The sequence below is a fragment of the Triturus cristatus genome, chromosome 3_2 (genome assembly GCF_964204655.1).
Source record: "Triturus cristatus chromosome 3_2, aTriCri1.1, whole genome shotgun sequence".
NCBI classification, from domain to species: domain Eukaryota; kingdom Metazoa; phylum Chordata; class Amphibia; order Caudata; family Salamandridae; genus Triturus; species Triturus cristatus.
This window is the reverse complement of record NC_140584.1, coordinates 167488456-167560544: the sequence shown is the minus strand read 5'-3', so window position 1 is coordinate 167560544 and position 72089 is coordinate 167488456. Positions and strand designations below refer to the sequence as shown.

General features: G+C 43.8%; 1 protein-coding gene across 2 annotated transcripts; it reads left to right on the top strand.

Annotated features, from left to right (window-relative positions):
* Positions 1-26010: 26010 nt before the first annotated feature.
* Positions 26011-71578, top strand: PAFAH1B2 (platelet activating factor acetylhydrolase 1b catalytic subunit 2). Of its 2 annotated transcripts, none has more exons than XM_085647457.1 (6): positions 26011-26149; positions 29109-29199; positions 63016-63105; positions 67794-67910; positions 69245-69367; positions 69636-71578. In XM_085647457.1, exons 2-6 carry the CDS (start codon positions 29119-29121, stop codon positions 69912-69914), a joined length of 690 nt encoding a protein of 229 aa, XP_085503583.1. In that variant the 5' UTR covers positions 26011-26149; positions 29109-29118; the 3' UTR covers positions 69915-71578. The 2 variants fall into 2 exon arrangements, with proteins under 2 accessions (XP_085503583.1, XP_085503582.1); XM_085647456.1 differs by lacking the exon at positions 26011-26149 and adding an exon at positions 26898-26921.
* The last annotated feature ends 511 nt before the right edge of the window (positions 71579-72089 follow it).

Sequence of the window (72089 nt, the reverse complement as noted above, 5' to 3'; positions counted from 1 at the left end):
GACCTCCGGGTCGACGTGACCAGATGGAGGCGTCTTCCCCTGACATTACTTGGGAGGGCGGCTATGTTTAAAATGATTACACTACCTAAGTTATTATACATTTTTCAGAATACGAACTGCAACATACCGGAAGCTATTTTTAAAGTGATAAACACCGAGCTGCGAACCTCAATTTGGGACCGAGGCCACCCTAGAGTGGCGCTCCAAACGTCGCAACTTAGCCAGTATAATGGGGGAATCTCACTGCCAGATGTCCAAGCATATTATAGAGCGGCGCACCTCATAATCATCAACGAGTAGGTACATGCTCCCCAAGATCACCCCACTTACGCCCTAGAGAGGATCCAATTTTCTTCACTACATATATGGGGGCCATGGGGTCCGAAGTCTGTTGCCAGCAACACAGAGGGCGATTGAGGCCTGGAGGGAAGCCAAACGTGTAATGAAATGGGGACAAAGTTTGTCCATGGCCACACCTCTATGGGAAGGCACACAGCTACCTGAACTTGCAATGCTAAAGGGTTTTAAAGGATGGGATTCCATTGGGATTACCACTTTAGGGGACATATCGAAACAGGGCGCCCTGATACCGTTTGCCGGTTTGCAAAGGGAGTATAGCCTGATGGACACGCAGCACTATAAATATATCAAACTCAGACATGCTTGGCAGGCATGCAGATATGACATCACTGATCTCCCGAAATATGCCCCGTTGGAAGGTCGGCTGCTCCAAGAGGAAATACCAGAGAAAACATTCTCATGGACGTATAAAACCCTAATAAACAATGCGCCCGATAAGCTACTTACGCTTCGGGATAAGTGGGAGGACCTTGTGGACACATTCGAAGACATTGATTGAGAGACGGCACTAATGCACCGGAGGGAGGTGGCAATTAAGCTTAGGCTACGACTGGTCCAGAATAAAATTCTTCATAGCATACACTATGACAGGACAAAATTGCATGCGATGGGCAGGGAAGAGACGCTGGAGTGTCTGCGCTGCAAAACGGAGCGTGGTTCTTTCATCCACACTTTATGGAACTCCCAGCAAATTCGTTGCTACTGGACATGTATCCTGCACAAACTAAATATTATACTCCACTCACACATCCAGATAGACCCTAAATATATTCTGTTAGGCATACATACGGATGTTGATATTCCAAGGTATCAACACCTGCTCTGTAACCTAGGCCTCGCAGTAGCAAAACCCGACATAGTTAAATATTGGGGGAGACCAGAAACTCCCACCCTAAAAGAGTGGCGCACTGGCATGGATATGTATATGGGAGCCAAAAAGACAGTGTACAAAGCATGGGGATGCCCACGAACGTTTAGAAGAATCTGGCTGCCATGGCTGAGCTACTTCCATCTAGAGATGGAAGAGGAAGATACTGCTGTATTGCAAGCCATATGAATTGGTATGGGGCGCGGGGTACGTCACTCTAGGAGCTATGTACTATGGGGGTGGACGATGCCAAGTGGGGTAAGAAGGATAATCATACTACCGTTTGTTTTCTACTATTGCTTCTGTGTAATTCGTGTTGGTTGTAATCGATGAAATCTGACTGAAATGCACCTGCTGAGTTGTTTAGTTGTCTTGTTTAAAAATAATAAAAATATATTTAAAAAAAACAAAACTTTTCCAGAGGCCAACCATCTACAATATACTTCTTGATCATCTCTAACGTTTCATCCTCTAAACTTGCCTTTAACCATTCTTCTTTAGACACTACATAGGCTACCGCCAAAACAGCATCTTCCACTGTGGCAACAACACACTCTTCCTGCTGCAAAGTACGCTGTGATGAGTGTGATTGATTGCTAAGTTTCGATAAACAGGCAGCTCTTACATTCTGTATTCCAGGTATATAAGTCACTACAAAATTGTACTCTTATAACTTTGCTAATAACCTCACAAATCTTGATGAGACTTTACCTACACCATTTTTTGACAACAACGATATAAGTGGTTTGTGACATGTCTGCAATTTGAAAGACTTCCCCCACAGATACATCTTGAAGTGCTCAACAGATAAGGCACATCCTAAAGCTTCCCATTCTATGGTGGAATACTTAGTTTCTGCTAGAGATAAAGGTCTGGAAGCAAAAGCAATAGTGTTTTATACACTACCTTTAACTTGACTCAAAACTGCGCCAAGACCAGTGGAACTTGCATCCACCGTGATCACATTGTTCGCAACTGCGTAAATGGAGAAAGAGTCTTGCATTCCAAAATAGTATTTATAATGGCACTGGCAGCTTGAGCATGTTCCAAAGTCCACTCAAACTTGACCCCTTTTTTTAGCAAAGCTTTTAAAGGAAGAACTACATCTGAAAATGTCCATACATATCTAGAATAAAATCACATAGTCAAAAGAATGATTTAAGCTGTTCTTTGTTCTGTGGTTCTTCTAAACCACAAATTGCCTGTAACAAATCTTTCTTAGGTGAAATACCTTTAGAATTTATCTGATGACCCAAGTATTCCACCGATGATGCAAAGAACTTTAATTCATTCAGCCGTATTGTCATTTCTTTCTCTTCTAAGATTGACAGTACATTATTAACCATTTCATGATGTTTGTTCAAGGAGTCTGAATAGATTAACATATCATCTGGGAATGCCAATACACCGTCAGTGTTTCCAAATAAACAATGCATACGTTTCTGAAACTCTGACGCTGCAGATGACAGACCACAAGGCAGCCTAAGATATCTGAACGTGCCTGCAGGTGTTATAAAAGTGGTAATATGTCCAAAATCTTCAGTCAACTCAATTTGGTGATATGCTGATTTTAGAACTATGGTTGTAAAATACTTAGCAACATCCAATTTCGCTAACAGTTCCTGAATCTTAGGTAACCAATGGCATTCAGCTACTATCTGCTTATTAACAGGCCTCAAATCAATGTACATTCTACGTTCACCATTTTTTTTATAACCAAAACTATTGGAGTGACCCACTTATGTGTAAATCCTTGGAATTTCCCAATTCTTCTCTAAGGGCCCGATTCACAGAACTAACTTAAGACAAAATCCTAAACTTACTACCATTTGTTTTTCACAAAAGGCACTTACTCATTTTGGTATTCACAGAAGGCACTTACTCATTTCGGTATTCACAGAAGTTAGGAGTCCTAACTTTAGGACTCCTAAATGCCTTCTGTGAATACCGAAAGTCTTAAAATTTGGATTTTTCTCAGTTTAGGAGTAGTAAAGTTAGGACTCCTAACTTTACTACTCCTAAACTGAGAAAAATCCTAACTTTACGACTTTAGGTATTCACAGAAGGTATTTAGGAGTCCTAAAGTGAGGAGTCCTAACTTTACTACTACTAAATTGAAAAAAATCCTAATTTTAAGACTTTCGGTATTCACAGAAGGCATTTAGGAGTCCTAAAGTTAGGAGTCCTAACTTTAATACTACTAAACTGAGAAAAATCCTTATTTTAAGACTTTCGGTATTCACAGAAGGCATTTAGGAGTCCTAAAGTTTGAAGTCCTAACTTTTCAACTCCTAAACTGAGAAAAATCCTAATTTTAAGACTTTCGGTATTCACAGAAGGCATTTAGGAGTCCTAAAGTTAGTACTCCCAACTTTTATGAATACCGAAATGAGTAAGTGCCTTCTGTGAATACCAAAATGAATAAGTGCCTTCTGTGAATACCAAAATGGTAGTAAGTTTAGGATTTTGTCTTAAGTTAGTTCTGTGAATCGGGCCATAAATACATTTTTCTATTGACTCAAAATAGACTCCATATAACCACCATACATCAACTCACTATTCTGAACAGTCAATAAATCTTCTGATATGCGCACTTGTATCTTAGAATTTGGATGCAGCGTAATGTTAAACTTTCCTTGATGTCTCCAACCTAATACTTGCAATCCATCTACTGCAACATACACTTTTCCAATAATAGTCTTATGTTTAAACAAAATTTCAGAAATAAAAAAATCCTAACATTTAAATTTCTTTACCGCCAAAACCATAAACCTTTATATCATTAGGTTCCAAAGTCTTTTTCTTCCACCAGCTGATTAATGAGTACAAAACCAACCGAATGTTTGTAGACCCATACGCGACCCATACTCGATCTCTAGTTCTCTCAGATGCTCCGACGGTAACCTCAAATACAATATTGTAGTAGAAATTCACACAACACAAGACGTCCTGTCCAGTCGTTTTATCGGAGCATCCTGACTCATGTACAATCAGGAACAAACTGTCCAGAAATCACGCAGATTCCCCAAACATATTCAAATATAAACATTCTAAACCAACACTCCTAGAATATTGGTAATGGGTTGGAACTCTGGAATGTAAAAAAACAGAACATTCCAATATTCTATGGCATAGACCCAAGACGTAACCACTACACGGTGTTATATGCCGCCCTCCTTACACAATACCAAAAGGTACTGACAGAGACCAGGGAACGCTGGGCAGCAGATTTAGGAATGGAATTTAATGACAAACAATGGACGTGTACAAAGCAAGCGGTAAAGGACGTCTCACGAAACCCTAGATTTGGTACACGCCATTCAATTATTTTCATCAGGCATACCTCACACCTGTGAGAAATAAACATATTCCCAGAGCATCATTGGACTTCCCTAGGTGCAGGACGACTGATGGAGGATTCTGTCCCATGGTGTGGGACTGTCCGGTGATACACCGGGCTTGGGAGGAAGCAACCGGGACTATTTCAGCCCTTTTCGAACACATAGCACCACCTATGTCACCACCGTATTGTCTACCAGGCATCAGATCTAAATCCAAGGAAGACAAATACCTACACAAGGAAATTAGTTTAGCGTTTGTATTATATAGAAGGCAAATAGCTATGGCATGGAAATCCTGTATACCGCTGTTCATGAGGGGCTGGCTTCAAACGCTACTGAAATGGGTGACTGTGGAAATCGATGTCATTGCCTCAATTAGGGCTCAGAGCGGTACTGACCAGATTGGGATGTCATTGGATTTGTAGATGAGAAACTTGGAGGCTAAGAATGATGTGCGACCTCCGTGACCCCTACTGGTGGTAATCCTACAGAGTTACCACCAAGGCCGGACTGAGAACAGAAACAAGCCCTGGTAATTCTGCTCAACCATGGGAGTGTGCTCCTGAGAAGTGTGAAGCACTGCTGCAGGTTTTGTTACAGGGGGCCGATATTGCAGCAGTGCTGCAAAACCGGCCCCCAGTAACAACACTGGCCACCAGAAGCAAAACCAGCCCAGTTCAAAAACCAACCCCCACCCTTTGGCCCAATTGGGAAAATGCCTGGTGCCCACTACAGCCAATCCGGCCGTGGTTACCACAAAGGAAAGGAGTTAAAAAATACATTATATCTCAGACACTTCTCCCACACAGATGGACAGGTAGCCTTGCTGCCCTGTGTCCCCGCAGTCAGACTCCTCACCATTCCATACTTACACCTGAGATTCCGTGGACCTTAGGCATGTGGCATCAATGTATGAACCTTTGCAGCATCCTTATGAAGGGTTATGCTCATATGGAATCCCAAAGGGGAGTTGATTGTGTTTTCCTGTCTCTCTTTTGTTGCATATTATATGATGTATAATTGTGTTGAGTGCAACTGTGCCACCGTATTATATGTAAGTTGCACCTGGCAGTACACTGGGCGGACATGGAAAGGCTGTGGGAAAGTGACATCATAATCCCGACAGAGGAGCCGAGGCTCCGCTGTCATTATGGCATTATGTGTCATTCCAACGATCCAATGGGCTCCTTGAGCCCATCGGAAGTGCAGCAAAATTCCCCAGAAGGTTTCCCTCCAACCACCATCATTTCAATACGCCGTTGTGAGGGAAACCATCAATAACGGACAGAAATTCTCCAACCAGCTGTCAGATGGCTTTCCAACAGACATCGTAATCGGACCCTAAATGTTCCAATGCTCAGAGAATGTAGTGACAAATTATTCCTTTATTATTACTAGCAAATATCTCTTTCATTCCACTTCATCTAAAAAAAGCCTGTTTTAAGTATTTTATTCCTCAAATTTTTTTTTAAAGCTTCTGTTTCTCTCTATTTTCCCTCCATCCTGCTACATATATGCTATAGCTTTCCAGGGACGATTCCTTCTCTAAGGCGGAGGAGCGCCGCCCCACAGCTTTAAAGTTAAAGCAGTGCAAAGGAAAAATATAATGATAATAACGGAACGTTATTATCATTTTATTTTTAGTACTGCAGTTGCACTGCAGCCAGGTTGTTAGGGCAGGGCCGTGCTCCCCTGACGCTGAGGGAGGAGGAGTGATGGCTGCACCTTAAGTGCACATGGTGGTTTGATTGGCTGTCTTGGGCCGGCCAAACCATCATGTGCACTTTGCATGTTCTCCAGAGGCTATATTGTACAGCCTGGGTGGAGAACATGCACAGCCTCCCCGGCACCATACTGATTTGTCATTTTGGGTTGAATTTCATAGTAATGGTATGATTCGGCATGGTAAATAGTACTTTTGGCCTAATGCACACAGTTTTAAACTCTCACTCAGATTAAGGGTTCATGTCCTTGTGTCTCAATGGTCATGTGTCTCCGCTAAGATCGTGTGAAATACATAGTTCCATATGTTAAACAAATGTTTTGAATGATGATTTTTTTTTTTTATTAGCAAATAGTTTCTGATTCACATTGTCTGAAAATGCCCCTCTTTTTTTAAGTATACCTTGGCACAAAGCTTTTAAAAACTCTTTCTCTTTTTTCCCTCCATCCTATTCAGTAAATGACAAAGCTATCAGTGTAGACTCACTGATGTGTAGCACCACATTGACTTGCATTTTTGAGTTAAATGTCATAATCATCTTTTGCTCTAACACAGGAAATAGTCCCATTTGGCCTAATGGTAAAGATCTTAATCTCTCTCTTTGAAGATTAAGGATTTGAGTCCTGGTGTCTCCACTAAGATCTGTTTAAAGACAAAAGGTTCCAATGTTCAGGTAATGTAGTGAAACATTATTCCTTTCTTATTATTGGCAAATACTTTTTATTTCACATTGTTTAAAAATGCCTCTTTTTATGTATGTCATGTCCCAAAACTTTAAAAAAAACTCCTCTTACTCGCGCTCTCTTTCCTTCGTTTTATTCTCTAAATTATATATGTGAGAAAGCTGGTTATTAATTGGGGTGAATGGTAGTTCACCACAAGTAATACGGTCACTGTCTTGTTCGATTCACTTTAAGGATTCAGTCATTTAAATCTGAGTCTAACACTTGGTGACAAAGCAGACAGGCTTAACTTAAACAAATATGTAAAGCATGTATTTAAATCAAAACAGTTAAAAAGAAAACACAACGCAATAAAATTCCTACTGCACTTTATAATAATAGATAATAATTTAATGGGCAAAAAGACTCCAACATTGACAACATTTCAAGAAGGAGAACAGAAGATATGAAATTTGAATATTATAAATGAAAATAACAACAAAAAGCACTAAGCACCAATGCAGATCAACTGGTTGCCGTAGAGATGGATCTACTCGGGATTTCAGGATGACTGCTATGGAGCGCAGGTTTGACCCAGCGAGAGGTTTTACCTTGAGACTAGGGGTCATATGTATGACCATTTCATTTTGTGACTCGCAAATTGCTAATTTTAGCAACTCACAATTAGCGGGTCGCAAAATGAAATGTACTGATTGGCTCTGTCGGGTGATTGTTAACAGACAGAGCCAATCTCAAGCCGATCTGTAACTATCCCCTGACGGAGGGCTCATTGCCCGAAATGCCTCAGGAGGGATGGAGAAAAATGAAAGAGGATTGTATCTAACAATGTAATAGATGTACATATTATTGCTGAAACTAAGCAATGAATGAAAATTGAATCTATAAAGAAAGAAAACGATTAAACATTGTCTACTCATTGAAAAACATCTTGTGTTTCATTCATGTCCAACATTGAAAAACCAATAAACCCCAGAAGATGGGGATCTGGTAGAGCTAAGGGGGACGGACCCTACCAGGGCACGCTATTTCTACATTGGACAGCACACTCTTGGATCAGAGAGTGATACCCCGTGAGCACACTACAAACTGAGCACATTGAATATCACGGAAAAAAGTTGTACGTGTTCTCCAACTCATTCTTATCTTATAAAAATAGTTTTGCACTCAGAAAGGAGTGACACAGATGTGGAGTAAAAGACTATTTGCTAAGGTTTGCCATGCTAATAGCAATCTTAACAGGGTCATTGCAATAAATAATGATGGCAACGATGAAACAGACGCAGAATAATGTTTGAAAGACATTGTTCTGCTGGTGGCCATCCTTGATAAATGAGGAGCAAGTGATCAACCTAAAAGCACCAAACAAATGAATCACCACAACATCACATTAGATGATACTGGTTTGCGGATTACCATTATATTCAAGGGAGAATGCAAAGATTTACCAGTGATGAATACACTGGGACCTAGGTGTATCACACCAGGACCCTAATGCGGACACAAAATTAACCTCAAGGGCACTTACATAAAACTAACCTTGAAGACGTGTTTAGAGCTACTCTAGCATTTGAAGAAATATCTGCTTCTGTCAAAAAAAAATGTGGTTGACCAGGAGTTAACAACTTGGGATGGTCCGAACAACAGAATCTTCGCATGCTGATTAATCTGGTCAAAGGAACTTGTTTTCAGTCTTTCTGATGTTGACTTCAGCGATGCTGTGCAAGAACTTGGATCTGTTTTCCCCGAAGGTCAAATGAAAAATATTCCAGCATTTCATTAAATTAAAGGACCATGCCTTGCTAGTTAAGCAGAAGTTACTCGATGTTCCACTTTCTGTGTGCAAGTATGTCGCAAAAAGTATTAGATAATTGGCTAAAATAAGGTGTAATCAAACCAATCTCAGCATCCTCATGGCTGTCTCCTGTCATAGTAGCCAGAAAGAAAAATGGTAAATCATACTGTATATATACAATTAGACCAAGTGTTGGTTGAAAGTCATCCCTTACCTCACATACTTTAAATGGTTGTTACCTTAGCTAATTTGAAGGTGTTTTGACACTGGAAGTCACTGTGACATACCATCAGGTTGTACTGCATAAGGATCCCAGTTATCTCACAGCATTTATCACATCGAGCGGGGCATTCAGAATCTGTTGTATGACCTTTATTCTCTGTTACTCTTCCTTTGTCTTTCAAAAGATAATGAACAAATTCTTACATGGAATTCCAGGAGAATGTGTTTGTATATTCTAATGACCAGGAAAGTATTCTGGAAATTTTACGAGAGGTTTTCAAATGAGTCCAAGCAAGCGGCTTGACTCTGAAGAGGGAGAAGTGTACATTTTTCCAAGACAAGGTAAAGTACTTGGGTCATATCATCAGTGCAGATGGTGATGTAGCTAAACCAAGCCTAATTTCATCCATTGTCCAATCCTCACAACCAAAAAACAAGGCCGAACTTTTATCCTTTTTAGGATTATTCAGGTTCTCCTAATAATTCATCAAGAATTTCACAGAGAAGTTGAAACCCATGCGCAAACTGGCTATTTGACTTTACATAGAACAAGAAATGCACCAACAGTGTGCATGATTGAAAAAACAGTCACAAAGGGCACCATCAGTAAAATCCTTTGATGTGTGCCTGCTCTCCATGGTGACTCTCAACTCCAGTCAAGTGGGAATGAAAGCTGTACATAGCCAGGCTGCATAGGATTGAATTGTCTCATTGTCTATGCTTCTTGCAAACTGAATGGTTATGAAACAATGTACTCTGCTATAGAATGTCAACTATTGGAATGTTCCTGGGCCATGGCAAGATTTAAAAGTTCCTTATTAGATAGACCATTTTTCATCAGAACTGATCACAAACCATTATTGAGTATATTGAGTAAGTGTATTTAGGACAAGGTATCCCCTCTCAATACAAAACTGACATGCAAAGTGCACAAGTATGTATTCGATATTGAGCATATTCCAGGTAAATCCAACATGACTGCTGCTTACCATGCGAATTTCGGTTTTCTAACTATGAAAAGCATGAAAGTGAAGATGATGTGGCTGTTGTTTACATGTTGGATGAGCCATTTTGCGAGCATTCTTTGAGCAAAACTGAAATGATGGCTATGATTGCTGAAGACCAAGTATTCAAAGGTGTCTGCGCTCATTGTGAATGGCTGGCCCAAGGAAAAGGTGTAGGATATAAACCTTAGACCACACTGGAAAGTAAAGGATGAATTGACAATTCTGGGTAAAGTTAGAAGCAATGTCAGGAATTATATCTGTAAGATCCAACATCCTTGCTGTGGTTTCTCCAGATTGTTTGCATTCAGACTTCCTGTCTTCACTGATTTTGATGACTTTGTTTTTGCTGGCTTTAGGCCTCCGTAAACTTTACCACTGCCAACCAGTGCTAAAGTGCATATGCTCTCTACTTTGAAGATGGAAACATTAGTTTTCCGCAATTGGCATAATTAATTTACTTGCAAGTCCCTAGCAAAATGCACTATATGTGCTCAGAGCCTGTAAATTAAATACAACTAATGGGCCTGCAGCACTGATTGTGCCACCCACTTAAGTAGCCTTGTACACAGGTCTCAGGCTTGCCACTGCAGAGCCTGTGTGTGCAGTTATTAATTACCATGTTGACCTGCCAAGTTAACCCTCTTGCCAGGCCCAAACCTTCCTTTTTAATACATATACGTCACCCTTAAGGTAGGCCCTGGACAGTCCAACAGCAGGGTGCAGTGTATTTAAAAAGTATGACATGTACTTTTAGCTTCACATGTCCTGGTATATAAGTTTAATTTCTAATTGGGAAGAGATGGGACCCCAAATTTAGGGTCTCCTGAACCACAATTTCAAAACACAACTTATGGTGAAGTTGGATTTTAAATTGTAATTTGGAAAATGGCACTTTTAGAAAGTTAATGTACTATAGGGTTGGGCCCTTTTAGAAAGTTGCCATTTTCTTACTTTAAACATACGGTCCCTTCTGCCTGTCTTTGAATACATGCAAGGGTGTGTAACAGCTGGCTTTGTCCATTTCCTCTAGACAACCACGCACAGAGGGAGCTTAGGAGTGACTGACAGGCCATCAACATCCAGATGGGCTATCCTGGGCAGGATAGGAGGGAGGGGCTGGCACTTACACCTGAAAGGGCTGTGTCCTGTCCCCACACAAAGGGTTACATATCCCCCAGTAGTGTGTCTGGAGCCTGGGCAGGAAGAAAGCAACATGTGCACTTTAAAGGCATCACTTCGAAGGGTCCCCACTTCAAAGACGCAACTGGGTATATTTACTGAGCTACTGACACCACTAAGTCAGAACACTTCAGAGCCCATTCTATCAGGAAGGACTGCTGTGCTGCTAGAGAGATTGCCAATTTGCTAAACTGCTTTGTTGTGTTGGTTTGCTGCCCTTTTGACTGGAAGTGATAGGGACTGGACCAGGAACCTAAGTGTCTCCAAGGGCTTGTTTGCATACCTCCTGTTTTCTGAAGTCTCATGGATGTCAAAATCTTCTCTCTTCAACTTCCAAACAGCACTTGGACTCAGTCTGCTGTGAGTCCTGCTCTGCCTAGTTGTGGCAATCCAGTCCTGGTTCCTTGGAAGCGAGTTCAAAATGCTGCATCATTAAAAAATAAACATGCATCGACGACGTTGCACCAACTGGAACCAGCACATTTCCCTCATGTTCCCTCATGCACGAGCACAAACTCCGCATCGCCGACTACACAACACATCGTCTCCACTTTCTGACACATCTCCAACTTTGCATGACTCACCGCCAACACATCACTTTGTGCTGCTCGCATCGCCTTTGGTCCAGCGGTCCGATGACAACACATTGCCCCGGTGTTCTTTGCATTTGGACTCTTGTTGCATCCTCGACGGTGCGCAGCTTGGAACCATTGCATCACCTACATCAGCGAGATGGATGATGAAGCATCGCCTCCCTTCCTCCCTGCAGCTCCTTCGACGCATCCCAGGTACTGTTCAGCGGGCCAAGGCTCATCCCTGTATCCGACTTGCGCTCCATCGCAGTCGGCCTCGACTTTTGGATTCAACCCAGGCAAGCGCAACCAGATAGCCCCAGTTGATGCTATTTATTTCTAAGCACCACAAAACAGCTTATTCCTTAGAAATCCATATCTCGACTTCTACCTATTGAATTGTTGTCATTTTGGTCTTGTTTTACTCATACAAATATAAGCTATTTTTCCAAACTGCTGTGAAGCCTTTTAGTGGTGTTTTCACTGTTACTGTTTGATGTGCTGTACAAATACTTCACACATTGCCTCTTAAGTTAAGCCTGACTGCTCTGTGCCAAGCTACCAGAGGATGAGCAGAGGTTAATTTAGAGTGTGTTTGTGACTTACCCTGACTAGGATTGTGGCTCCTGCTTGGACAGAGTGCATACCTCTGCCAACCAGAAACCCAGTTTTTAACAGCATCCTAGTATTTGCTATCTAAATGAAACCATGTCATATTGTTTTAGCTCATGAAGGGCATCTATGCATGTCTGGTAGAGAAAGCTGACAATGGTCAGCAATGGACCATGGTGTAGATGTGTATGGTCAAGGGTGCCAGCTACATAAAGAGCCTGAGAAGACATTGAAAGAAAACATCCAAATTTCTGGGTCCGCAATAATTCTCAATAAGGGATGTTGGTGGAATATGCCACATGTGACTTGACAGATGCGGCGGACTGGCACTATCAAGAATCCTCTAGCATTTGCACGGAGTAAACCGTACCTGTCACTCTGCATACCAGTCCACAGCGGTCAGTTGAAGCCATGAGTTATATTAGCTCCCTGCTCCATCTTAGAGGAACTGGTGGTGCTATCTAGTATCCGTCTGACCTACTGATTTCCTTTATTGAAATGTTGGAGCACACTACAAACACCTTTAAAGGGCTCAGTTGATTATCCTACAAATTGAGTAAGTAATTCTTCTCTTCCTCACTTTGTGATGATTTTTTGATTGTCATATGGGCTCATACACACGCTCACCTTCAGATACTTGGTATATTCACCCTGCCAACTGGCTACTCTGAGACTATTCTGAACTCTGTTGGTTGTCCTTCCACACAAGTGAGTAAATATTCATTTTGTGGTGATTTTCTGAAGCTCTACTTCAGATAACTGACATATATTTTACCATGGCATTAGATTATCCTTTGACTATTCTGGACCATGTGCCCTCAAGGTCCCATCCATTTAAGTGTCCTGAAAAGAATTCCACATTCCAAAAGAGTTTGAAAGAGTTACAATATAGCACACTAATTGTTAAGAGCTGCAGTGAATTGCTACTATACGGAGTATTCATATGTGTGCTTTTGGAGATACAAATTTGAAAGATGGTCATTTCATTAGCATGATTTCTTCACTTTTATGTATTTTCTCCTCACTAACTAACTCAGCACCTTTCTCCAGGTCTTTTAATTAGGTCTTGCCCCTACTCTACCCCTCCTTGCACCATCTGACACCTCTTTTTACTATACTGATCCCCCCAAAAAGCTTTTCTAAACTCTTCCCTCTGACTCTTCCCTTCCACATCCCTTTTAACTGATCCCAAGCCTCCCTCCCACTACTGCTATGACGCCCCTAAAAAAATCTAAATCCTTCACTCTTCTATCCCTCAAAATAATAAACTAACATGTCCACTTATCACATTTCATATGTCACTATACTAATTCACCACTAATCCTTTATAGGTTCCGAGGAGGGTGCTACTCACCGAAAAAAGCGCTCAACACTTCAGTAGGGGTAGCAAGCGCTATATAAATGCAAACCATTTTCCCTCTTCTATCCCTCCCCTATCCTTCTCAAGCCAAATAACTGACTAATATCCACCACTCACAATTATTTTCATATTTCACTATACTAATTCACCACTAAATCCTTTATGGGTTTCGGAGTAGCGTGTAGGCACAACAGCCATGCACTTCCCCGACTTGCCCTCTCAGCTTCCTTCTCTTCCTCCCTCCTGTTTCTTATGATTCATTTCCTGCGGCCGCCCGCCTTTCTTTTTCAATTATTTACTTATGTAGCATTCGCAGCACGCCACGCTTTAGCTTCACACGTTTAAAGCTCAAGCGCGGAATGCTACAAATGCTACAAAAGTAAATAAATAGAAAAGAAAGGCGGGAGGTCGCTGCCTTTCTTTTTTTTTTATTTACTTGTGTAGCATTTGCGGCATGCCACATTTTAGCTTCATGTTTAAAGCTAAAGCGCACAGTGAATGCAAAAGGCCGGCAGCCACCTTTACATCATTTCCGGATTTGCAACTTTTACTTTGGCTTTACCTTTAAGCATGGCAGCTTCCCCAACCACACTTCACCGGCACATCCCCTCTTCAGGCTGCAGCTCCTGGGCACTCTTTTCTTAATGACTTATTCGTCGTAGCTGGAGTTGTAGGCACAACAGCCACGCACTTCCCCGACTTGCCCTCTCAGCTGCCGTCTCCTCCTCCCTCCTGCTTCTTATTTATTTCCTGCGGCTGCCCGCCTTTCTTTCCTATTTTCTTCATTTTTTAGCATTCATGGCACACTGAACTTAAGCTTCACCCATTTAAAGCAAAAGTGCAGTGTGCAATTAATGCTACAAAAGTAAATAAATAGATTTAAAAAAATGGGGTGGCCACCACCTTTCTTTTCTATTTATTTACTTTTGTAGCATTCGCAGTACACTATGCTTTAGCTTCACGTTTAAAGCTAAAGTGCGCCGTGAATGCTACAAAAGTAAATAAATAGAAAAAAAGGCAGGCCGCCGCCTTTACATCATTGCCGGCTTTGCAGCTTTTACGTCGGCTTTACCTTTAAACATAGCGCCCGCCTGCCTTTCTTTTCTATTTATTTACTTTTCTAGCATCCTCTGCATGGCGCACTTTAGCTTTACACACATAACATTAAAGCGTGGCCTGCTACAAAAGCAGATAAATAGAAAAGGGAGGTGGGCGGCCACCAAGTTGCATGGCTAAATATTTATACGGCCCCAAAGGCGAGACCGATTGCATTGAGCTGTGTTGTTTTTGGTGGGCTCGCACATGTTTTGTTTACCACGTCTCTCTGTGGACCATTATTGTCAGAGGCGCTTGATTTACAGCAACTCTCCCTGGAGTAGCTTTGCTGTTCAAACAGCTGATTGTTTCAAACTGCTTCCTGTAGGAAGCTGGCTCTGTACACTATTCCAAATTATGGTACTAACAGCTCTCTTTGTGGTAGTGTGGGCGAACAGTTAGGCTTATCCAGAGGGTGTGTTAGGCATTTATTGTGTTCACTCAATCCAGGACTGATTACACACACACTCAGAGACAGAATCCAGACCAATTAGCTAAGTATAAAAAAGGGGTACTTATGTTTTATTTTAGAACTAAGCAGGGCTTGGCATAGGTTAGTGAAATATATTCTCAAATGCAAGACTTCACAAGGAAATGCAGTTGTGGTTGAGTTAGCAATCGTTACAGGTTTGTATTGAGTTCAAAAACAGTTTAAATTACACAGTAATTAGGTTTTGATTACTTTTAGATTATATCAACAACTCACAATATAAGTAAGACTTTTCTTGATTTGTAGTTTAGTTACTTTTCTCTCATACAAAGTACAGCTCAACTCCTAGAACATTTTTGGAACAAAAAATCGCAACAGTTCCTATGGGAGAAAAATGGTTAGTGGTTTTACAGGTAAGTACTGGACTTACAAGTGGGAGTTTTGGGGGTTAGGACGAAGGTTCCCCATGGTCTAGGTAGGCACTCAAATCGCACTACCAGCGGCACTGGGGCGGCGGGGTGCAGAGCGCAGGGGCCCAATGTTAGCCAAGGGGGCTAAGGGGGCCTTCGGTCAGGGGCTGCTTGTGAGCAGGTCACTCAGGTGTGGGAGGAAAGCTCCTAGGGTTAAGGTCAGCACTGCAGGGGCTAACAATCAGCACAGGAGCTGTGCCACCAGCGGCACAGGGGTGACCGGGTGCAGGGTGCCAAGGAGACATCTGGGACCCTGTAGATTCCAATGGAGACCTTTGGTTCAGCAAAGAGGCTGCAGGCTTGAGCAGGGAGACTTCCTGGAGGCGACCACCGGCTGGAGAGGTATGTTGGGTTTTGGGGGGATGCCTGAACACCATTGGATGGTCTACCCAAAGCCGTGGAGCATCGAGTGCAGGGGTGTCTTTTGGCGTTGGATCTTCTTACTAGCTCCAGTCGCGGGGACCCTTCAGGTTGAGCCTACAGGCGTCATCTTGGAGCTTGAGGGAGGTTAGGGATCACCAGATTCTTGGTCAGGATCACTGGGGAGACCTCCTTGTGGGGTTTGCCACTCGGACTCAGGCTGTGGGAGTTGTGTGCAGAGTGGTGCAGAACGGTAGAGCCGCCTGGGTCCAGGTTTCTGGTTTTGGAGTCTTGGTTGAGCAAATCTGGTGCTCTCAGGAGACAGAGTCTGTAAGGTGAGGGCAGGGCAGGTCCTCCAGGCTCTGGGAAGCTGCTGGCTGCTGGACACACCGGGATCTTTACTGTAGGCAGGTCAGAGTTAGGACAGGCTGGGCCGAAACAGTATGTGTCCTCTTCTTCCTGGGACAGCATGGCTCTTCGGTCCTTCTTCTTTCTTCCTCTAATCTGAGGAGGCAAGGTTCAGGTTTGACCCTAAATACTAAATGTACAGGTGCTATAGGGGTGTGCAGGTTGGGACAAATGATTCCCTACCTTGAGTACACCCCCTATTATGCCACCCTCCAGGGGAGGGGGGCAATTGCCTCTTCCTAATTGGTTGGGTCCCGTCAATTCCAAGATGGAGGGGGCTGAGATATGTGCTTCATCTTGTCTCCCCCACAACTCGGTTTTCCCACTGATTCTCCCGCCCAAAGTGAGGGTGAGAACCAGTGGGAGGGGGCTGTGTGCCAGGTCGACTCTTTACTTTTTTCTGCACCAATATACGCAGCCTGCAATGGTAGAGTGTGGGTGTTAAGGTACAGGACCTCTAAGGGTGGCACAATAGGTGCTGCAGCCCTTAGTGGCCTTCTCCAGTCACAGTGTCCTTGGTACCCATGATACCTTTAACAAGGGTCTTACCTGTGGCCAGAGATGCCAATTGGGGGTACAAAGGTACAGCTTTGGGTAAGAACACAGGCCCTGTGAACCTGATTGGCAGGAACCCAGGGCACACCAAGTCAAACTGCCTCATGTGTCAGGTAAAAGGTGTTGGGTAACCGTGCAAAAAGGGACACATTCCTACACATCACGCCCCACCTCCCCCCCAAACGAAAGAGAATGATACTAACCTTTCCCTAGGTAGTCTCATTGTCTAAGTGGAAAAATCTGGAAAGGCCATGTGCATTGGCATGGGCAGTCCCAGACTTCTGTTCCACTATGAAGTCCATTCCCTGTAAGGAGATGGAACACCTCAAAAGTTTGGGATTTTTCCTTTTCATCTGCATTAGCCATCTGAGAGGACTGTGGTCAGTTTGAACCAGGAAGTGAGCACCAAACAGGTATGGTCTCAGCTTCTTCCGGGACCAAACCACAGCAAAGGCCTCCCTCTCACTGGCAGTCCAACGCTGCTCCCTGGGGAGTAGCCTTCTGCTTATGAAAGCAACTGGTTGGTCTTCTCCATCATCATTGGTCTGGGATAGGACCGCTCCTATCCCTAGTTCAGACGCATCAGTCTGCACAATGAACTGCTTGGAGTAATCTGGAGCCTTGAGAATAGGTGCTGAGCACATTGCCTCTTTTAGGGTGTCAAACGCCTTTTGGAAGCCAACTGTCCAGTTAACATTCTTGGGCATCTTGTTGGAGGTATGTTCTGTGAGGGGGTCACAATGGATCCATATCCCTTCACAAACCTCCTGAAGTACACAGTAAAGCCAAGGAATGCCCTGACTTGGGTCTGGGTGGTTGGGGCTTCCCAATCTAGAATGGTATGGATTTTGGGATAGAGTGGTTGCACTTGGGCTCCACCTACTAAGTGGCCCAAGTATACAACAGTTCCCAGCCCAATATGGCACTTGGATGCCTAGATAGTTAGGCCTGCAGTTTGCAGGGCCTGTCAAACATTCCCTAGGTGGACCAGGTGATCCTGCCAGAAAGAGCTCATCAGCAATATCATCAAGATAATCTGCACTAAAGCCTTCCAACTCAGTAAGGACTTGATTCACCAACCTTTGGAAGGTGGCAGGGGCATTTTTTAGGCCAAAGGGCATCACAGAAAAAAGGAAATGCCCATAAGGTGTGGAAAATGCTGTCTTTTCATTTGCTCCAGAGGCCATGCCAATCTGCCAGTAACCTGCAGTTAGGTCAAAGGCACTTAAGGAGTTGGCAGCCCCTAACTTATCTATCAGTTCATCAGCCATGAGGATGGGGTGTGTATATGTCTTGGTGACAGCACTGAAGCCTCTGTAGCCCACACAAAACCTAATTTCTCTCTTCCCACCATGTGGATGTGGTATGGGGATTAGGACAACTGGGCTGGCCCAGGAACTCTCAGAAGGTTCAATGACCCCCAATTCTAGCATCTTGTTGACCTTAGCTTTGATGCTTTCCTTAACTTGGCGATAGATTTTGGTTTTGACAGGCAAGCTGCCTCCAGTGTCCACATCTTCGGTATACTGGGGCGTCTGACCAGGGGTAAAAAAAAGAGCTGTGTATACTGCTACAGAACTCGTCTGCAGTCAGCCTGCAGTTGGGCAGAGAGGGTGTCTGAATAGACAACTCCATCACCTGACCCATATTGGGGGCTGTGAGAGAGAAGGTCAGGGAGAGGTCCACTCTCTATCTCCTGATCCTCATCAGTAACCATCAACATGGTCACAATAGAGTTTCAAACGGTTCACATGTATCACCCTTTTGGGGAACCTGCCAGTGCCCAGGTCTGCCAAGTAGGTGACCTCACTCTTTTCTCCAGGATAGGGTAAGGGCCACTTCATTTGTCTTGGAGAGTCCTTGGTACCACTGGCTACAAAACTCACACTTGTTGCCCTGGTTGGAATTCTACCAGTGCAGCTTTTTGGTCATACCAGAGCTTCTGGAGCTCCTGGCTGGCCTCAAGAATCTTGGTTGCTTTCTGCATGTACTCTGCCATCCGGGAACGTAGGCCTAGCATATAGTCCACCACATCTTGTTTTGGTACACAATCAGGTTTCTCCCATCCTTCCCTCACAAGTGAGAGTGGTCCACTTCCGGGTGGCCAAACAGAAGCTCAAAGGGTGAGAACCCTACTTCCATCTGAGGCACCTCTCTGTAGGCATAAAGCAGGCAGGGCAAGAGAACATCCCATCTTCTTTTGAGCTTTTCACGGAATCCCATTATGATGCCTTTCAATGCCTTGTTAAATCTCTCAACAAGGCCATTTGTTTGTGGGTGGTAAGGTGTTGTGAACTTATAGATCACACCACACTCATCCCACGTGTTTTAAGTGTGCAGGCACAATGTTGGAACCTCTGTCTGATATTACCTACTTAGGAAACCCAAACCTGGCGAAGACACCAATTAGAGCCTTGGCTACCACTGGGGTTGTAGCAGTCCTTAGAGAAATGGCTTCAGGATAACTAGTAGCATGATACACTACAACTAGTATGAACTTGTTTCCTGAGGCTGTGAGAGGTTCAAGTGGACCCACTATATCCACTCCTACCCGCTTAAAGGGAACCCCAACCACTGGTAGTGGAATTAAGGGGGGCCTTTGGGTGTCCCCGTCTTGCCAGGTGACACAGGAGCTTACAAACTCCTTCACTGTTTGGGACGTCTAGGGCCAATAGAAGTGGGTGACAAATCTTTCCCAAGTTTTGGTCTGGGCCAGATGTCTAGCTAGGGGGATGTCATGGGATAGCATGAGTAAAAACTCCCAATACAACCGAGGCACTACTACTCTCCTGGTGGCACCAGGTTTGGGGTCTCTGGCCTCAGTGTACATACATCCCTTCTCCCAATAGACCTTGTGGGATCCACTGACATCTCCCTGCTCTAGTTTGCTGCCTCAGGCCTTCAAGAGAGGGGCAGGCCTGCTGCCCAAGGCACAACTGTTCCCTAGAGGGTCCCTCTGGGCACAAGAGCAGGGCTCGACAAATCCACTCGCCCGCTCGCATTTGCGAGGGAGAATTGATGAGGACGAGCTATTTTTAGGTCCTACTCGCCCTTTCTGGCGAGTAGGAAGAGAAACTAACTTTTGTCCTCTGTCTGTGAAAACGAAGCAAAAGTGACAAGATAATAAGATTTAAAGGCATTTTTATTGCTCACAAAGGGAATGAGCAATAAAGATGCCTTTAAATGTTGTTATCTTGTCACTTTTGCTCCGTTTTTGGAAACGGAGGTCAAGTAGGTTGAAGTGAGGTCGAGGGGATTTTCCAAGGCACTAGACCTGCAGGACTAGTACAAGTTTTCAGATTTTTCGAGCCCTGAAGAGCTCCACCGCGTAAGGCTCAAGCTCCATGGGCTCAGTTCTCTCTGGGGCTGACAAATCATCTCCCTGGGTAAAGGGGTCCTGATCTTTGTGCTGCGTAGAAGCTGTATCACCAGTCTTCATAACTTTCCTCTTGGGAGGTTGGGCCTTCATTTCAGGCACCAACTCTTTTTTAAACCCTGGGCTGTGCACTGTGCTTTTGTCTAAACACACACTATCTCAGAGATTTACAGCATGGCTGCATGCGTCTTTCTACCTGATCCCATGCTGAGTTTTCCAGATCATTTCCAAGCAGAGAGGCGCTGTGAGTTCTGGGGAGACCGCTACCTGTTTCAGGCCAGCAACCCCCTCCCCCATTCAGTGTAATGTCACCATAGCCATGGGATGGTAAGTAGTGACACCATAAGCATTGGTACCTGGTTAGGTTTATCCAGTTATATATTGCTCTGGTGAAAACAGTTTACCTTTCACCATGGTGACACTGGCACCTGTATCCCTCAGGGCTTCTATCTTAGTCCCATTCACTAAAGGGTACTGCAGGTATTTTTTTAATTAGGGGACCAGACAGCCAAAGTGGCTAACCCTCCCTTCCCTTCAGAGACTATAACAGCCTCAGTGTGAACCCTGATTTGCTCTGGACAAACTTTTGATCCCATCTGGAGATTTGCCACATCTGTAGCAGCTGGAGGAGGACTAGGTTCATTCTTATTGGGGCAAGCAGGATCTCTAGTTTGGTGCCCATCTTGTTACAGTGGAAAGACCAGGCCTTTTCAGGATCAAAATGTTTCCCCTAGTACCCACCAGGGTGTGGGAAGAGTTCTTGATTTTTGTCTTTGGGTTTCTCACCCTCTTTCCCCTGGGGAGGCTTTGTAACTCCTTTGTTTAGGTCACGCTCAGTGGTTGTCTTGGTCACCCTTGTCTTGACCCAGTGGTCCACCTTCTTTCCCAATTCTTGGGGGAAATTGGACCTAGGTCTACCAGATAATTATGTAACTTTTCATTGATGCAGTTACTTAAAATGTGTTCCTTCATAAATAAACTATAAAGTCCCTCATAATTCTGCATTTTACTTCCAGTCAACCAGCCACCTAGTGGTTTTACTGAGTAGTCTACAAACTCCACCCACGGCTGACTCTGGGATTTTTTAGCCCCCCTGAATCCTGTACCCCTCAGTAGTGAGTCCAAATCCCTGAATCAGGGTGTCCTTCATGAGTTCAAAGGACTGTTTCTGCCCCGGTAAGTGTCAGAAGTCTCTGTCTCTGCATTTACCAGAGAAAAGTTCCCTGAGGGGTGATAACCCTACCCCCCCCACCCCCACCCCTCGGTAAGACTTTATCACTTTGCTGGCTTCGCAAGCCCTTTCAAAGGCTGTGAACCACTTGATATCATCACCATCCTCAAATTTAGGGACAACCCCTTTGGGGATTTTAGGATCATAAGATCCTTCTCTCTCCTTGTTTTTTTTTAATATTGCTGCCACCAATGATGGGTCCTAGGCCCATATCTTCTCTCTCTTTCTAGAGCTAGGAGCCTAGTCTCTAGCTGTAGTCTCTTGGTCAAACTTGCTAAAAGGTTGTCCTGTTCAGTCAAGTTGTCTTCACTGTCTTGTACAAAGTCTAGCCTACCTCTGTAAGTTATAGACCCTCTACTCCATGGCTTGGAGGTGGGGAGCTCAAAGTTCCCTTCCTCCTTAAGTAGTTGAGGTGGAGGGCAAAAGACCTCACCCCCTCACTACCTTCCCCCTCTCGCTGTGAGTCTTCCTTCTCAGGAGAGGGGTTGTCCTTTTCATACCTTGCTAGAAACTCCCAGAGTTCTATTCTGGTAGGGCTAAACCCTGTTCTTATTTTTCTAGCTTTACAGAGAAGCCTTAGCTCCCTAACACTTAGGTTGGAGTAAGGGGCAAGGTTGAGCTCCTCAGCCATATTCTCTGTGCTGCTAATTATTTTTCTAAAGTGGGGTTCTTTTTAGAAGATCTACATAAAAAAATATTCTAAGTAGTAGTGGTAGTGGTGATGGTTTTCTTGGGGGTTTCTCTCGTATGTTACTTCCAATTGTTTTGTCTTCTAACTTTATAAATTTGTGTAATTCAATTAATGTGGAAATATTTCTGTGGAAATGTATGAACTGTATATAAAGTACACGTTAAAAGAAAGTAAATGATTGTCTTGTTATATAAAAAAGAAAATAATAAAAAGATGAAATAGTAAACTGTTTTTGAAATAATATTGTACTCTGGGGAATTTGAAAAGTATAAGTGACTATTGCTGCAAAAATTAAGACAGGTCAGATAAGAGGTTTTTCCTTCATTTGTTTTGGGAGATAGGACCAAGGTGTCCCAAGGTCTAGGTAGGCACTCAAATTGCACAACCAGCGGCACTGGGGCAGCCAGGTGCAGGGTGCCAAGGAGATGTCGGGGACCCTGTAGCATCCAATGGAGAACTTTGGTTTAGCAAAGAGGCTGCAGGCTCGGGTAGGGAGACTTCCTGGAGGCGATCACTGGCTGGAGAGGTAAGTTGGGTTTTGGGGGATGCCTGGACACCGTGGGTAGGGCCACCCAAAGCCATGGGGCATCAAGTGCAGGGGTGTCTTTAGGCATTGGGTCTTCTTATTAGCTCCGGTTGCAAGGAACCTTCAGATGAGGCTCCAGGAGTCGTCTTGAAGATTGCGGGAGGTCAGGGGTCACCAGATTCCTGGTCAGAATCGCTGGGGAGAACTCCTCGTGGGGTTGGGCCACTCGAATTCAGGCCGTAGGTGTTGTGTGCAGAACCGCAGAGCCGCCTATATCCGGGTTACGGTCTTGGAGTATTGGATGAGCAAATCCGTTGCTCACGGGAGAGTCTGTAAGGTGAATGTAGGACAGATTCTCCAGGCTCTGGGGGGCTGCTGGACATGCCGGGTTCTTCGCTGTAGGCAGGATGGAGTCAGGACAGGCCAGTAGGGTTGGGACCAAAGCAGTAGGTGTCCTCTTCTTCCTGGGTTAGTGCAGTTCTTCAGTCCCCCTTTTTTCTTCCTCAAATTTCAGGAGGCAAGGTTCAGGGTTTCCCTAAATACTAAATTTAGTGGTGTTACAGGGGTGTGCAGGTTGGGACAAAAGGGTCACTGCCTTGGGGAGAGTACACCCCCTATTATGCCACCCTCCAGGGGAGGGAGGCATCAGCCTCTTCCTAATTGGCTGGTTACCCTCATCTCCAAGATGGAGGGGACTGAGATGTGTGCTTCACCTGGTCCCCCCCACCTGAGGGGTGGGGTTGGCAAAGGCAGGAACACCTCACATCCTAACTCGGTTTTCCAGTCGAATCTCCCCCTTAAAGGGGAAGTGAGAACCAGTGGGAGCCAGTTGCTGGGGGCAGCAAAAGGCAGAGATAGCAAAGGCAGCAAGCCTTTGAAGCTTACCCTTTCATGGACCCAAGCCATCCTGGGGGAGGAGATGTGACACCTCTGCCCAGGATTGGCTTTGTTTCTGGACCCAGAGAGCGGAGGCAATCTAACCAAGGGTCCAGAAACCTGTCTGGTGGTGGCAAATGGCGGTCAGCCATTCAGGAACCACACCAGGGCTGGTCGTTTTTCAGGGGGCATCTCTATGATGCCCTCTGTGTGCATTTTACATTAAATCCCACACTGGCATCAGTGTGGGTTTAATGTGCTGAGACGTTTGCTACCAAACTTCCCAGGCTTCAGTGAAGACATTATGGAACTGTGCAGTTCGTAATGACCAACTCCCAGACAATATACTCTTTATGGCTTCACTGCACTTCCAATGTCCAAGAATAGAAGGAGACACTGTAAGGGTGCATGCCACTGTACCCTCACTAGTGGTCTAGTGAACCCTGCAAGAGGGTTGACTTACCTAGGCCACATGCAGTGGATTGTAGGCCTAGCACACAGGTCAACTCTTCACTTTTCTTTGCACCAAAACATGCAGCCTGCAATGGCAGTGTGTGAGTGTTAAGGTGCAACTGCCCCAGTCTTTTTCTCTTTGTAATTGCCACTGTTTTCTGGAGATAGCACAAGCTGTTTTAACCACGTCACTGATGTGGTAAAACTTTATCAATAGAGTCGTTTTAGCATTAAACTTTCAATATATGCTGGCATGAAAATATGCAGCAATCAAGCTAGCACACATTTTTTCCTTTTGAGCATAGCTCAAAATAATCATGAAGATGCTGCAGTACAGGCCTAACAGAAGAAAAATAGACTGGATTTTTTTTTTAAGTAATTTAGGAGGAAGGGAGATGTAATGTCCTCTACAACATTGTTCATATAGAAGACCTAGGTGAATGACATCATTATCAAGTTGGTCATAGAGCAGGACCTCAGAAACACTTGGTCATACACAAATTACCGATCAGTCTCAATCTTACTTTCTATCTATTTTATACAGGTCTCACCCCTATCTATTCACCATAACTCACATTTCCAATACACAAATACACTACACGCAATTACACAACTAGCAATTCAAATTAAAACCACATAATTCCACTGCAAACAACATACATGCACTCGACTACAAACAAAAAAGTTTAAAAATATATGATTTACAACGCCAATAGCTCAGTCTCAAATGCGGGACTGTTTTTATTGCAAATGCTTGTTTATGGGTACACACTGGTCGTTTGTATATAAAATCATTTTTATAGTTCTCTTAGAGCTGTACATACTTTTGATAAATTAAAAAATCCTAATATTTTCACAGCGAGATGTTGTTTTAGACTATTTACTTATATTATCTTATTTGTACATTCATGGAGTGCTCTGAACACAACTTTGCACATTCAGAAATGTTTTTGATTGAAATTTGTTTTTTTAAAACAGGTTAACCGTTGCTCTTGTTCTGTTTACTACCGGTCAGTTGTTAGGCACAAAGAGATTAAATGGTTAGTCCAGAATCACAGGATGTTGAGCTGATCCCGGGACTTGAACCACATTCCCCAGTTCCAAAGTTGACAGGTCTAGCCCTAACGCCACATCCTCTCCACTTGGGCATTCTGTGTAGGGTCGCCACTCGTGGTGGATTAAATTGCCTTGTGCTCTTTATCATTGGCCTGGTTATTACACAGACCCTTCCTAGGTCGAATCTGGCTAATAATTTGTTGGCTCGCCCACCCCTAGAAAACTGCACTTCTTTACCATAATGCGAGTTCGGAGGGTGCTTAAAAGTAAGCCTATGCACAAACATGTATGGACAGTTGTTTGTCTTCCCCTTCGTTTCGGGGACGCGTGAAACGAAGGGTGAAACTCAAACACTGGGTGTCAGTCGTGGCGTGGGTCAACCCAAACTCCATCCAACAGGCCGCTGGGCCCCGCGTCATACACCGCAAGGGGGCGGCACTCCTGGGAACACCGCCACGTCATTGCTCCTCTTCCTCAGTCGTATTTCGATTCCAGAATCGTAAGTAGAAGAGCAAGGCAGGTCAGCTTACCCACGCGGTCCGTACACTGGGTTGTGACTGTCTAGTCAAGGGTCAGCCAACAAACTTACACTCCTCCAACCCAGGTAGCGTAGTCTGAGCACACTTTTTAGACAATTGTAGCGGACCACGTGAACTAGACACCCAATGAGAATTGAAGAAGTGTGGTAAGCGCCTAGGATTGGATGATGTGCTGCCAATGCTCCAATCCTAGGTCGCCTTACATGTTTAGATCCCCTGCATCAGTTCCACCATGACTCCAGAATACGTTTAGCCACGGAATAGGCTGTCATGCGACCCGGAAGTACTGACGTTGAGGACAAATGTCATTTATTAAATAAAAGATCGACAACGGACATAAGGCTGAAATTTACGGACTGTTCGTGTAAGTAGTGTAGATGTGTTTACCTTTCTTTGGGGACGAGGACACCTTAGGAGTCCTTTAGAATGGAGCTTTCCAGGGTTCTCTTCTACATCTTCAGAATCGGGCTCTGAAAAGCTCTTTACAATAGGAGAGTCTCGGGGGAGCTTTTCATAATGTGCCTCTTAGCCTCTGCATGAATCTCCTTAGAAAAGGGGCTCTGTACAGAGGACGTTAAAAGGGGCGAACTGCATGTTAATATCTAGAAAATAATCCTACAGACAGTGGCGCATGAAAACGTGAACTCTGTCTAAAGTGTATTAGAAGAGGAAGTTCTGCATCGAGAACTTAAGGGGGCTCTGAAGGAAACGCGGTTTCAGGGGTCCCTTTAGGCTGCTGCTAGAATGGAGAGTTCTGTAAACCGCGTTTTAAAGTGAAAGCACTACAGCGAACCCTGTTGACGAACTCTGCATTAAGCTTTTTAGAAGGAAAATGAGCATGAGTATTTAGGGTGCTCTTTCTGCTGCTCTTTAGAAAAGAAAGGCTTTTAAAAACAGAAGCTCTTGAAGGTACTGTTTAGAAGGGTTAGGTGAGACGTAAGTTTTCATCTTGCCTTTGTGAAGCCCTGCATTTGTATATTTTACTATATAGCCATGTGTGATTTGTTGTTGTTGTTGCTCCATAAGCTTGACATTAATGCAAGCCCACTGATGGTACTTCCATTTAAGACATGTGACACTTCACAGCTGGGCTCTGATGTCAAATGGCTACACATAATGCATGCGTGTGTGCGCAGGTGAGTACTGTTCTCTCCACCCATCCTATGACAGTGTTGCAGATTAAGCTTTAGTAGCTGGGCAGGCTTTAAGTAGGAGTGGGCGGAGCTCTCTTGAGTTTCACTCTGTGGAATTCTGTAGAGTTACATAAAAACTTTGTGAGATTCCATGGAGTTCCACCAATGGGCGGAAACTTGCATGTCGTGCTGGTTGCATTGCAATTAAGTGGCAGTAGTGCAAACAGCGCTGAAAAATCGGCGCCAATAGCACCATGTGATGCTTAGAAGGGCGCTGTCATTAAAGTTGATTTTGCTGCCGCTCAAGTAGAAAATCAACTCTAGCAGAAGCAAATCTACTCGAGAAGCAGCTCTCTGGCCACGGCGGCCTGTGTTAAAAAATGGCTCTAGAGTATGGCAAATCTCGCTCCTGCTTGCATTTCTGTACCCTTGCGGGAGTGGGCTTTAAATAATATGCTTTAGAATGGAGTGGATCTGCATATTGTTCTTTAGAAGGAGGCTGACCAGATGTCTCTCTAATCTGGGTTCAACGGTCTGTAGGCATCTCTAGCGTTTCAGAAGGTGAAGAGTCTCCTTACTATGGCAGGATTATGGTTCTTTCATGAGTTCTAGTCTAATCACATATTAAGGGATGAGTTTGGTCTTCTTTTGGGTTCCAAGTGATGGGAAGATGGTGTTGGACTGATAGTCTTAAAGAGTTTCCTGAATCTGAGATCAGTCTTTTGGATTGATTTAAGGAGCTGTGGAGAAGTCCAGGCCTGTGACGTTGTTTTTCATGAATTTTATGGAATGACTAGCTATTTAAATTGCATTTAATGTAGAAAATGTTTAGGGCATTTGGATGTTACATTTAAAAAAATCTTTCCATTATGAATGTCATATAATGTGTACTACATCTATCTATGGTCATTTTTAGGCATCTTGAATACCTTGACTACAAGCTGTCGAAAATGTATTAAGTTGTGCTCGGGTTGTACTGCGTTTTAATGGGACAAAATAGAAGCCCATTTGTTTACTGTTTCCAGAAATGTACAACATTTGTGTTAACACTTACTGCCTCCTTTAGCAGTTGTCATAAAGTGGAAATATTGGCATACCATTTTGGAATACATTTTTGTACTTTCGAACTAGTGGTAGCAGTTGACCGCAAATGGCAATCGCTAAGTTTTTGCTGTTCATTTCACAGCAAGAATAAAGCTTGTTTTAAAAGCAAAATAACAGGCTCCAGAGCATTTGCACTTGTTACTTCCTATTGTTAATGCAAAGGCTAACCACTTTGGTGTGGTAGTAGAGGGGCAGAAATGTTTGGTAATCAAACTGTCATTTTTTGTCCTTTTACCACTTTGATTCATTGAACATTTTTTGGTTATTGATCTGACATATGGAAATACAAGCTTTGTTTTTAGGCTGTTGATTGAAGGAATACACAATTGTAAAGATGTGGATTTTTTTTTTTTTGCGCTGATAAATCGTACCTTCCCAATAACCTTTAAATACTGCGGTATTGCCTCATGGTAACTCTATTAACCACACTCAGTTGTAAAGTAAGCAGCTTGCTTAGCAGAGATGCTAGTTTCACCCTAGAGTTTTACCACTTGATTGGTGGTGTTTACGTTTAAAAAATTCACTGGTTTGCCTCAGCAACTGAGTGGGCTAGGCAGGTGTTGGCTTTTTGACTAGTGTTTTTGTCTGCAAGGTGGATGCTGTTTTGTTTCGAACAATGAATAAGACGTTTCTATTCAGAAACCATCAGGAGGGGGTTTGAGGGGTGCGATTTGTATGTTTTACTGCAGAGACGTGTAACCTGGTTCACACATTGGAATGTCAGTCTTTCCTCTTTTAAAGGTTTATAAAATGTCTAGCTTTGGGTGATGACTTCAGCAATCAGCAGTTAGTGAGAATTTAATTTGTTGAGTGCTGTAGTAGTAAATGTTATTTAATATTGCAGAGGAAGGTGTTTAATTTCATTAAGCTGCTTTCTGAGGCTGATGTATGTGAGCGGTGGTACTTTCTGTAAAACAAAAAAAAATTTAAAACTGGTGTAATCACTAGGAAAAAATGGGTCAGCAGACTTAATACAGTCAGTCTTTTTACTGTGGTGAGATTTGGGTTGAGAAAGGTAAACTCTACCTTTTTCACAAACATTCAAAGTGTGAGTATATTTTTCCAAGCCTCTGTTCTACCTTTCAGCGGGGATAAAATGAGCCAGGGGGACACAAACTCCGCAGCAGTTCCGCAGCCCGGTGCAGACATTTTTGGGGATGACAGATGGATGTCTCAGGTAAGCACAAACTCTGTCATATCTAAAATCGTAATTTCACTTATCTACAAATAGGATGACTGCTCTTCTAGTGCGCTTTCCTGACTTTCCAATTGCCTCGTAGACCAATCTCCCTCAAACTTTGTGGTTTGTTTCAGAAACTGAGTAAGGCTCTCAGTTCGACTGCTATCTCCATTCTACGCAGCATCTATAAAATCCACTTACACCTCATTCACCACTATACCAAATTGGATTAAACCCTTCCCCCCCCCCCACCCCCCTTGAACCCATAAGAATGTTTGTCCGGGGGTGACAATTGATCCGAAGGGTAGGTAAATTATTGTCTTGGGTTTGTTGGACTCCAGGGCACGCTCACCGATAAATGTATATGCCCCTAATGTGGAAGGTGCTGAATTTTATGGCGCTTTGATGAACGCTGCAACGGATTACTTGGACCCCCAAGTAATAGTTGCAGGAGACTTTAATTGTGTTTTAGATGGTGCGCTGGATTGTTGTCCCCCACCCCAGAGCAGATATGAAACCGTTCATGACTGGAACACTCAGGGAAGTCACGCAGGGTCTTGGTCTGCAGGGTGTTTGGAGGAATCTCAACCCTCAGTGCTGTGTATACTTGTGTTTCACTCCTGCGACTGGGATGTATAATTGCTCTGACTACTTACTGTTTGATGTCAGGTAACCTTGTCCATGATGTTGTTCATATCACCTACCTGGCCTGCTTCCTCTTGGATCACTCCCCACTGCTGTTTTCTTAAAAAACCAGTAGGAGGGCCCCTGGGGTACCTTTCTGGCCACTGAAGGTGGAGGCCTTGACAGACTTAGTTTTTTACCCATATGGTATCTGAGGTACAGGACAGTTACTTTGAGGAAAACTGGTAGAGCTCAAATGCTAGGGCCACGGACTGGGATGCCATCCAGGTGGTCCTACGAGGGGAGTGCATGAAGACGATGTATGGGGTTAAGATGCAGCTTACCCGTATGTTAGATTTACAGAAGTGGCTGGAAGCGTGTCTGGCTGGGGAAGTGGAAAGAGTCAAAAATAGAACTGCTAGAGACAAGGCTGGTTAAATTTGTATATACTACCTATATGCGGAGGGAGACAGAGCTGATAGGATTTTAGCCATACTTGTTTTTGTGAAAACCAGAGCCCACCTGTGGTCGCAATGCACAAGTTCAGGGGGTGTTCTCCTAGCAGAATATTACAGAAGTCTTTGCAAAATACCTTCAGGAGGGCCGTTGCTGCACCTGATACTAACTCACAGGTGGAGGGGATGATGTACCTGGTCGACCTGCGGATGGCCTGCTTGTCAAGAGAGGACCAGTATTAGCTGAATACACTCCTCACTGAAGAAGAAATTATAGCAGCCATCCACACATTGAACACTTCTAAGACTCTGGAAGGAGATGTCTTGCCTGCTGAGCTTTGCCAGCGAAGGCCATGCTCCTTTGCAGATCATCAGTTGGTAGTGTACCAAGAGGCTTATGAGAGGGGGCAATATCCAGATTCTTTGAGAGAGGTGCTCGTAGTCATGATCCCTAAGCCTGATGACGATGTCAAGGGGGTTTCCTCTTACCGTCCTCTCTCCATGCTAAATCTTCATGGTAAAATACTCCGCAAGATTTTAGCAAATAGGCTGTTGGGTTACCTGCTGTCCCTGGTCCACGAGGACCAATAAGTTTTTATTATTTGCAGGAACACTGTTTGTAATCGGAGACTGCTTTCCTTGGTAATGCACATGCCGGAATTGAGGGGCGATCCCTATGCTCTGGTACTGCTTGACACAGAATATACCTTTTGATTCCCTATCATGGAACGTCTATGGCATGTATAGCGGAAGGTGGCCATGGGGGAGGTATTAAATGGGTGCAGCTGCTTTATCAAGGCTCCATGGCAAGGTCCTGCATTGGAAGGACAGTGTTGAGGCGTTTTTTCCTTCACCGGGGAACCAGATGGGGTTGCCCCTTGTCGCCTTTGCTGTTCGCACTGGCAGTGCAGACTGTGTTAGGTTCTGCAAGGTTGGAGTGTGACGATTGGGGAGACTGCACATGTGGTTTCTCTATACGCAGACGACGCCTTGGTGTATTTACAGCAGCCGATGTACTCTGTCTCCATGTTAGCTACACTGCTGGAATTTTGAGAGGTCTCTGGGCTTCATGTAAATCGTCTCAAGTCCAAATTGTTCCCAGTAGGCATCTTGGGGGTGATTCCACTACAAAATATCCACATGCTGGGACTCCCATGGAAGGCTACCAGCATGAGATATCTCGGGATATGAATAGTGAGGGAGGTCTGGGGATGTTTGAACCTCTGAACATCATTAGGGTTCTGGAGGGTCTCTGGCCTTCAGTGAAATTTTGGAACTCTCTCTACTTGTCCTTAATGGGTAAGGTGGCACTTGTGAAAATGATTGTTTTATCCTACTGTCTTTACGTTTTTCAGGCAGCCCTCTTGATGGTCCCAGAAAATGCTTTATTGAATTGGAGAATCTCATTGTTGAACAGCTCTGGGCATCCGGTCGGAAAAGGGTCAGTCTGATTGTTTTGAAGTGCACCTGCAGAGGTTGTGGGCTGGAATTGTCCAGCTTGGAGCTTCACAACCTGGCCACGCAGCTCCAACATGCGGTACACTTGCTAGACAACTGTGAGAATTGGGAGAAGCGACTGCTTCGTGGCACCAGCGGCAAGATGCCACTGCCAGAACTCTTGATGTTAGAGTTGAGAACGCCCACTAGTGAGGCAATTGTGTAGGTCAGGGAGAGAGCGGTCTGGTGAGTGTTGCATAGTGCTTCCGATACGCCAGACTTATCTGTGTGGTCCCTGCGCCCCTCTGCACAAATAGCCCAAACAATGGTGTGTGTTTGGTGGAGAATGGGAATGACAGATTTATCATGCTTTCGGATGCAAGGCTAAGGACAGTTCATACAGTTTGCAAAAATGGCTATCAATTTTGAGCTAATGTGTCTATTGGAAGGGCAAAACAGTGATACTATAGGCAGTCATTCCAGGACGATGGCCTTCTGGGATGCGCTCAATGGAGATGAAATAAAAGCCAAGGAAGCAGTCTGTTAACACTGTCTGAAGAACTGTAGCATTCTGTAAAAATACTGAAAATAAAAAGATGAGAAGGAAAGAAATGAGATGGAAAACTGAAGGACTGGCCTGCCATTCCTGGCACTGTGCGCACTCATTCTCAAGTAGATGTGCACATAATCAGACAAGCAATGACATAGCCAATAGGTCTCACCTTTGGGACCTTATAAGTGTTTAGCCAGATATATTGGCAATGTTTTTAAGGTATGTTGTAGAGGGATGTATGTCGTTACAACGCACACTTTTACAACGCATGCACTTACAACGCATTTCGCAACATCCACTACAACGCATTCCATTACATCGCATGACACTACAACGCATTTTTAAAAACTACCTTTACAACGCATTCCATTACATCGCATACTACCTTTACAACGCATACCATTACAACGCATAATATTAAATTGCATTTAAGGTAAGTATTAGATAGTATAGGGTTAAAAATTAGTATTCTAACTCCAGGGGGTGCAACAGTAGGGTAATTGTTGGATAGTATAGGGGTAAAAATTACTATTCTGACTCCAGGGGGTGCAACAGTAGGGAAAGTGTTGGATAGTATAGGGGTAAAAATTACTATTCTAACTCCAGGGGGTGCAACAGTAGGGTAAGTGTTGGATAGTATAGGGGTAAAAATTACTATTCTAACTCCAGGGGGTGCAACAGTAGGGTAAGTGTTGGATAGTATAGGGGTAAAAATTACTATTCTAACTCCAGGGGGTGCAACAGTAGGGTAAGTGTTGGATAGTATAGGGGTAAAAATTACTATTCTAACTCCAGGGGGTGCAACAGTAGGGTAAGTGTTGGATAGTATAGGGGTAAAAATTACTATTCTAACTCCAGGGGGTGCAACAGTAGGGTAAGTGTTGGATAGTATAGGGGTAAAAATTACTATTCTAACTCCAGGGGGTGCAACAGTAGGGTAAGTGTTGGATAGTATAGGGGTAAACATTACTATTCTAACTCCAGGGGGTGCAACAGTAGGGTAAGTGTTGGATAGTATAGGGGTAAAAATTACTATTCTAACTCCAGGGGGTGCAACAGTAGGGTAAGTGTTGGATAGTATAGGGGTAAAAATTACTATTCTAACTCCAGGGGGTGCAACAGTAGGGTAAGTGTTGGATAGTATAGGGGTAAAAATTACTATTCTAACTCCAGGGGGTGCAACAGTAGGGTAAGTGTTGGATAATGTAGTGTAATATTATGCGTTGTAATGGTATGCGTTGTAAAGGTAGTATGCGATGTAATGGAATGCGTTGTAAAGGTAGTTTTTAAAAATGCGTTGTAGTGTCATGCGATGTAATGGAATGCGTTGTAGTGGATGTTGCGTTGTAAAAAATGCGTTGTAAGTGTAGTGCGTTGTAAAATTTGCGTTGTAAAGGTTGTTCCCCGTTGTAGAGCAATGTAGCTGCTGTGTTTAGTACTGTAAAGTTTGTGTGCAAGTTGTGCTTAGTGTTGCAACGTAAGGGCACTGGCATGGTGTGGAATGTGGTGGTGAGTTGTGATATGATGTGTGTTGGTGGGATGTATGTGTGTATATATCATAACAGACTTTGAGATTACAATGCTGAGTATCTCACATATTTCTTTATTTAATGATATACCTTTAGAAATGAAATCTACTGAGAAAATAAAAATTATTGTGATTTGTCAGGCTGGACACGAGATAGCAAGGAATAAACATTGGGGGGAAAGATGGGGCCCTGAGATGTAAAGTCCTATAAGGTACTATACATCTCAGGGCCCCATCTTTCCCCCCAAATGTTGTATTATTATTTGAACATTTGTGTTGCACACTGCAAATATTTCTGTTATCCATAGTGATGTTTTAACATGGTAACTCATATGAATGTGTTCGCTCTGCAAGCAGGCTATTACATTATATGACAAAAAATTGAAATTCATAAATTACATTTTTTTAAAAAAAATCTCATAACTAATTTGGAAAGAACATTAATACTCCAGAACACGTAACATGATTCCATTCAATGCATTTTTATTGAAGAGCTGAGTTATTTTTTATTCTGCTACGATTATTTAAGCTTCTTAACAGACATGTTTCACTAACTTTGTGATGTTATCCTTCAGAATATTTTGCAGTGGCCATAGCCATGACTTAAAATGTCCCACAGGGCCACACATAAGCCTGCTCCCTAGCCAGATCATGAAGACCTAAGAACCCAGAGAAGGCACTCGTCCACAGGAATGGTATTCACCAAAAGCAGATTCCCCACACAAAATGGAATCTATTCACAACAGGAAACAGACCAGGGGAGAAAGCCTGCAATCTTCCCTCCTCGTTGTTCACCCTGTGGCCCGGGCACAGACTTGTTTAATGTAATGTCACATCACGTGGGCCTATCCTAGTTTAAAACAGACTGAAGTATGTGGAACTGCCGGAAGTGGGAATCCGAGAACCCATGCATTTCCTTGCAGCGCTGCTGAAAGCCTTTTACAAAGCCTGACTGATCATCTATCTCCTGCTTATTGCTATATTTGGGTGTTACACTGGTACTGAGGTGAATCCAAAGCTCAGACAGTGTGAGCATGTTTAAAAAATGGCAAAATAATGAAGTATTACCGTCACAAAATGTGCGGCATTGTGCCTTGTAATTTGCCTTTTCTTGCCACACAATGTATTCAACCCTGCTGCATATTTTGCCCTTCCCTGCCACATCGTTCCAGTCGCCCCGATTATTACCCTCTCACAGAGTAGGAACCTGTTCACGTCGGTCTCGTTTTAAAAAAAAATCTGGCTGTACTGCAGAAGTGCAATCACATGCACATTCAATAATTCAGCTGTTGCTATGCAATTAGTCGTTTACGATAGTGGCCACAGAGAAAAGCAGTTCATAGCAGACTGCTGCAATGCTAGCGACAGCAAATAGACTAGAGTGGAATATGTATGTGGTCAAACTGTCCGACTCCACTCCCTCCAGCAGCGTTAAGCAGCATCGTGCACTTTGACGGTGAAAGTGCAAGGCGCTGCTTAAGGCTGCTGGAGAGACCGGAGACAGTGGCTTGCGCTCTTGTTTGATTAATTACATGAACATCCCCATCGAGTGTACGGATTGCTGCTTTTTACCAAGTTCCACGTACCTCGTCGGCCATGGTATACACACTGGTAATTCTCCGGAAGTGGAAGCATAGTGTGCCATGGTATACACACGGGTAATGCTCCGGAAGTAAACGCATAGTGTGCCATGGTATATACACGGGTAATGCTCCGGAAGTAAAAGCATAGTGTGCCATGGTATACACACGGTAGTGCTCCGGAAGTGGAAACGTAGTGTCCATGGTATACTCATGGGTAATGCTCCGGAAGTAAAAGCCTAGTGTGCCATGGTATACACACCGATAATACTCCGGAAGTGTAGTGTGCCATGGTATAGACACCGGTAATGCTCCTGAAGTGGAAGTGTTGTGTGCCATGGTATACACACCGGTAATGCTCCGGAAGTAAAAGCCTACTGTGCCTTGGTATACGCACCGGTAATGTTCCAAAATTGGAAGCATAGTGTTCATGGTATGCACACCGGTAATGCTCCGGAAGTGGAAGCATAGTGTGCTATGGTATACACACCGGTAATGTTCCGGAAGTGGAAGCATATTGTGCCATGGTATACACACCAGTAATACTCCGGAAGGAAAAGCCTAGTGTACCACTATGAGATGTGGTTTTAGGGTTATGGAATATTTGTTGTAAAGAAAAATTCAATGTAATTTAAAGATTTGCTGTTGATTAAATCTGACTGAAAAAGTGGTCATCAGTGGTATTGTTTCAATCAATACACGCAGTAAAAGATTTTGTTTTAAGTAAAGTGCAGTACTGGCACATTTTTTGGTATTTGCTATTATTAGGCTAGGCCTTGCTGCCATTAAGCCAAGACCCAAGACTGTTGTTTTCGGTTATTTAGCGGGTGCATGCCCGCGAGGTTGTACGAGGGAGTAAGGTATAACCCCACAAATAGGAGTCGGTGCAGGTTGTGTCTGGATGGCAGTCTTGTTAGCCATTGTCCATAAGCCTTGGATGTATTAGGAGTGATTACTAGGATTGTTTGCTGCAAAGTTTTGTGTAGTTTGTGGACTAAGTTTTTGTTTTCGTTTTGTACGACCATGACTGACGGCGACACCTTCGCTTACAGCGAAGAACATATTTCAAAACTTATCAATGACCCTCCACTTTTTGCCTCTGTTAATTTGAGTGCCACAGCCAAAATTACAAATGAATCGGATAGACTCATCAGACTCAAAAAGAAACAAATTAGAACTGATCTTCACGGCCATTTTCTCGTTGAACATCTAAGAGCAGGAACCATCCCGGGAGCGTTACAGATACGCAATGTACCGGTGATTTTCACAGAGGATCCTATGTACAAGAAAGGCTACAGTCTGATTGAAACAAAATGCAGCAGAGATCTAATGGTCCTGACTGTAGAGACAGCACAAATATTATCGAAACAACAATTGGAAGAGATAGCCGCCCTAGAATCGGACATTAAATCAAACCAACTTATCACGGATTCTAAAACACTCCTTGAAAAAGTCGAAAAGGAAATTTTGGAATTTAAGGATTTTTCAATCAATCAAAAGGGTACCAAATTCGAAAAAGATAAGAAGAACTTTTCTCTAGAAAAAACATACCCTTACCTCCAAATAGATTTTTATTCGAGACCGGAAGCACAAAAGTATCTGCCTGAATTCCAAGGCAGCTCTAGAAATAACTTTATAACCTTTTCTGAAACATCATCTTCATCAAGTGGAAGCGAAACAGAAAATCCTAACAGCCGTCCAGAGTACAATAGACAAGGAAATTTCCACCAAAATTATCAACAACAGCCGTCTTTTTTAGGAAGAGGACGACAAAAACCGCGGGGCAGAATGAGATACAACAACCTGACGTGGGAAATGTCAACAAGGAGACACAATTACAAGAACTAAATAAGTCACCGATTTACAATCTATCGGATAAAATCTTGACAGGTGTGGAACTAAGCATTCTTGAAAAGGGCCTGTCTTTTGTTCCCTCAAGGGATACCAACTTTATTCAAATTAAAACAGAAGTTATCGAATTTTGCAGAAAAATACGTTTAACCACCTACTTCAGAGACAATCCAGTCATTAGTAATGTTGAAACTACAGGACTTAGGAGGAAATCCACGTTCTGTCCACCACCAGGAAAAGTCCCAAAAGAGGTCATCTTGTTTGAAAAAGTAGTATTATCTGCCATTTCAGATGGGGGAAAAAAAACGCAAAAGAAACACGAAATCAAACATTACAAAAGTTCAAAGAGAGGCTCTGACTGAGCTAAAAAATGATCCATCAATAACAATGAAGCAAGCCGATAAAGGCGGATCAATCGTGGTTTGGGGGACAGACCGTTACACGGCAGAAGTAAACAAACAACTTAGCAATGAACGTTGTTATAAAAAGATATCACGTGACCCCACTTTCGAACTACAGGGTAAACTATTTAACATACTCCAAAAAGGCTTTGACCAAGGTTTTTTAGGAAAAAGAGAATACGACTATTTGAGAAACAGACATCCACGTATCCCAATATTCTACGTACTACCTAAAGTACATACAGATCCAACTTGTCCACCGGGAAGACCAATAGTCTCGGGCTGTGAATCACTCTTAGAACCAATTTCTAAGTTTGTTGATTTTTTTCCTCAAACCTTTTGTCCAAGAGGTTAAATCATTTCTGCAAGACACTACAGACTTGCTAAAAAAATGAAAACTGATGAAGTTTGATGAAGACACTAATCTTCTAGTCACGCTAGATGTAGTGTCATTGTACACAGAGATACCACAGGACGAAGGCCTAGCAGTATTGGACAGTTTTCTCAACAGCAGACCGAAACCAGAAAAAGTTCCCTCTCAATTCATCATGGAGCTAGCAACGTTTGCATTAAAGAACAATTACTTCAGTTTCAATGACGAATTCTTCTACCAAATAAAGGGCGTGGCAATGGGTTGTCCTTTTGCCCCAGAATTGGCAGTCCTCTATATGTCGAAATACGAAGAAGCTTTCGTATATAACAACAATCCCTTTGCAGAATGGATCGGCAGTTGGGTCCGATATATAGACGATGTTTTTATGATTTGGACTGGCAAAGAAGACCAATTACAGTCATTTTTTGTTTGGTTAAACAGCAGAACAGCGGACATCAAATTCAGTCTCAATTACTCAAGATCAAAAATGCCATTCTTAGACGTTGAAGTCTATGCCACCGATGGAACTGTAGCGACAACATTGTACAAGAAAAAGACAGATAGGAACAAAGCCTTACACTTTTCAAGTAATCATCCAAGGAGTCTCAAAGAAAATTTGCCCTATGGGCAATTTTTGCGAATCAGACGTAATTGTACGTTCAAGGACGAATATCTTTTCCACGCAGATTTGCTAAAAAACAATCTTCTGCCCCGAGGATACCCTAAAAAGCTTTTAAAAAAGGCAATTAAGAGAGCATGGTGGACTCCTCGTGAAGTACTATTAGAGAGAAAAAACAAAATCAAAACAGACAGGATTGTCTGTGTATCCACTTTTGGTCCCACATCAAATTGGCTAAAGAAGATAATCAACCAAAATTGGCATTTAGTAAAAAATCTGGATCCATCGCTCAAAGAAGTCCCACTAGTTGCTTTTTAAAAAAGATAAAAGTATTGCAAACCAGATTGTGTGAGCCGCCATGCCGAAAACGAAAAATTTGACAATCAGAAGTTTTTTCAATCTACCGCCAATACAAGGACATCACAAATGCAGTACATGCGTTTGTTGCGAGTCAACCATCGAAGGAGATCTCTTTTCGTTTAAGGGTATCCATTGGAAACATGACACTTTTTCCAACTGCAAATTCAAGTTTGTGGTGTATGGTATACTGTGCCCCTGCAACAAGTTATACATCGGCAAGACGAACCAGGAAATCAGACACAGAATCCAACAACATAAATCAAGGATTCGAAAGCAGGTCCAAAATGCGCCTTTGGTCAACCATTGGTCTTCGAACAACCATACTGAAAGAGATTTAAGATGGACCACCATTTCGAAAGTAGAACAAGATGCCAGAGGAGGAGATCTGGATTCGAAACTATTGAAACGCGAAGCAATGCTGATTATCAAATGTAATACATCAGTAGATCGTTTAAATGAATTATCAGAAATATATAACCTTTAAGCACTACCAGTGCAACTTAGAGCTATAGGGGAAACTTTAAGCATTATAGATTGCGTATGGGAGTGTCCATTCTATAACGGTACAAATAAAAAGAAAAACTTGTGAAAAGGCTGGAAGCGAGTGAGTGAGATACACACAGAAATTGGGAATCTTTCTATTTAAGAATTATAACATCAGACAGCATAGATGGCGAAGCCAGTATCATGCCTTTTCATCATAGATGGTTAAAATATTGACTAAAGTCGTCATTTATGCACAAGGAGCCACCTATAAATCGGGTCAACGTTGGGGACCAGCTGTCTAATTTGAAAGGCAGAGCATTGGTTAATACAACCCCAGCCTGCTGCAATATCTCAATATTCAACAAATAAAGTTTCACAGACAATACAATTGTGCGTTTTGCTTTAACACGGCAAAGAAAACTACAAACCAGTGTGAATAAACTACATTTCCAAGAAGCTCCACGAGGTCGTGCTAGACATACGTCATGAGTCTAGTTTAAGCCGGCAAAGATTCACGGCATCTGAAAGAAGCAGAGCAGCTGTTCGTTAGCCCGCCATAGACACGTTGGACGCTCGCAACTCAAAGGTAAGACAATACTCTTTCCTTGAAAGAAGCGGAACAAATAGACGCCAGATAGTATGATATGCAGCTTGAAACGCCATTTTGGAGAACGAATTCCTGACGTATGTCCCCTTCGCTTCACAGTGCGACGAGTGCAATTGGCAACACCGAAGCCACCCCGGTCCATGGACTAAAATCCATTAAAAGGTAGCGCACAGCAACAATTGCCATTTTTCATTTTTATTTTTATCGTTTATTTGATAACACAATCGCGTTAAATTGAAACATTCATTCACTCCACAGATTGTTGCACGCAACGAATTACTTGAGTCCTTTCCACCAGCTGACACCTCAAGTAAGAATAAATGACTAATATTGTGACCAAATAGGCCGACATTAATAATGACGAGTGACATAATTAGAGTGGGCTTTAAACCGGTGCTTCATTGTATGCTTATAGGCAGAGGTTGGACGCTTAATACGCCTAATACCCTTGGAGTTTTCTGACTGCATTTAAACTGCAGGTAAGCGATGTAGGCAATGGCAGAGTTTTGAGGCAGAGATAGGCAGGCCATTGGGTAAACAAAGTTTTGTTTGTTTCTTTCAGTGAATACTGGTCCTGACGAGGGTCCCAGGAAGAAAAGGGATTCGAAACGCGTAGACCTTATAATTTGAGGCCAATCTATTAGTGAAAACTTAAAAACAAAGATCAAAGTTCTCAAAAAATACAAATATTGTCTATGTTGATGGTCTTTTTTGTTAATGTATGTAATATCACTTACTTTGTTTTAATGTGACAAAGGATATGAATGGGTGTGAGTGGGTATGAGTGTATAGAAAGTCAGTGATGTGTATGGTAACACTGTTGTATCACGCTAGGAGGTGTCTAAAAAGTTCAAAAGAAAATTTATGTTAAAAAAAACAATGTGGACATTACTATGAGATGTGGTTTTAGGGTTATGGAATAGTTGTTGTAAAGAAAAATTCAATGTAATTCAAAGATTTGCTGTTGATTTAAATCTGACTGAAAAAGTAGCCATCAGTGGTATTGTTTCAATCAATACACGCAGTAAAAGATTTTGTTTTAAGTTAAGTGCAGCACTGGCACATTTTTTGGTATTTGCTATTATTAGGCTAGGCCTTGCTGCCATTAAGCCAAGACTGTTGTATATGGTATACACACCGGTAATGCTCCGGAAGTAAAAGCCTACTGTGCCTTGGTATACGCACCGTTAATGTTCCGGAATTGGAAGCATAGTGTTCATGGTATGCACACCGGTAATGCTCCGGAAGTGGAAGCATAGTTTGCTATGGTATACACACCGGTAATGTTCCGGAAGTGGAAGCGTAGTGTGCCATGGTATACACACCAGTAATACTCCGGAAGGAAAAGCCTAGTGTACCATGGTATACACCGGTAATGCTCCGGAACTGGAAGCGTAGGGTGCCATGGTAAACACACCGGTAATGCTCCGGAAGTGGAGCATTTTCAGTAATCGGAAGTGGAAACCTAGTGTGCTATGGTGTGCACACAATAATGCTTTGGAAGCATAGTGTGCCATGGTAAACACACTGGTAATACTCTGGAAGAAAAAGCCTAGTGTGCCATGGTATACACCGGTAATTCTCCGGAAGTGGAAGCGTAGTATCCATGGTATACACACCGGTAATGCTCTGGAAGTGGAAGTTTATTGTGCCATGGTATTCAAACCGGTAATGCTCGGGGAGTGAAAGCATAATGTACCATGGTATACACACGGGTAATGCTCACGAAGTAAATGCCTTGTGAGTCATGGTATACACAACGGTAATACTCAGGAAGTAAAAGCCTAATTGTACCATGGTATACACCGGTAATGCTCCAGAATTGGAAGCATAGTGTCCATAGTATACGCACCGTTAATGCTCCGGAACTGGAAGCGTAGTGTGCCATGGTAAACACACCGGTAATGCTCCAAAAGTGGACGCGTTGTGTGCTATGGTATACATACCGGTAATGCTCCAGAAGTGGAAGTGTAGTGTGCCATGGCATACACACCGATAGTAATCCGGAATTAAAAGTCTTGTGTACCATGGTATACACTGGTAATGCTCCGGAATTGGAAGCATAGTGTCCATTGTATACACACCAGTAATGCTCCGGAAGTGGAAGCGTAGTATGCCATGGTAAACACATCGGTAATGCTCTGGGAGTGGAGCATTTCCAGTAACTGGAAGCGTAGTGTCCTATGGTATGCACACCGGTAATGCTTCAGAAGCATAGTGTGCCATGGTAAACACACCGCTAATACTCCGGAAGTGGAAGCGTAGTATGCCATGGTATACATACCGGTAATGCTCCGGAACTGGAAGCGTAGTGTTCCATGGTATACCTACTGGTAATGCCTCAGAAGTAAAAGCCTAGTGTGCCATGGTATACGCACCGGTAATGCTCCGCAAGTGGAAGCCTAGTGTGCCATGGTATACACACGGGTAATGCTCAGGAAGTGGAAGCGTAGTGTGCCATGGTAAACACATCGGTAATGCTCCAAATGTAGAAGCGTAGTGTACCATGGTATACACACTGGTAATGCTCCGGAAGTGGACGCGTAGTGTGCCATGGTATACACACCGGTAATGCTCCGGAAGTGGAAGCGTTGTGTCAATGGTATGCACATGAGGAATTCTCCGGCAGTAAAAGCCTAGTGTGCCATGGTATACGCACCGGTAATGCTCCGGAAGTGGAAGCGTAGTGTGCCATGGTGTACACACCGGTAGTGCTCCAGAATTGGAAGCATAGTGTCCATGGTATACACACCAGTAATGCTCTGGAAGTGCGGCGGTCTGCTAAGCTGACATGGCTATGCCTGCCTTGCAGGCGTGTGCTGCCTTTTTAGACTACGACTTTTAATTAAATAACCTGCTTGCAATCAAATAAACCAATGGGAAATAGCGTGTCAAATTAAAAAGTGCGAGAAACAAAGGAGTGAACATGAAAAAGAACCACAGACTTTTGTGGAAGACAAGCACACGCGGCCACGAAAGTGAAAGCGACCGTGCTATATTTGATTTGTAACCTGATCCACAACAATGGAGCAATGCAGCTGGCAGCCTGCGTTCCACTGCTCTCTCCCCACAGCTGGAGGCCGTGGGAATAAACATTTAGAGAAAAGGTGGGACATGCACCCGCCTTTGGCCAATTGCGTGCTTTCATTTTTTAAAAGCCACACACAAAGGCTAATAGAATGTATGGAAGTTCAAAAACCACACAGAAAAGTTTTGGGGAAGTCTGGAGTGTTTCCAAGAGGTCTCTCCATATTGCAGCGCATGCGCGCTGTGCTAGGCTCGACCTAAAAAACACAGTCCCTCATTGAGCCAATGACTAAAGAGGCTGGTCCACTGCCGCAGGCTGAATGTTATCATGACACTTTTCAGACACTGTCTCATGCATTGACTCTTTTGCTGCATGAGTGACAAGATTTCTTTCCTACTCTTTTTATTTCCAAATAAATAAATGAGGCCTATTATATTTGTTGTAGCTTTTGATAGAAACAGATCAGATCTATGGCATTTGGCAAAACGTTTCCCCGTGAACCAGTCAGGGCTATAGCCTTTTGTCATTGGCTTGTCCTCATAACCGACTCAGACCTACTGTATTGATCATAAAGATTCCCACAACAAAACCATCCGGTATACACTAGTAAAAGTACAAACATAAACAAAATTATATTTGTCAGAAACCATATAAAATCACTCCTAATAGGGCCTAATAAGGATTATCATATTGCAATCTTCAATTCCCGCGGTTTGTTCGAGTGGGTCACTCACCCCAAAAACGCTTGCTAACTATAGCAATCTGTGAAATTGTATTTACCAAAATGTCCTCCTACAGGCTTTAACCATCATGTACTAACAGTCCACCATTGAAAGTCTTTTGCTTTTAACACAATCTTTTCACAATAACCAAGTCAGTCCTACTGGCTTTCTCATACATTTTCGTAATAAATAGTTCAAGCTGATGAAATCTGGCATACATTTACCCATTGAACCAATAAGGCCTACAGCCTTTAGCATTGGCTTGACACTATAAGCGACAAGGGCGTACTGAAGTGCGCAAATGCCAGCAGCCTACAGTTACAAAATTGCAAATATGTACAAAATTAACGTTCATTTTCCCACATTCTTTACCCTGTTGCCCCATTGCTAGACATATATTTGTATGTGTAAACGGCTGTCCACACCTATAACACGCTCTTTTTTTATCTTTTTTTTTAAGAAAGTGGTTCTATCCACTTTGTCAGTCTTGTTATCCTTTTTGACCACTTCAATTTTATTATCTTTCTTGATCATTTGTCTGACCTGTTGTAAAGCTTTTACTCTGCCTTGTTCCATATTGGTAATTTGAAAAACAATAGGTCCTTCAAAAGCAATTCAACATAAGAGAAATATAGACCACAATCGGCTCTATATATTTATACAATGCCCAGCCGGACATTGAAGTTTAATGATCCAAGGAACGGATAATATAAACATAAGTGTGAATATCGAGTGGGACACAGTCCTGCGTCCTTCAACACTTAACACAATTACATACAGTGACACAAAAACGACATTTATCAGGCTGCAAAGAGAAGCTTATTGCCGATAGCAATTACAAAGGCAAGCTTTCAAAACGGTACAATAACATGCACAATTTTTAACGTGTGTTTGACATGCATGTTTGTACAAAGGGTCGACGACGTTTCGATCTATCTAAGTAATGCATAGATCATCATCACGACTAGTAATACACAAGCCTGAGAATAAAATTCCTGGGTTGTTAGCATACAGAATCGTAGCTCGCAATTGGGAAAATCCAGATGGAGTGGTTGTGTGGAAGACGAACCAACCAAGAACCGAATATCAATTGGCTGGCAGCCGCTGTAACACTTGTACGTGACGGCATGTCGGAGAAGGGATTAACCGGAGCTGCAATGATGAAGGGCTTCCGGGTAGGGCGGTGTGGAATTCCAGGATACGCCAGGGATCCAGTAACTGCACGGTCGCAGGGTAGAATCTGTTCCATATTGGTGGCATGCTTTATTGCTTGTGTTTCAATGTGTGCCATACGAAGAATTGTTTGTAAATCATACCTTTTTTCTAACAGTTTTTTCCTGAACTCTACTGAGTTACATCCTTGGATGATTCTTAATCTGACTGCTTCGTCGTCACTGAACTTATCAAATTCACTGAACATGACTAACTTTCTTAGTTTGGTCACAAATTCATCAATGGTTTTGTTATCTTGCTGACAAGTCATATTAAAATTGTATCTTTCAAAATCTAAGTTTCTTTGCTGATGAAACCTCTCATTCAAACATTTCATAATCTCCTTGTATGTATTTTTATGCACATCAGGGAACGTGACCATTATATCTTCTGCTTCATCACCCACTAAATTAGGAATGAAGTCTTAACTTGCTCATCAGTGTCTTTAGCTTGCTCATCAGTGTATTTCTTACATGTAGCTTTAAAAAAAAATTCAAATCTTCATGTCCATTTTACCACCTTTGAGCAATAGTATGTTCATCCTTGATGTCGAACAGTAAAGGTCTCCTGAAAATCATATTCGAAACATTTTCTTCCTCTTGAATATTTACATCATCCATGTGTACTTGTGGAACTTTCACCTTCATAAACTTTATACTCTTCATTTTATACATTTATTATAGTGTTTTTACTTTAGAAAAAAAAATGTAAAAAAAAAATACTATCCAGTATTCCAGAAAAAAAATGATGTTTTTTGTATTATCTGTGCGTTCATAAATTCTTGTCTGACTTTATTATGGCTTCCCAGTTTCTTAATATGAATGTCCCAAAACTTGCCTGGTTTTCAGATGGCCACCGAGATTCTGAAATCTCGCATAAACCTTTTCTTTGCCTGATTTTAAGATGGCCGACAAATGGCACAACAAAATCTCATAAGAGTTACAACGCGCATGCTCCGATAATCCATTGTATCGAGAGCCCAGCGCGCTCCAAAACGGTAAGCGTCTTTGTGTTTAATTAGCTATTTCTTCCAAGATTTACGAATGTAAGCATGCCGCAACATACCACTTACAGTCCTGCGGTATAATATATCCAAATATGCTGTTATACACCAAGTGAGCATATGCCGAGTTTTTCACAAGCCTCATTGCGCTCTTACCGGCTTGATGAGACGATTGCGGTTTGGTTCGTATCCTATCCTCGTCGCCAATCTATGATGATGCGGAGCCTTGCTTGAAATTAAACTGTTTATTCTTCATTAAAACAGAGCAGTTATTTAATCTGCGCCACAACTGTAACTGACTATAGTCTAACCATAATATTTCTAATCCTAGAACACTCATACATTCTACATGTGGCCCTGACTACATGCCACAGTTCTAATCTTTGTGACATCTCTACACTGGCCAGTCTGTCACCACAGTCGACCCCCAGGGGTGAGGGCCAACGCTCTCAGGAGGCCAAGAACAAAGCCTGCTCTGTCTGTGGGTGTTTACACACCTTCCGATCTGTATGACCTGTAAATTTGCATTTCAAGGCAGGAGGCTTCAAGAAACCCGCCTCGGAGGGATGGCACCCCCCCAGGTGGGCTACCTGATGTGCTTGCAAAATTTTAAAGCCTGCCATCTTTTGTGATGACACGACTAGGAACTCTGGGACAGGGTTATGCCAACTTCCCACAGGAAGTGATCATATGGGTATATTGGGGGCGTAGTGATGACAGGGGTAGGTAGCCCATTGGCTACTACCCTACACTCCCCTAACATCCCTAAATCGGGTATTTAGGGGAACCCTTGACACCAGGAAGTCAGATCCTGCCGACCTGAAAGAAGAAGACGGATGCTGAAGACACGCAAGAACAGAAGACAAGCTACTGACTTTGCACCAACCCTGCTGGCCTGTCTGCTGTCCTTTACAATTGCGCCAAAGACTCCTGTTCTGCAGCTGCCTGTGCCTCCAAAGGTCTGGGAGTCCTGCCAGCCTTCAACCAAGACCCAGCCTTCCTGCAGGCCCCAGAGAAGAGCTGCGAGGACTCTGGACTGCCAAAAAAACGACACCAATAAGCACTACTGCTCCCGTGCCCCCTTGCCCAAGTTGAAGTGGGCCAACGGTGCCAGCGTGGTCCCCAGACCCTCCAGATCTGAAGCTCACCATAGGTTTGCCAACGGTGGACTTCCCGATGCCTCCTGCAGCCTCTTTGTGCATGCCCCACTACTGTGAGTGTCTCCGGTTACAGAAACCTGACTCCTCAGCACACCTCTGCACCCATCCTCCCCAGCCAGAGGAGAAGAGAACCAAAGGTGTCCCTAAGTCCAGGAGCATCGTGAGACCTGAGCCCCCCTGTGGGTTCAACCAGACTGGCTCCCCAGTCCAAACCTGCAGCCTCTTTCTGACTGGACTGATCCTCGTTGACTTCAACACGGCACCCAATGCTGTATTGCTCCTCTGCACCTGACTGCCCCAATGCTCCCTGAAGTGACCTGTTGGTGCTGCCTTGGATCTTGCACCAGGCTCACTTTAAGTCCAGGATATTGGTCTTGTAAGTCGCTGTGAAGAACTTGTATGCAGTATTTGTTTTTCCTCCATCGAATAACATTGCCTCCTCTGAAAATTGCAGTGTTGACTTTTGAAAACTATAAATATTTATATCTCGAACTGTACTTGCGTGATCGTAATGATTTTAGTGCTAAATATTATATAAAGATACTTGTTATTTTTTATCAATTAATGTAGATTTCCCTATTGAGTCATGTGCATCATTTATGGACTGTTTGTGCTGATGAGTCTAACACTCCTCTCTGATAGGCCTAATGCTGCTTGACCACACCACCCCCTAAGGGAGCATCTTGGGATTGCTAGAGCAAGCCCCTATCCACTTATTAGGGATACCTGGACTCTTGAACAGTATACCTCTTTTTGGTTTACTATTTAGAGAGCCAGCTTCCTACTGTCTACATTTCCTCCCAAGTGTTTCATCACTTGTGCCTACACTCAACACCCTCACTAAGCCTTACCCATTCCCACTTACCACAGCAATACTGTTCTTCCTTTTTCCCTTGCACATCCTGGCAAAGTGCCCTCTTTGGCCATATCCTCTGCACTCTTTGTTTACGGCATAGCATTTTTTGGAGTCTATTAAGAAAGGTGAGTGCCACACCTATTACATTTCTTAAAACTCTGTCTCGCCACAACATTGCTGGGCTTTTTAGTGGACCCCTTGTAGGAAAGTGGATTACTAAGGGGTGTGGTTATGTGACCCACCGAGTAATATCGTAAATCCATATCAGGCCCAGCTAGGTTTTAAAAAAAATAAAATAAATAAGACATAGCTCAGTCCTGGGAAGTTGTAGCACAGAGCAGTCGGGCATTTTCAAAGGAACAAGTGTAAAGCATTTAGAAGTATCGCAACAGTCTACAAAAAAAAGACAGTCAAAATCTGTGACAGTTTACAAAAAAAGAGTATATGTTTATCTTTCAATGGACAACACAACAAAAACGTATTGTAAGGAGCTAGAGATATGATTTTTAGAAGAAACAATAAATTACTGCTATTCACTCAATCCCATAAATCATTATCATCGACCGCAATAGTGGTTTAGGGTTCGCCACAACAAGCAAGTTGAAAACTGCTACGTAAGCACTCTTACACAGCCACCTAGGGCATGGAGCCAGTCAAAAGTGCCGCATCGGTCCAGGGGAACTGTTACCTGTCATTCTCAGCAGTCTTCAGTCAAGTTCTGAATCCGTATGTTGGGCCACTATTGAATTCCATTGAAACAGTCTTGATGGAAGGGATACAGGATGCTGATGATAGATGCTGTTTCTTTGAATGTTGCGCTAATGTAGAGGTAATCCTCTTGAGGCCAGCCTTTGCTCCACGGACCTTGAGGGTAGTCTTCTTGAGGCCACCCTTTGCTCAACGAACCTTGAGGGTAGTCTACAGCCTTAGGACTTACTCTCCAAAGATCCACCAATGGGTTCCCATGCAGAATCCGTTAGAACTGGTCGACTTGTCTCAAGGCAAACTATTTTTTCCTTTTTCTTTCCCTCTGCTTTCTTCTGTTGGGGCTAAGAGAGGAGCACACTCAGTTACTTCCAAGGGTCAAGACCAATGTTCCCTCTAATTCTTTCCTACTGTGTGAGGCAGTATCCGGTCTCTATGCACTGCAGCCAAGGGTACATGTGCCAGAAAACTGACCATTCATGCGAGTGCAGCGCGCAACTACCAAAATCAGTGCCATTTGCTGTGGCATTGCCTGAATAACTAAAGTACTTCAAGACAGAAATTTCATGTTACAAATGATTACAGGCTTTTTTAAATATAAAGTCCTGTTTAGGTATTACTTCTAGGTCTATGCGTACTGCTAAATCATAATCAAATGGCTGGTATTTTTTTCTCTTGGAAAGGTGGCAACCCAACCTTTCAATAGGAAAGGGGAAAATTAAAAAACACCAGTTAAAAGAGAAGGGGACAGTTAATATATAGGTTTGTCATCTTTCTGGGGTAAAAATACAGGCCTTTTGTTTGCAAAGGCACAGACAATACTTAAATAAATAGGACCGCATTTAAAATGGTCTCAAATCATTTGGAACATTAGCTTTCTGTCTGTGTACTTTAATTATAAGGCAGTTGGTATTAACGTAGCCCTAGAACAATAAGAATAAATATAAGAGAAAGCACATTTAATAAATACGCTCTAGAGCTGCGTTAATGATCCCCGAGTAATACTTAAAGAAAACAAACGCAGAAAATTAATGTTCAAACATAAGTTTTCCCCCTATCCAAGAGAAAGATACCAGTCATTGGTATGCAAAGGCCCATGACATCCCTGTAAGCCTATGTAACATGTGCCTGTGTTTTCCTTAACTATTAGTCAGGGATCACTAACTGGGCCTTAAAACAATACATAATAAGAAATCTTAATGAAAAGCACATTTAAATATTTTCTAGGACTTCGTTAATGAACTCTGACTAATAATTAAAGTAAACAAAGACCGAAAAGTTATGGTGGAAAAGATGGCTCATTTGTTACTAAATTAAAGATCCCCAGTAAAAAGCCAAGCTATCAAGTATCTGCTGGCAAGACAAGAGATGATTAGCAATTATTGATTGTCTCTGTAAAACACACTCCCTTGGACTGCCCTCCGCCAACCTGGAAAGTAGCAAGAAACATATGCTGGAGCCACCTGCTCTGAACTCTGTGACCTGAATGTCAGAGATGGGAAATAACACTTCTGTGATACAATGTCCTGGTGCTCTCTTCGGCAATCTGCTCCTTTGCATGGGTTGTCAATGCATGTGCTGCTCTGAAGAATGATCGTTTGTTCACCGTCTTTGTGCTTTTAAATGCTGCTCTGATGGACGGATTTGTACTCTCGCCTGATCCAGGCAGTAGTGTGGGAGTGACCTGCACGCTTAGAAGTAGTGTCTGAGCGCTCCGGAAAGGTCTGGTGTATGTGCGCTCACCCTACAGGGAACTCTGGTCAAGACTCACTTTCTCAGCATGCATCAACAAGAGCAAGTCCAGCAACAGGTTAGCTAGTCAGTTGCAAGCAGTCTACTGTAGCCTTTTGTTGTCCTGTGGCTGAACAGGGGACTAACCCGACTAGTCCTTGGTAAGAGCTCTAGGGTCCTTGGCGTGTGGAGAGTTGTTTCATCCCTTTGTGGTCTCTCTCCGCGTCCTCAACAGCAGGCTCTGTCCTATTTGTGACCGCTCAGGTGCAGCAGTTGCAGTCTCTTTGCCACCTCTGTTTTGTGCAGTCCAGTTAGTCGGCATGCACAGTCCTCTTTGGTCTTCTCTGGGCCAGCAGTTGTTCGAGTTATGAGTGCTAGAGTTGTCACTTATATACTATTTACAAGCTCAGGGGTCTGGGTGATCAACTAGCTAACAGGCTGCAAGGTGACCAAACACACCTGATGACTACTTCATTTGAGGTGTGGCATCTAGCTATCCCAGAGTGCAATATTCTGGCCAGTACCAACAAGTCCATACCCTTCTCCTGGTGAGTGGGCCTCACTAGCCCCACCCAGAGTTGTGACTGTCTGGGGGCCACACTTGTATCCTCCTTGAAATGCCAGCCTGTCTGCTGAAACAAAAGATGGGTCTGTGACTAATGCGAACTACATTTGCTCAACTGCATTTCCTTCGAAGCACCTGCCATCTGTGGCTCACAATGCACTGACTATCCTGCCAAGAGGAGGTCACACCTCTTCCCACGGCAGGTTATTTGTTCTCCTTCCAGAGGGGCATTCACACCTCATCTACAGGAAGAGAGCAGGTTGCCTCGGTTTTCATCAGCAGGTTTCAACAGGAATGCACTGGAAAACTTTGGCAACAAAGTGGCAACTTTCTAAAATAGCCTTTTAGAAAATGGTCACTTTAAATTCGATTTGAGCAACAAGTTCGGTCTAATGTAACAACAACTCTTTTGATACCTTGTAGTATCAACTTTGTTAGTTCCTTTTGAAAGTGCCAAGAACTCCATTCTAGTCAATGGGGCTACCAAAATGTGCACTATAAAAACAATTGAATGTTTTAACTTCAGAGACCAGTTTCAGTGGACTCATGCATGTCTTTAATTTAAAATCAGCACCTTGCCTCAGTGGCTCTGAGGCCTACCTTAGGGGTGACTTTTAAATAAAATCAATGGCAACTTTGAATGAGCATAGTGGGCTTTGCAAAGTCGAGGTGACCGTTTTAGAAACTGCGTGACTAGGTTCCAGATGGCAGACCTAGAGACATGTTTTACTTTGTCAGAACAGCGGTGGCACAAACAGTGGTTCAGTCCACTAATGACACAACTTACGGCCCTAGGTACATACATAACCATATACTAGGGACTTATAGATAAGTTAACTGAAGCCAATTGAGCATTAGCCAAAAAACATATACTATTTTAAGGGTCAGAGCATAAGCAATGGGTCTTGGACTGTAGTCGTTTTTGCAGTTCAGAGTCATTACACTAGTACATCATATTCAAAAAGTGTGGGTGAACCTGCAAAAAGCCATTGTCTTACACCCCTACTCCGAACAACTACTTGCCTATGACAGTCATCTCACTATGCACTTGTCCCACTCTTTCTATCACTTCCCCCTTCGTACAATGTCCTCACATCTCTTTCATGCAAGAGTTAAGACTCTTTCATTTTTACATTGTTTTTTTGCTTCTTTCAGTGTTTGATTTCTTGTGGACCACAGCCTTTCCTCCATCTTCTTGATTGTGCACTGTACAATTAGTTAACCTTTAACGAGTTCTTTTGTCATGTCACAATAAATTCACTTTATTGCTAGTTCTCTTAATCTTGCCACAAACGCTTCCGCCATTTCATTTGGTGTCTTTTGTTGTGTATAAAATGACACATCATTGCTATGTTGACTGATTTAGCAGACCTTCACTCCAACCGAAGCTTGGTATCCTTGTATACTCAGATATTAGTTGACCTTCTTGATGCACTGCCACTGGAAGGCATTTGAGTGCACTGGAGAAGGAAAGCTCACACAATTTAAATAGCAATGCTTTCTTTTGATAAGAAGTAAAATTCAGGCCATCAATAGCGAGTAAGTCATCTCGGATAGTTCTATTTATTTCTCCCATTCTGGTCGGGTGGACCTGGTTGAGCCAGAAAGAATGTTTGGCTAGATGTTAACTTGAGCGTATTCCATGTAGAACTTTGAAACATTATAGAGATGTCTTTAGAAAGAGCTATTTTCTCTCTTACTGCGTTCACCAGCTGATACTGTGTGAAATATCATAAATATTCAAGTGACTAGGTGTAATTACCGCTCCATACACTAGGTGGCACAGTGAGCTTTGTTCCACCATTAACAACTCTGATTCAATGAAACTCCGCTCTGTGGTTTTGCCACATGTTTTTTGCCAAGGGGTACATAGACGGGGAGTTTCTAGGTTGGTGGAGTGTTTCTTTTTGACTGTTGTAGTTAAAATACACTAAGGGATTGGGAGGCTGCTCACTCTGGTACATCTCGTACACACTCTTTTTTCCCAGTTGTATGTTGAGCTTACAGTTTTGGTTGTTGTCTTTAGTGAAACGATTGATGCCATTCGACTGACTTCTAGTGCTGCAATTCTCTTGTGTGCACTCGAGGTGAGTTGCACCTGGGTAGCACCTTTGGGCTTGCTCTGCCTGTTTCTCAGTGTGCATGTGACAAGGTGAACTTGTGGCTCTCACGAACGGCCACTCACAGCCAACTATTTGCTCCGCTGGGCCCTCTGATACTGATGATTGCCTTAAGACGACTGGTTTCCTTCAAAGTTCAATTGATCTATAATGCTTCCAGTGGTAGCATAATCTTTTGCCAGCTTTAGATGAAGTAGATGTACTGAGAGCATGAGCTTCTAGTGTGAATGAATTCTTGACATGGTTTACCCACATCAGTCTCCACAGGTGATCCTAGTTGCTAGCACTTGTTAACAATTAATAAGGAAAAACTACTAAGTCCAATTAGGGTAAACAGTAACATTTTTGTAACGGGATCCAGCGAGTGCGGTGCACCCCTGGCAAGCTAGCAAGAGACTGACTTCCTACAGAACACTGTCCACAAGCCTCAAGTGACCTACACAGTACACTTTTTAAGCTCACATCCTGTACGAAGGTGCCCCTTTTTTGATAAGGTCACCCACACTTTTTCCAGGTATTTAATGTGATTTTGGCTGGAAGTGCACTGGGTTCCTGATGTCCAGGTCCCCAGTGCCAGATCTCTTTCCCAAAACTGTACAATTGTTTCTCCAATTAGCATAAACTTTTAGCACTCTGTTCGTCCCTACTAAATGGTACCCCTGGTACCTAAGGCATGAGGTATTAAATGATGTGGGGAGAGGATGTGGTCTGATGGCTAGATTGCCGACTTTGGTGCTGGAAACCAAGGTTCGAGTCTCGGGGTCGCGTCCACATCCTGTGATTCAGGGCAAATCACTTAATCTCCCCGTGCATACCAAAAAATGAATGTGTCCTTGTGTAACGTAACCGGTGCTCATGTAAAGCGCTTCAGTACCTTCGTGTTGAGTTTGCGCTATATAAATCTGCATTTTAAAAAAAATGAATAGTCTTTAAGGGCTGCAGTGCGAATTGTGCCACTCTAAGGAACCCCTCACCAAACACATGCCACGCTGCCATTGCAGGCTGCGTATTTTGGTGCCGACCCATAGAGAAACATGACGCACATCCCTGTGTACCCTGTCCCCTAACTCTGCATGTAGTATTTGTAAGTCACCCCTACAGCAGACCTTAAAGCCCTAAGGCAGGGTACTTAATAGTACATGTGAGAGCATACCTGCCTGAGCAGATATGCCTATGCCCAAGCAGATATGCCCATGTGCTGGTCAGTTCTATTCTGCTAGTGCAAGTGAACAAGGAAGCTATTTTAGAACATGTGCTGGACACTGGTGAAAACGAGCTACAAGATGGCTTCACTGAAAATAGGGATGTTTGGTATCAAACATCTCAAGTTAATAAGCCCGCACTGATATCATTCAGTGTTTTGATTTATTAATACGTGCACCCAGAGTGCACCTTATTGCCCCCCCCCCCCCCCCTAGGGGCACCAGGAAGGGGTGCCCACTCTCACCCATGCTTTTCGCTGTGGCTATGGAGCCCCTCACTGCCAGACTCCGGCAACACCACACTCAGAGAGGGTTGGGTTTCACGGCCCGAGCCCTGGTTGTCTCCATTTACGCAGACGATGTCACACTCTTATGTCCGCCATCCTCAAGAGAACCTTGGCCCCATGGTTCGCGAGGTCGCACAATTCGGAGGGCTGTCTGGCATCCAGGTAAACTGGAGTAAGTCTGTCCTTTTTCCTCTGACGGACCACTGTCGCCACTGTCTCCTTCACTCCGGACTACCCTTTTGTGTGGGCATCGGGGCCCACCAGGTATTTGGGCATTTGGCTCAGCAGGAGTACTCTGGAAGGTTAATTTCGGCCGGGCGGTTGACTGGCTGGAGACCAAGATACCCCTCTGGCGGTGCTTACCCCTATCCCTTGCCGGGCGAATTGCCATCGCTAAGACGGTAGTGCTCCTGAACGTCCCCGTTCCACTTACAGCCCATTTTTTCCGCACACTTCGCTCCCTCATCATCTCCCTTGTCTGGGCCGGTCGTCAACCCAGGGTGTCATATGATATCCTTGCGCTCCCTCTCTCATACGGCGGGATGGGTGCCCCAGACTTTAAATTATATGCCCTTAGTGCCCAAGCCAGATTCCTCCACTTCTGGCTGCACCCAACGCCGTTTTGGGAAAAAGGGGGTGGTGATGGACAGAGTTTCTGAATGATGCAGAATACTCTTACCAAGTCAAGAGATCATGGTTTTAATCCATCACCGTTTTTTAGCTCACTGCACCATCCCAGCTCCGAACCTGGCTACATGCAAATTAGTCTGAACCTGTCCCAGTGCATGATGGGAACAGGGCAAACCAAACTACCAAGCCAATTCTTATACTGGGAAGGAAACAAGCTTCCGGGGACCGGTTTCTGGCATCACAGCCTTCGTCGGCCCGGCTTGCCTGAATCCTGATGGTGCAATGAGCAAGGGACTCACGTCTGAGCATACCCTCCCACACTGAGTGTGGATAAAATCGATTTGGGAAAAAGGGGGTGGTGATGGACAGAGTTTCTGAATGATGCAGAATACTCTTACCAAGTCAAGAGATCATGGTTTTAATCCATCACCGTTTTTTAGCTCACTGCACCATCCCAGCTCAGAACCTGGCTACATGCAAATTAGTCTGAACCTGTCCCAGTGCATGATGGGAACAGGGCAAACCAAACTACCAAGCCAATTCTTATACTGGGAAGGAAACAAGCTTCCGGGGACCGGTTTCTGGCATCACAGCCTTCGTCGGCCCGGCTTGCCTGAATCCTGATGGTGCAATGAGCAAGGGACTCACGTCTGAGCATACCCTCCCACACTGAGTGTGGATAAAATCGATTTGGGAAAAAGCGGGTGGTGATGGACAGAGTTTCTGAATGATGCAGAATACTCTTACCAAGTCAAGAGATCATGGTTTTAATCCATCACCGTTTTTTAGCTCACTGCACCATCCCAGCTCAGAACCTGGCTACATGCAAATTAGTCTGAACCTGTCCCAGTGCATGATGGGAACAGGGCAAACCAAACTACCAAGCCAATTCTTATACTGGGAAGGAAACAAGCTTCCGGGGACCGGTTTCTGGCATCACAGCCTTCGTCGGCCCGGCTTGCCTGAATCCTGATGGTGCAGTGAGCAAGGGACTCACGTCTGAGCATACCCTCCCACACTGAGTGTGGATAAAATCGATTTGGGAAAAAGGGGGTGGTGATGGACAGAGTTTCTGAATGATGCAGAATACTCTTACCAAGTCAAGAGATCATGGTTTTAATCCATCACCGTTTTTTAGCTCACTGCACCATCCCAGCTCAGAACCTGGCTACATGCAAATTAGTCTGAACCTGTCCCAGTGCATGATGGGAACAGGGCAAACCAAACTACCAAGCCAATTCTTATAATGGGAAGGAAACAAGCTTCCGGGGACCGGTTTCTGGCATCACAGCCTTCGTCGGCCCGGCTTGCCTGAATCCTGATGGTGCAATGAGCAAGGGACTCACGTCTGAGCATACCCTCCCACACTGAGTGTGGATAAAATCGATTTGGGAAAAGGGGGTGGTGATGGACAGAGTTTCTGAATGATGCAGAATACTCTTACCAAGTCAAGAGATCATGGTTTTAATCCATCACCGTTTTTTAGCTCACTGCACCATCCCAGCTCAGAACCTGGCTACATGCAAAGTCTGAACCTGTCCCAGTGCATGATGGGAACAGGGCAAACAAAACTACCAAGCCAATTCTTATACTGGGAAGGAAACAAGCTTCCGGGGACCGGTTTCTGGCATCACAGCCTTCGTCGGCCCGGCTTGCCTGAATCCTGATGGTGCAATGAGCAAGGGACTCACGTCTGAGCATATCCTCCCACACTGAGTGTGGATAAAATCGATTTGGGAAAAAGGGGGTGGTGATGGACAGAGTTTCTGAATGATGCAGAATACTCTTACCAAGTCAAGAGATCATGGTTTTAATCCATCACCGTTTTTTAGCTCACTGCACCATCCCAGCTCAGAACCTGGCTACATGCAAATTAGTCTGAACCTGTCCCAGTGCATGATGGGAACAGGGCAAACCAAACTACCAAGCCAATTCTTATACTGGAAAGGAAACAAGCTTCCGGGGACCGGTTTCTGGCATCACAGCCTTCGTCGGCCCAGCTTGCCTGAATCCTGATGGTGCAATGAGCAAGGGACTCACGTCTGAGCATACCCTCCCACACTGAGTGTGGATAAAATCGATTTGGGAAAAAGGGGGTGGTGATGGACAGAGTTTCTGAATGATGCAGAATACTCTTACCAAGTCAAGAGAACATGGTTTTAATCCATCACCGTTTTTTTTTTAGCTCACTGCACCATCCCAGCTCAGAACCTGGCTACATGCAAATTAGTCTGAACCTGTCCCAGTGCATGATGGGAACAGGGCAAACCAAACTACCAAGCCAATTCTTATACTGGGAAGGAAACAAGCTTCCGGGGACCGGTTTCTGGCATCACAGCCTTCGTCGGCCCGGCTTGCCTGAATCCTGATGGTGCAGTGAGCAAGGGACTCACGTCTGAGCATACCCTCCCACACTGAGTGTGGATAAAATCGATTTGGGAAAAAGGGGGTGGTGATGGACAGAGTTTCTGAATGATGCAGAATACTCTTACCAAGTCAAGAGATCATGGTTTTAATCCATCACCGTTTTTTAGCTCACTGCACCATCCCAGCTCAGAACCTGGCTACATGCAAATTAGTCTGAACCTGTCCCAGTGCATGATGGGAACAGGGCAAACCAAACTACCAAGCCAATTCTTATACTGGGAAGGAAACAAGCTTCCGGGGACCGGTTTCTGGCATCACAGCCTTCGTCGGCCCGGCTTGCCTGAATCCTGATGGTGCAATGAGCAAGGGACTCACGTCTGAGCATACCCTCCCACACTGAGTGTGGATAAAATCGATTTGGGAAAAAGGGGGTGGTGATGGACAGAGTTTCTGAATGATGCAGAATACTCTTACCAAGTCAAGAGATCATGGTTTTAATCCATCACCGTTTTTTAGCTCACTGCACCATCCCAGCTCAGAACCTGGCTACATGCAAATTAGTCTGAACCTGTCCCAGTGCATGATGGGAACAGGGCAAACCAAACTACCAAGCCAATTCTTATACTGGGAAGGAAACAAGCTTCCGGGGACCGGTTTCTGGCATCACAGCCTTCGTCGGCCCGGCTTGCCTGAATCCTGATGGTGCAATGAGCAAGGGACTCACATCTGAGCATACCCTCCCACACTGAGTGTGGATAAAATCGATTTGGGAAAAAGGGGGTGGTGATGGACAGAGTTTCTGAATGATGCAGAATACTCTTACCAAGTCAAGAGATCATCGTTTTAATCCATCACCGTTTTTTGCACCCAACGCCGTTCCAGCTCCATGTTGCGGTGGAAGCTTACCTTGCTGCCCCCTTACCCCTGCAGACCGCTATCTTTGCTCCTGCAAAACCACAGTGCGGGGAGATTGACATGGTGGAAACCCTACGCTGGGCCTGGGACGGTCTTAAAAAGTATTCGGGTTCCAGCTTGCTCTCCGCCGGTACCATGTCTGTAGCATACCACCTGGCTTTTCCCTCCTTGCACACGGCCGGGATGGCCAAATGCGCGGCTGACTTGGATCTGGCCACTCTATCGGACCTCTACCCCAACGGCGCTTTCTTTTCGCTTCCGGGTGGGTCTGGCCCCATGGACACACTGCTCTATTATCAACTGAGAGCAACCTGTCGGGAGTTACATTCCACGTTTCTGCAGCCCCTCCCCCCCCCCCCCCCCCCCCCCGTCGCTGACTGCCCTCGACTTGGCATACACGTCCACTTCTCCTTGCAAACTGGTCTTCCGGCTCTATGCTACCACGCTCGCGGCGTCCTCGCTCTCCACTGACCATGCCCGTATTGCCTGAAATGAGGATCTCGGTGTCGATCTCTCTCAGGAGGACTGGTCATATTGCTGCAATCAGACCAAACGTGTGTCTCCAAATTATGATCTACGCCTTATACATTTTAAATACTTGCATAGGCTGTACCGCTCCCCTGCCCAGCTATATAGAATGGGCCTTGCCCCACAGTGACAGGTGTCTCCGGTGTTCGTTCCCTGCGGCGGGCTTCTCTCATCTCGCCTGGCTGTGTCCCCCGGTTTCGGCATATTGGCATGACGTGTGTGCTGTCATCACTGAGGTTACCTCCTCGCTTGTCTCGCCAGACTCATTGACATGTCTACTTGCTTTGGTTAAACACTGCCCCGACGCCTCCCGCCGGTTTACAGCTATGTTACTTGTTCTCGCGCGTCGCAGAGTTGCAATACATTGAGGCCGGAGGCCTGCACCCAAGGTTTGTGCCTGGCTTGAAGACGCTTCCTGTTGCTCATGGCAGAATTTTGGGAACTAACGCCAATTACGGGCCGGCCGTTCGATATTTGGTGCCCTTTTGTCGCATATCTCCTTTCTTGAAATGCTTCTCCCTCTGTGACCTCTCCCGCGCTCCATGCCGGCACCTCGCCTGTGGCGGGCACCGGTTCTGGTTCGTAGGACCCCAGCCTCCTCTCCCTGCTGCCCCCTCGTGTCCTCTCTTCTGATGCTCCGCCCCGTCCGATGCCCCCTCTACTCCTCCATACTCTGTTTCCTGCCACTCCTATTTAGGATTAATGGTGTGCCGCTATTTATTGTGATGGATAACTGATATGGCCTGACAGCTTTTTCTTGTTATTTGCGGAAGTAATGCTTGAACTCCTTGTAACTCACTGTGCATAACTTTCAATAAAGGTTTTTGAAAATTAAAAAAAAAAAAGTTGCCCCCTGAAAACCTACCAGCCTCTGGTATGTTGGCTGACTAGTTTACGCCAGCCTTCCACCCGAGACCAGTTTCTGACCTGCTAGGGCGAGAGCCTTTTGTTCTCAGGAGGTCAGGAACAAAGCCTGTCCAGGAAAAGATGTTTACACCCCCACCCACAGGATGACCAGCTGATTAGCGCTCATAGGCCGGCAAGCTTCAAAGAAGCTCCCACCTTTGAAATGTGAATCTGGCTCCCCTCACAGTAAAGGAGTTCGACCCCCTTTGTCCAGAGCCCTTTGGCACCTGGACAGGTGGGAAAATTAGCTAGTCCGGTAGGTGTACCTACACACACACACACACACACACACACACACACACACACACACACACACACACACACACACACACATAGGCTAGTGCATCCCCTAAGGTGGACTAACCTAATGCGGGTAAAACTTTTCAGAAGTGGCTATCTTTGTGTTGGTATACATAGAAACTCTGGGACACGATTATGCCCACTTCCCACAGGAAGTATTCATATAGGGAGCGTAGGGACCCCTGAGATAGGTAGCCATTGGCTACTACCCTACACTCCTCTAATGCCCCTAAATTCAGTATTTAGGGTAGACCCTGGTGTCAGAAAAATAGATCGAGCCAACCTGAATGACGAAAAAGGACGTGAAGAGTTGCATTGTTTAAGACCTGAAGATCCAGCAACTGACTTGACACTGACCCTGCTGGCCTGCCTTACTGCCTTTCCCAATTGCACCAAATGTTGACTTGTCCTACACCTGCCGAGTCACCAAAGCCCCGGAGACCGGCCAGCAGTTCACCCAGGAACCAAGCCCTCCCGAAAAGTAGCAGACCTGATTCCCTGCATCCTGCAGGACTCTCTGAAAGCAGAAACCTAATGCCAAAAGCAACCACTGCACCCAGCCCGAGTTGAAGTCGGCCAACCGTGTCAGTGTGGTCCCCAGCCCTCCAGAGACCGAGCCCAGTGTGGTGTCACCCCTTATGGACTCCCGGACGTCTCCTTCATCGTCTGCACGCAGGCCCCCTCTACAGCGACTGCTCTGGTTAAGAAAAACCTGACGCCTAAGGACACCTTTGTACCCGTCGCTCCTGGACCGTGGAGAAGAGGAACAAAAGCGTCCCTACGTCCACAAGCATTGTGAAGCCTGAGCCCCCCAGATGGTGCAACCTGACTAGAGTCCCAGTCCGAGCCTGTAGCCTCATTACTCGAAGACCGGTCTCCATAGAATAACATTGGGAACCCAATGCTGTTTTGCACCTCTGCACCCAGCCGTTCTAGTGCCTCTGGTGCTGTTTTGCTGGTGCCGCCTTGGACCTTGCCCACCCCTCACCTTAACTCATGGAGATTGGTCCCGTAAGTCAATGTACTCTACTTGAATACCATATTGACTTTTCCTCCCATAGGATAACATTGTAGCTTCTAAAAATTATGCTGTCAACTTTTTGAACTCTAAAATGTTTCTATTAAGAAAGTACTTACCTAAACTAATTGATTCTGGTGCTAAAACATATATAAAGATACTGGTTATTTTTATACATTGGGGTGGTTCTCCTTATTGAGTTATGTGCATCGTTTATTGACTATTGTGTGTATTTGCATATGTCTTGCACTCTTCTTTGATAAGCCTAAGGCTGCTCGACCACACTACCCCCCTAAAAGAGCACCTTAGGATTACCATAGCAAGCCCCCTGTCTGCTCATAAGGGAACCCCTGGACTCTTTACAAATCATCTAATTTTGATATATCATATAAAGAGCCAGCTTCTTACACATCCCGTAAGGTTGTACATAATTTTTGAATATTGATAAAGAGATTAATAGCATGAATCAAGCGTCACCCAATCCCCTGTCACCAGCAAGCTGGACAATGGCAATGCACTCTATGGTGAAATCAACATTCAACTAACCAGAAGGCTCCAGACCATACACAACTCAGAGGCAAGGCTCACTCTTAACTTCCCACCCATCACTCACATCACACCACACCTCAAAGAGCTCCACTGGCTCCCAACCCACAAACAAGCACTTTTCAAACTCCTTACGCACACATACAAAGCCTTACTCAGTATTGGCCCCACATACCTCAACAACTGCATAAACTTCTCCATATCAATCAGACTCTTCCACTCATCTGGACACATACTCGCACCCCCAACCCCCTCAAATATACAGAACCAGATCCGGCAGTTATGATGACTCCTACCTCGCTCATAAAGCCTGGAACAATTTACCCCTGTACATCAAAGCTTCCTCCACAGTTCTTGATTTCCACTAGAAACGGAAGACCTGGCCCTTCACCTTGCTCCAACACTAGCTTGACCCATATACCTCCTGCTTCAGTGTCCGGATACTCTTCCGGGTGAATTGCATGCTATGCAGATGCACACAACACAACTATAGGGAAGATGATACAAAGGAAGAGGAAGGGATTTGGATTGGAAGAAGAGCAGTCTGTGAAAGAGGGGTTGGCATTGCAAGGTAGGAGAGAGAGTGCTGTAGTGTAGGAAGAGGGTGGCTAGTTGAGCCCTTCTGGTAGGGCGGCCTTCTTCATGTGCCCTACACAAAGGATTACCTCCTCGTTCCATGTCATTCTGGACACTTTCCCTGGTCCTGACCTTTTCAGCTGCAAATCATTCTTTTTAAGTGTTAGTCTAAGTACTTTAATGGAAGAGGAAGCCACCCAGGATGCATTTTATGATCGTATACATTTCAGTACTGGAAACAGTTTGATTAATGTCTTGAAAGAGGTGATTGCCCTACTAAGAAGTATTTAGTCCATTCCCTATTAGGTATTGTAGGGGTAGAGCTACAGATTAAGCCGAACTATGCTACAGTTATCTTAATCTTGTAACACCAGATTTTCATCACGGATGGCAGAAGCAATGGCTGGGGGAATGAAAGCACTAATTATTTATTTTCATGGTTGTGACCTGCTTTTGAAACCACCATTTAAGTAACTCCTGTGGTGTAAGGCAACAGGATGCAAGGTGGCAGTTACTCAAGTTTGTGTCCGTGAATTGAGGTAATTTTTCTTTTACCTTACAGCACCTCCGGTTTGTCCTGGATTGCAAAGACAAAGAGCCCGAAGTTTTATTCGTGGGTGATTCCATGGTGCAAGTTCTTCAGCAGTATGAGGTAAGGCTTGGTGCTTGGCGACAGATGTTTGGCATCCCTTAACCCTAAAAGCCCATTGATGTCCATTGAATGAAGAGGTATTGGTAAAATGACTGTCCTAGGACTACTTAAAGGTCACCACAGTGACCATTACTGTATTTGAATAAAGTGAAGTGTTGGGGTTCTGCCCTGCTTGATTGGGAATCAAAAAAAGGATATAATCTAGTACTTTCCCTGGCTCATGTTGGTGGTTTTGTGTATAGTAAAGTCATCGTTTGCACCTTAGGGCTAGAGCTGCACTTTCAATCAGTTAATCAATAGGTACTTGTATAGCGCGGCGTATCACCTGTGAGGGTATTCAGGCGCAGGGTTGCTGGGCATTGTTGAAGAGCCTGGTCTTGAGTTTCGTGCTGAAGTCCGCTAGCGAAGGTGATGTTCAGATGTGGAGGGGAAAGTTGGGGTCGTTCCAGGATTTGATGGCAAGATGAGAGAATGAGCGACCTTCGCTGTGGCTACGGTGGAAGCGCATTGACTGTGCGAGGGCGGGGGAGCGACGTTTTTTGGATCGTTGGAATTTCAAGTGGTGTCTCAAGTATGCTGGTCCTTGGTCATTTTGGGCTTTGTAGGCGTGTCACTAACTTGAATTGCCATTTTTTCTGGATGGGGAGGTGATGTGTGTCCATTTGGGCAGGTTGAGGATCAGTCTGGTCGCTGAGTCCTGTATCATCTGGACCCTTCTCATCAGTTCGATGGTGGTGCCTGTGAACAGTGCATGCCACAGTCCAGACATCTGGTGATCACTTCTTTGTGTTGCTGGTGCTTATGGGGAGCTTGTTGTCCAGGATGATGCTGGGGTTGCTGGTGTGTGTCCTGCTCTGTGTGCGGGGTCTGTGACCAGCTGTGTGAGGCCGATGTTGTCCATTCATTTCAGGAGGTTGGTGGAATTTGTGTCTGTGGGGTCGTGCTGGTGAAAGTTGAAGTCTCTGAGGAAGATGTAGTGGTTGGATTTGATGGCAAGTGGGGCTATGCAGTCAGTGATGGTTTCGCAGAGCTTGGTTCATGGTCCTAGGGGTCTGTAGGCAAGGGTGCCATTGTATACATATCGAAAATAAAATATTAAATACAATTAAGGGACTAGGGTTTAAACCTAAGGAGGTGGAACAACTGAGAATAGAGGTTGTGGGCCAAGCAAGGCAGTACTTATATAGAGGTGCAGTCAAAGACTAGTGTATTGCAGAAAACAGAACAGACTCTTATTTGCACAAGTCTATTAATGGGAAGATTCTGCCCTAGGAACTTGCAAGCCTAAACCACACTAATGATGTACAGTGAGGAGATCTGATAACTACATTGTAAAATTAGTGCTTTTGGTGAATCACATGCTTTGAGTCATACTTTGCTGGCAAGTAAGTGAATAAATAGATGCCTCCAGGAGGGTTGACAGGCAGGATTGGCAAACGTAGTTCTTGTACTGTATTTTAAGCAATGTCTTACCAAGACAAGATAAAGTACATCCACAAGGACAAGAGTAACGCCCAAAAAAAAATAGCAGGGCTGAATGTGAGTGCTTGCCGAATGCCAGAAAGCAACAGGTTTATAATGCCATGCAAAGGATGAAAGTACTGAAAAATGCAACGTAAAATAATGCAGAATCGTTTGTTGTCAAATAGATTGACAGCAGTGAACTAAAAACAGGAAAAGTAATGCCCAGGCAACACAAAAACTGGCAGGGCATAGCTGGGGCAGGATACTGGAATATACCAATAATCTCAGCTGACATAGGAAACCACATAGGACCTGCTGATTGTTTGCTCAAGAACTGGGTATGACTTGCTGTGCAAAGTAGGTTCAAGCAGAAATTCGGTTAATTTGCAAATTTGGGAGCGATGCAGTTGTGAGAACCAAGATTTAGTCCCGGATTAGTAAGTATATAAGAAGCGCTCCGAAGGAATAATTTTAGGAGAAGAATGGATGAATAATAAATGATTGGTGTCAAATGAATCCAACCTGCATACCTCAAGTAATAAACATGAAAAACGGAAATATCAGTTTGAGCAATGTACACTACTAAAGACATACTTTGTGTAGGCCAATTCCATATTTGGAGAATTCAATAAACTAGCTTTTGTCATTACTACATTTGTAATGATGGTAATATACAAGTACACAGGATCAAACGAGAAGCGCTCACTGACATTATCCACATAATTATTACATGTAAAAGTCCACCACTGTAGGAGGAATAAGTCAGTGAAGTATCCATTCAACCAATAAGTGTCCTTATGAAGGAGGCACTATGTAGAAATATTGCGGCACATGTATAAAATTCTGCAATGTTGTGGTCTCTCAAGAAAAATATGGGATCATCCTTCAAAAAAAAAGTTTAGTGGTGCTCGCGTGCCACTCTGTTAATTCGATCATGGAGTTCGATGTTAAGTCTAAGTTGTATTCTACTCTAGTGCTTGTCTCAATTTGTGCTCTATTTGGAATTAGCATATTCCAGTTTACCGTTCCCCGACTCATTATTTTTACATAGTATTGAAAATTCTTTGTAGTGTATAAGTTAGAGGACTTTGAGTTGTCTCTAATCTATTGTCAGATATAGTATAATTGCCTTATACGCTGGTCTTTAGTTTAATTGAACTTCAAGATCATTTATTTACAGCGGCTTTATTCTAATAGGCATGTAGTGCGTCACATAACATGTTTTATTCTATCTATATTGGTTTATTGATTGAGCACTCTCCAATTAATATAGGTCTCAGATGTGTACGGTATCTGTTTATTTTTAAGCTTATTGAGCGGTCTTTCTATTGCTTTGTCTCACAATTAATGACATGATCTCATTAACACTTCCTGGTGTGAGAGTTATTCTGTTTTGACCCATAGATTTAGTTTGTATTATCTATCAGTGCACGTTCCAGTTGCTCCAAGATGGTCGCAGCTTATACACAGCAAAACTGCTCTGTTTAGTAGCATCATGAACACTTTGGCTGGTGCTGGCTATTGCAGTACGCAACATGATCCAGGGTTACAGGTTCCGATTCTGTTGTACCCTAAATATTGTCTGGCTGTCAGATAATTACCAAAATTTGATTTCTACATTTCCAGTTCTTCTGCGACCCCCTTCCATGTCACAGCCTCCATGCCAAGATGGCGGGGACCTGTACATGGTTGATATTCCCATGCATGAGCGCACAGTCAGTTATCAATTGAGTCTTGGTAGCATGTGGTGCTGGGTATTTTTTCACTGTTTTTCTCCTCTTCTGGTAAGAGCTCATTGCATTCAGTGTGCTTTCTGAGGCTGTTGGCTGGTACAACACTTGCTATGTCACTTAGCTATATGTATTTGATGATCCTAGGATATGCTTATTTATTGAAGCCTGAGAGCCTGTTTGTAGTAGGTGAGATTGATAGGCCTAATGGCACTATCCCTATTCTGTATTTCCTTTGACCTTTTTTTGCAACAAAATTATTTAATGAATTTTAGGACACCGATTGAGCTTTGTCACATTGCTTAGCAAAGAATTTGTGTTCAGTTTACTTTTTCAGGGAAGACCGACTTTCCGTTCTGTGATGTGATCTCATTCTATGCCTTAGTGGTCATTTTGGGCTTTTTTGTAGTATGTAATTTGGCTTGGAGTGGTGCTCAACTATCTATTCACTGTTTGCAGGGAGATTGAAATTAGTTCACTACTTTGCACTCTTTGTTGGTGACTGGTGCACAGTGTGCTTTGTGGGAGTTTTTGATACTTCTGTGCTTGTTGTTATACATATATTTTGTTTTTTATGTACTTTTTCTACATTGGGATCTGAATGCTTGGCCATTATTGTACCATGCCACTTAGTCTTGAAGATGGTCTTACATAATGGTGCCTTGTGAGACTAAGACATTGATAGATATTCCATATCTGCCACAATATCTCTACATAGTGCCTCCTTCATAAGGAGACTTTTTGGCTGAATGGATACTTCACTGACTGATGCCATCTATTCCAGTGGACGTTTATTAGTATTAACTGTGGCTAAGGTCAGTGGAGGCTTCTGGTTTGACCGTATGTACTCACCATCATTACAAATGTAGTCTTAAAAAAACCTCCTAATATTATACATGCACATGACCTATACAAAGTACGCCTTTAGAAGAATACTTTGAATCCATTGATGTTTGCCTTTTTCAATGTTTGAGTCATTGACACCAACCATGCATTATATGCATCCATTTTGTTTCCTAAAAATATTTCTTCAGGAGCCCTCCTTTTATACTTACAAATTACAGATTGTTGGGTTGCCCTATGTTGTGTCTAGTTACAGATTAAGTAGCACTTAATACGGCCCACTTGCAGTGTAGCAGGTCAGCAAGCAACACTAATCAGCCATGTTTGCTAATTGCCTAACCTGCTCATTATTGCAGGGAGACCTGACACTGTCAAGCCTTGGGATCTTATCAGATCTAGATCTGCAGCAAACAATTGAGATAATGTATTTTCCTGTATTCTGACATGCATAAAAGGCTATTGCAAGTCTAAATCATGATTTTCACCCATTCCTCAGTTCAAACATGCTGTCAGCTCCAGCTGATGACATTAGTAAAGATGGCCGACTTCAAACTTTGAACAAACCCATTTCATTTTGTAATCTATTGAATTTTTCTTCTTGTGAATTTGCAGAAAGACAGCTTCACTGATGTTTATATTTTATGTTTCCAGCTATGGAGGGAGCTCTTCTCTCCGCTTCATGCCCTGGGCTTCGGCATCGGTGGAGATAAGACCGAGCACTTGCTTTGGAGGCTGCAAAACGGGGAACTTGAGAACATCAAGCCCAAGGTACTGGGGATATTCTGGAAGTGGGAGCGAGTTGGCATTAATGGACTGAATGCCACTTCCAGGAAGCTTGTGCTGTGTGTCCTGTTTCAAGAAGGCTTTACACATTGGGGGTGAAATGGCTATCCTTGTACTCCGTAGGCCTACTCTGGGCCACAGTTTTCCCTCCTGTGCCAATTTGTTATCAGAGAATGGCCTGGAAACCGTTTTTCATGGTACCTCCAGTAATACCCAGTGCAGGAATGCCAAGTTGGCATTGACCAATTTAAAGTTGATGTTTTCTCATTTGCCTGGGGACATATCCCAGGCAAATGGGAGACTGTAATATGGCATTGTTCCATATTACAGTTGCATTCACCGGGACAAAGATACCCATGGAGGAACATGTTAAGTGTGCATGAACTAGCCAGCGGGGCATAGGTGTCTACTATTAAGAAAGGCCTAGAAGAAATGTAGGGACAACAAACGGGTGCAGTCATAGACGCTGGGCATGGCGCTCCTTAAAAGAATCCAACAGTGTTGCAGGAACAGCACTATCAAAGTCTTTGTAGGCACACATTGCACCTCACCTCTGCCCTTAAGGAGAGGCTTTGAAGGTCACTGTAAGATTGTACCCACTCTCATGAAGGCCCTCAAGGCCCCTACACGGTAAGGGAGTCACCCAGACAGAGCAGCATGTGAACTGAACCAATGCTCCATATGGGCTTCCTCATCAAGTAAAAGCACATGCACTGCAGATGAGGATTAAAAAAAAAAGTAGGTATTTTTTTATTTGGAATGATGCAGCTGGGTTTCGTCTGAGCCAAGGTGGGAAGTGGCACATTCAGGACCTGTTCGGTCCTTTAATAATTTGGTGCCTAATGTACACATTTCAGTTGTCTTTGGAGTACTGCAGTTCCAGAACGACAGCTTTGTGGAAGCGTAGATAGCTTTTTGATCTGTCAGCTCCAGAAGTATGATTTCAAATACATTTGATGTGAGGAGTTACCAATATCTGGGTTTTTGGGGTTTGCTTCTGGTCAAGGTTCCTTGCATAGAGGTGTCTTTAGACAGCTTATTTTGAAGTCATGCCTTTCATCTATTTAGTGATGCTAAAAAATGAAATGAAAAACATATTTGTAAAGCACCCTAAACCCAAAGGTGTCAAAGCGCTAAGCCAAAGAGTGACTGTCCTGCAGAGCCTGAAAACCCAAGGTCAAGAATTATGAAGATGAGCGTAGATGTTTGAACCTTTACCCCACAGATTCAACGATGGATGTCATTTGACGAATCATGCACACAAGAATATCAGGGCTTGAGTCAACCTCAAACTTAACACACCTGATTTTCCCCTGCAGGTTATTGTTGTCTGGATCGGAACAAACAATATTGAGAACACAGCAGAGGAAGTGGCTGGTGGCATTGAAGCCATTGTGAAGCTCATTAACCGGTTACAGCCGCAAGCTAAGATTATTGTTATGGTAGGTAAACTTGTCTAGATATTCTCACATCTTGCACTCTTCATTGTGGTTGTGTTTGGCTTGTTCATTATTGTGCCATATTTCATGACCATAGCAGTTCAAAGTTCATTAGGATGTTTTCAGATGAATCAGAGTGATTGCACATGTGACCTGGAAGCCCTAATGGCTGTTGCACACATTGTATTTGTATTCCCGAAGAGATTTCTAAAAAGTGCATAATATCTAAGGTGACAGTTTGTGTTTTGATTGTCATTCTTTTCTTTTTCAGGGTGTGCAGCCACGAGGTGAGAAGCCCAACACACTGCGGCAAAAGAATGCACAGGTGAACCAGCTACTCAGGGTGGCTCTGCCTAAACTCCCCAGCGTGCAGCTATTGGATGTGGATGTAGGCTTTGTGCACTCAGACGGAACTATCTCATGCCATGATTTGTTCGACTTCCTGCATTTGACGCCCACGGGCTACAGTAAAGTCTGTAAACCTCTCCATGAACTGATCATGCAGCTGCTGGAGGAAACACCCGAGGAAAAACAAGCCACTCTGGCTTGACATGCTTCTCATGGGGTTTGACCCTATTGAATCATTCTTTATTTCATTCCTGATAAGTTTCATTCCCAGAAACCCTACCAAGGACTGTTTCTTTCCCTAATTTATGCCGGCTGTATGGATAAAGCTGTCAAGTTAGGGCAAGGGATGGGCTAAGAAATTACATGAGCATGCTTGGTGAGCGGCACTGTTTTCTCCCGGTGGTTTACGATTTGATTTGGAGGCATGTGGTGACCAGATGCTGTACAAGGGCACAGCCCTGCCTAATGGAAACATTCAGATTGGTTAAGCAGGGTCTCTTTGCCGATTCCCTTGGAGAAAGAATTATATCTGGACATCTACTGAACTTGGTGCCATAAAGATATGCTGTTTTGCAGCTTGAGCATCTCCCAGTAGTGAGGATGATAAAATATTGGTTATATGGGCCATACACCACTCTTAAACTATCAGTACAATTGCACAGGTGTTTAGCTAGTCTGCCTTTGTGCTGAAAATTGTTTTTTGAGTTTTAAATGTTTCCTGTCTCCCTATCTTGCTCCCACTTACTTTTTGCTTTGTTTGTCATGAGAAACTGAACTCTGAAATGCTGCAGCATCCTGCAGCTGCCTCATACACACTTCACTGCGCAACCATTCGAGTGGGAGATTGCTAGCAAAATGTTAGGTTTGTCTGCTCCTTTCTCGCGCCCCTCATCAAATCTGGGGGTGGGACAGTTCTTGATGTTAAAAAACATTCTCATTCCACATGTGCATATTCTTTCTCATCGCCGTGCATCGGGTCTAGCTCCTGTTGCTTAAGCACCCTGCCGGTTCTGTAAATAGTCATTTACCTTGTAAATTCACCCGCCTCTGCCAATATTTTCATAGCATGTTTGATTCCGGAGTAGTATAATGTTGCATTCAAAGTCCCTGATGAATCGTTATCAGTCTTCTCTTTTCTCTGGGGTTAATCGCTGTCTCTTCTAAAGGGAATCTTTAAGCGGAAGAGCAGATACCCTATAAACCTTCAGCATGGTTTCCCACTCTAGACAACAGTATAGCTGGCACACATTCTGTCCTCAAAAGAAATAGAGTGGCAGATGTGCTACCAGGATCGTATGTGGCAAGCTGTCCTCCCTTTCGCCCTTCCATGACTTTATCAAAGAAAGTATATCCTTGTTCATTGAACTTTAACAGCTAATGCCACCAGTGACACACTATTTGTCTCTGGAATCTTGCACTCCGTCTGCTGTGCTGTAAGTCCCAAGGACGGGCCAGTTCTAAAAAGGGACTTCTTCATAGCAAGACTTCTCAGTTGTATATAGTGTGTAGTTTGTAGCTTGCAGAGTAAATAGACCCAGCCTTCTCGTATGGTTGACTGGCTCCTCCAGTAGATGCTGCTTCTGTTGTGTGCTGTTGAGGTAGTTGTGCTTTGTGTATATAGTGTTGCTTGAGAGCATTGTGTGACTGCAGTAGATCCCGGGGACCATGACTTTCACTTGATGTTGTGTCTCAGTGTCTTGTTCCCACAGTTTTGTCTTTCACCTTGTAATCATTATTTTTAATTTTGTCACCTTTTCCATTCCATTCCTTGAAAGAAAGATTGTTTTTTCCCCAAACATGGCTAATTGTATATTTTTGTGTTTAATTTTCTGGCTTATTGAGTATTAAATATTGCCTATAAAGGGAGAATGTTGCCAGTACTGAAATATGAATAGTGGAGTTCGAACTTCATTTTACTACTGTCACTGTGGTATTTGACTGGAAGATCTTTTTACTGTCCATGCATGATGATTCCTGGCTTTTGCCCTTTTTTCTACATCTCTGGCTCCTTTTTAGTCTGATATTTAGACTTTCTCCACATAAATCGGCATTCTTTGGTGTGATCTTTGATTTATTTATGCCAAATCTTTGTTTCTGCTACATTGTGACCTCAACACACAGCATACTTTACCTATTTTTTAGTCGCCCATTATGTGGTGTAATGAAATCAGCAAAGGAACCATGTGCCTTGCGTATGCTGATTCATCATGGTAGTCACTATTACAAATTGCCAAGCATGTCAAGAAATGTTTTGAGAGTGAGTCAGCACACAGTAAAACTGTTTTAACTCTCTCAAGCATCCACCATGTACAAGCACAGCCACAGCTTGGCTAACCTTTTTTTCCAACTGTCCCCCTGTTGTCAAGGCATAACATTC

Coding starts and splice junctions, on each gene's coding strand:
- PAFAH1B2 (XM_085647456.1), top strand. CDS start 26,902: ATGCATGCGTGTGTGCGCAG. Junction 29,200..63,015: donor ATGACAGATGGATGTCTCAG/GTAAGCACAAAC, acceptor TTTACCTTACAG/CACCTCCGGTTTGTCCTGGA. Junction 63,106..67,793: donor AAGTTCTTCAGCAGTATGAG/GTAAGGCTTGGT, acceptor TTATGTTTCCAG/CTATGGAGGGAGCTCTTCTC.